Source organism: Lolium perenne, chromosome 7, assembly GCF_019359855.2.
Source record: "Lolium perenne isolate Kyuss_39 chromosome 7, Kyuss_2.0, whole genome shotgun sequence".
Lineage (NCBI taxonomy): Eukaryota > Viridiplantae > Streptophyta > Magnoliopsida > Poales > Poaceae > Lolium > Lolium perenne.
The window spans coordinates 43,118,039-43,190,127 of record NC_067250.2 but is presented as its reverse complement, the minus strand read 5'-3'; the positions used below and the strand labels follow the sequence as shown (position 1 = coordinate 43,190,127).

At 44.0% G+C, this 72,089-nt stretch overlaps 3 protein-coding genes across 5 annotated transcripts; all 3 read left to right on the top strand.

Moving 5' to 3' along the window:
* Positions 1–32,405: 32,405 nt before the first annotated feature.
* LOC127311733 (uncharacterized) lies at positions 32,406–39,136 on the top strand. 2 transcript variants are annotated; one of them, XM_051342198.2, is made up of 18 exons: positions 32,406–33,782; positions 34,080–34,151; positions 34,270–34,474; positions 34,561–34,669; positions 34,956–35,036; positions 35,132–35,207; positions 35,292–35,351; positions 35,435–35,487; positions 35,565–35,731; positions 35,861–36,065; positions 36,676–36,733; positions 37,155–37,211; positions 37,323–37,568; positions 37,718–37,782; positions 37,861–37,929; positions 38,011–38,104; positions 38,237–38,377; positions 38,478–39,136. In XM_051342198.2, the coding sequence occupies exons 1-18, from the start codon at positions 32,523–32,525 to the stop codon at positions 38,556–38,558; spliced, it is 3,099 nt and encodes a 1,032-aa protein (XP_051198158.1). In that variant the 5' UTR covers positions 32,406–32,522; the 3' UTR covers positions 38,559–39,136. The 2 variants fall into 2 exon arrangements, with proteins under 2 accessions (XP_051198158.1, XP_051198157.1); XM_051342197.2 differs by having other exon boundaries at positions 34,074–34,151.
* Positions 39,137–40,990: 1,854 nt separating this feature from the next.
* On the top strand, positions 40,991–47,446 carry LOC127311734 (WD repeat-containing protein GTS1). Of its 2 annotated transcripts, none has more exons than XM_051342200.2 (9): positions 40,991–41,220; positions 41,415–41,642; positions 41,952–42,159; positions 42,866–42,961; positions 43,262–43,336; positions 45,472–45,582; positions 45,797–45,888; positions 46,424–46,478; positions 46,605–46,689. In XM_051342200.2, the coding sequence occupies exons 2-8, from the start codon at positions 41,440–41,442 to the stop codon at positions 46,434–46,436; spliced, it is 798 nt and encodes a 265-aa protein (XP_051198160.1). In that variant the 5' UTR covers positions 40,991–41,220; positions 41,415–41,439; the 3' UTR covers positions 46,437–46,478; positions 46,605–46,689. The 2 variants fall into 2 exon arrangements, with proteins under 2 accessions (XP_051198160.1, XP_051198159.1); XM_051342199.2 differs by lacking the exon at positions 46,424–46,478 and adding an exon at positions 46,808–47,446 and having other exon boundaries at positions 40,997–41,220.
* Positions 47,447–51,179: 3,733 nt separating this feature from the next.
* LOC127311735 (E3 ubiquitin-protein ligase RING1-like) lies at positions 51,180–53,863 on the top strand. The gene is made up of 2 exons (XM_051342201.2): positions 51,180–52,310; positions 53,570–53,863. The coding sequence occupies exon 1, from the start codon at positions 51,282–51,284 to the stop codon at positions 52,269–52,271; it is 990 nt and encodes a 329-aa protein (XP_051198161.1). The 5' UTR covers positions 51,180–51,281; the 3' UTR covers positions 52,272–52,310; positions 53,570–53,863.
* Positions 53,864–72,089: the final 18,226 nt, after the last annotated feature.

Genomic DNA, 72,089 nt, shown 5'->3' with positions numbered 1-72,089 from the left:
ACGAGAAACCTTCCAGAGCCGCCGCCATCGCGAAGCCAAGATCTGGGGGACAGAACTCTCTGTTCCGGCACGCCGCCGGGACGGGGAAGTGCCCCCGGAAGGCTTCTCCATCGACACCGCTGCCATCGCCACCGCCATCTTCATCACCGCTGCTGTCTCCCATGAGGAGGGAGTAGTTCTCCATCGAGGCTAAGGGCTGTACCGGTAGCTATGTGGTTCATCTCTCTCCTATGTACTTCAATACAATGATCTCATGAGCTGCCTTACATGATTGAGATTCATATGAGTTTTGTATCACTATTGATCTATGTGCTACTCTAGTGATGTTATTAAAGTACTCTATTCCTCCTGCACGGTGTAATGGTGACAGTGTGTGCATCGTGTAGTACTTGGCGTAGGCTATGATTGTGATCTCTTGTAGATTATGAAGTTAACTATTGCTATGATGGTATTGATGTGATCTATGCCTCCTTTCGTAGCGTGAAGGTGACAGTGTGCATGCTATGTTAGTACTTGGTTTGGTTATGTTGATCTGTCATGCACTCTAAGGTTATTTAAATATGAACATCGAATACTGTGGAGCTTGTTAACTCCGGCATTGAGGGTTCGTGTAATCCTACACAGTTAGTGGTGTTCATCATCCAACAAGAGGGTGTAGAGTCTAGCATCTATTTATTTATTCTGTTATGTGATCAATGTTGAGAGTGTCCACTAGTGAAAGTATGATCCCTAGGCCTTGCTCCTAAATACTGCAATCATCGCTGCTTGTTTACTGTTTTACTGCATCTGTACTGCCTGCAATATTACCACCATCAACCACACGCCAGCAAGCACTTTTCTGGCGCCGTTACTACTGCTCATACTTATTCATACCACCTGTATTTCACTATCTCTTCGCCGAACTAGTGCACCTATTAGGTGTGTTGGGGACACAAGAGACTTCTTGCTTTGTGGTTGCAGGGTTGCATGAGAGGGATATCTTTGACCTCTTCCTCCATGAGATCGATAAACCTTGGGTGATCCACTTAAGGGAAACTTGCTGCTGTTCTACAAACCTCTGCTCTTGGAGGCTCAACACTGTCTACAAGAATAGAAGCTCCCGTAGACATCAAGCACTTTTCTGGCGCCGTTGCCGGGGAGGAAAGGTAAAAGGCACTCATACTCCGGTTCCAGGTAACAGTACTTTTCTGGCACCATTGTGTGTGTGCTCGAAGCTATTTCCTTTAGATCCTGCAATTGCATCTTTTTGTTTCTTGTTTTACACTAGTTAGGCATAATGGACAACAATGAGCTTCTTATTTTATTTCCTGAGTTAAGACATGAATTGTGTGATGCGAAAATTAAAGAACCTATGGAGCCTCAATTGCATGCTAGTAGCAATGTTATTAGTATGAACGCAATCACTACTAATGCTATGGATAAATCTAAGCTTGGGGAAGCTAGTTTATATAAAAATAATCTTTTTTGCTCTTCAGCTTTGGAAGAAATATTTTGCTCTGGTAATGCTTTATCTCCCATATGCGATAACTCTAATGATGCTTCTGATATTTTAAATCCACCTACTGCAAGTACTTCTTTCAAGATACCCATGAAAATTATTGAACGTGTTATGGATAACCGCTATGAAGGGGATGGAACTGTCCATCCTGGAGATCATTTACTATTTTTGCATGAATTATGCGGGTTATTCAAGTGTGCAGGTATCTCTATGGATGAAGTGAGGAAGAAGCTATTCTCTGTTTCGCTGTCTGGTAAAGCGGCGCATTGGTATAAATTGTTGGAGAATAGTCATTCCCTTGGTTGGGAGGAAATTGTATCTCTCTTTTACTCTAAATTTTATCCTCCTTATGAAGTGCATATTGATAGGAATTATATTTATAACTTTTATCCTCATGATGGAGAGAGTATTTCTCAAGCGTGGGGGAGATTGAAGTCACTAATGCTCAAATGTCCCATTCATGAGCTCCCCCGTAATGTTATTGTTAACAATTTTTATGCGAGGCTTTCAGCACAACACAAGGACTATCTGGATGCATGTTCGGAGGGATCTTTCACAAGCAAGGAGATTGAAGCTAGGTGGGATCTTCTTGATCGGATTGAGGAGAACGCTGAAGGATGGGAGAACAATGAAGGTAAAGAGTCAGGTATAAATTATGATTATGAATGCATTGAAGCTTTTATGGATACTGATAAATTTCGAAATATGAGTGCTACTTATGGTCTTGACTCTCAAGTTGCTGCAAATCTTTATAAAGCCTTTGCTTCTCATTTTGAATTGCCTAAAAAGAATTTTGATAAGTATCACGAACCTTTTAAAGAGGCTTGCATGAAGAATGAAATTGTTGTTAATTATTGCAATAAGCATGCTCAAACTCCTAAGAGTGCTATTTCCTATAAGCATGTTAATTTTTGTGGAATGCATAGACCTTGTGGAATTAATCAAATCGAAGATGAATATTGTATCCATCATATTAATGAAAAAACTAGAAAGTGGGCTAGGACTCTAGATGATCTTGGTAAAAAAGTTTGTGCCCTCTATCCTTTTATTTGTGAAGTTTGCCATGAAGTGGGTCATTTTAATTTTCAATGCTCCTCTAATGATAATTTGAACCCAATGAGTGCTGCAAATTTGTATTGTGATGATGAAATTACTCCTAATCAGCATGATGAACTCACTTTATTTTTGTGGTGTGAAGAGTTATCAAGGAAAATTTCTTTGTTAGATATTAATGATCTTGATATTGATGATGTCCTGCATGGGTGTTTTTCTTATTGCATTGATAATAGCCATACAAATACTTACATACAAAATATTTTAGAAGATGACACCTTGCCAAAATATGATAGGACCGCTGTGTGTTTTCAACTAATTAATGAAAAGGAGGGATCCTCCCAAGTTTCTTCTATTGTTTCTGAAAGTAAATCAGGTTATGCGGACAAGCCACCCTTCAAGCCTCTTCCTCCTAAAGAAGGGAACGAGGAGAAGGAAGAGAAGAAGAAGAAGAAGAAGGAGAATAAAAAGAAAGAGGTAACGGCATATCCCCGCGTGAATGAGATAACGCTAGGTAACCGTAAGTATGTTGCTCCTAATGATTATTATGATAATGAATCTGAATACAATGATCTTCCTATGCCCTTTACATACATTAGTGATCATGATTTGAATGAGCACACTACTTTTGATATTGCAAATCTCTGGGAAACTAATTCTGAAAATGATGATGATAATAATTGCCATAGTATCAGTGCTATCCATGTTTCTTCCCATAATAATATAGAAAGCTCTAAGCTTGGGGAAGAGGTGTTTGAAAATCCTTTTGCCACTGATCATTATGTGTTTGATACATCTCCTTCTAATAACAATGATGGTATGGTCACGGATAAACCGATTGTGAAAGATAACTATTCTATTTCTTATGATGACACTGTGCCTCCGACCTTTGATGATTATTATAAAGAATGCTATGATATAGGTTATAACTATCCTTATGAAACTTGTCATAGTCATGATTGGATTACCAAAAACAATTCCCTTAATATGCAACTTGTTTACCATGTTCAAATTCTTGATAATAATCTTGCTCCAATTACTGTTAATGAGAAGAACTCTTCTTATGCCAAAATTAATGATACTTCTATGCATATGAACCATGATAAGAATGTTTTAAGTGATGGGTATATTGTGGATTTCATTAATGATGCTACTGAAAGTTATTATGAGAGAGGGAAACATGGTTATATGCATCTTAATAATATTAAGTTTCCCCTCTTTATGTTAAGAATCTTGAAGTTACTCGTGTTTTATCCTCTTATGCTTGTCACTTTGTTCTTCATGAATTCATTTGTGTACAAGATTCCTTTGCATAGGAATTGGGTTAGACTTAAATGTCTTTTGAATTTGCCTCTTGATGCTCTCTTTTTGCTTCAAATACTATTTCTTGCGAGTGCATCATTAAAACCGCTGAGCCCATCTTAATGGCTATAAAGAAAGAACTTCTTGGGAGATAACCCATGTGTTTATTTTACTACATTACCTTTATTTTATATTTGAGTCTTGGAAGTTGTTACTACTGTAGCAACCTCTCCTTATCTTAGTTTTGTTGCATTGTTGTGCCAAGTAAAGTCTTTGATAGTAAGGTTCATACTAGATTTGGATTACTGCGCAGAAACAGATTTCTTTGCTGTCACGAATCTGGGCCAAATTCTCTGTAGGTAACTCAGACAATTATGCCAATTTACGTGAGTGATCCTCAGATATGTACGCAACTTTCATTCAATTTGAGCATTTTCATTTGAGCAAGTCTGGTGCCTCAATAAAATTCGTCTTTACGGACTGTTCTGTTTTGACAGATTCTGCCTTTTATTTCGCATTGCCTCTTTTGCTATGAGGGATGGATTTCTTTGTTCCATTGACTTTCAGTAGCTTTGGGCAATGTCCAGAAGTGTTAAGAATGATTGTGTCACCTCTGAACATGTGAATTTTGATTATGCACTAACCCTCTAATGAGTTTGTTTCGAGTTTGGTGTGGAGGAAGTTTTCAAGGGTCAAGAGAGGATGATGATACAATATGATCAAGAAGAGTGAAAGCTCTAAGCTTGGGGATGCCCCGGTGGTTCATCCCTGCATATTTCAAGAAGACTCAAGCGTCTAAGCTTGGGGATGCCCAAGGCATCCCCTTCTTCATCGACAAATTATCAGGTTCCTTCTCTTGAAACTATATTTTTATTCGGTCACATCTTATGTACTTTACTTGGAGCGTCTGTTTGCTTTTGTTTTAGTTTTTGTTTAAATAAATGCTTGTGTGGGAGAGAGACACGCTCCGCTGGTTCGTATGAACACATGTGTTTTTAGCTTTTAATTTTCATGGCGAAGGTTGAAACTGCTTCGTTAATTGTTATATGGTTGGAAACGGAAAATGATACATGTAGTAATTGCTATAATGTCTTGGATAATGTGATACTTGGCAATTGTTGTGCTCATGTTTAATCTCTTGCATCATATACTTTGCACCTATTAATGAAGAAATACATAGAGCATGCTAAAATTTGGTTTGCATATTTGGTCTCTCTAAAGTCTAGATAATTTCTAGTATTGAGTTTGAACAACAAGGAAGACGGTGTAGAGTATTATAATGTTTACAATATGTCTATTATGTAAGTTTTGCTGCACCGGTTCATCCTTGTGTTTGTTTCAAATAAACCTTGCTAGCCTAAGCCTTGTATCGAGAGGGAATACTTCTCATGCATCCGAAATCCTTGAGCCAACCACTATGCCATTTGTGTCCACCATACCTACCTACTACATGGTATTTCTCCGCCATTCCAAAGTAAATTGCTTGAGTGCTACCTTTAAACAATTCAAAATTTATCACCTTTGATTTGTGTCAATGTTTTATAGCTCATGAGGAAGTATGTGGTGTTTATCTTTCAATCTTGTTGGGCAACTTTCACCAATGGACTAGTGGCTTCATCCGCTTATCCAATAATTTTGTAAAAAGAGCTGGCAATGGGATTCCCAGTCCCAAATTAATTAACCAAAATAGACACTCCTCCATGGTATGTGATTGTTGGACGGCACCCGAAGGATTCGGTTAGCCATGGCTTGAGAAAGCAAAGGTGGGGAGGAGTGTCATCATAATAAAACTAAAATAAAAGGGCACTCCTTCATGGTATGAGATTGTTGGCAGGCACCCGAGGATTCGGTTAGCCATGGTTTGTGAAAGAAAGGTTGGAAGGAGTGCCACACAAAAATAAAATAAAATGGGAGCCGCTCTTTGAAGGTTTGTCTGGCAAGGGGGTTAGAGTGCCCACTACCATTCGTTGACAACAACAAACACCTCTCAAAACTTTACTTTTATGCTCTCTTTATGTTTTTAAAATCAAAGCTCTAGCACAAATATAGCAATCGATGCTTCCCTCTGCGAAGGGCCATTCTTCTACTTTTATGTTGAGTCAGTTCACCTATTTCTCTCCATCTCAAGAAGCAAACACTTGTGTGAACTGTGCATTGATTCTTACATACTTGCATATTGCACTTGTTATATTGCTTTGAATTGACAACTATCCATGAGATATACATGTTACAAGTTGAAAGCAACCGCTGAAACTTAATCTTCCATTGTGTTGCTTCAATGCCTTTACTTTGAATTATTGCTTTATGAGTTAACTCTTATGCAAGACTTATTGATGCTTGTCTTGAAGTACTATTCATGAAAAGTCTTTGCTATATGATTCATTTGTTTACTCATGTCATTAACATTGTTTTGATCGCTGCATTCATTACATATGCTTACAATAGTATGATCAAGGTTATGATGGCATGTCACTCCAGAAATTATCTTTGTTATCGTTTACCTGCTCGGGACGAGCAGAAACTAAGCTTGGGGATGCTGATACGTCTCCGACGTATCGATAATTTCTTATGTTCCATGCCACATTATTGATGATATCTACATGTTTTATGCACACTTTATATCGTTTTTATGCGTTTTCCGGAACTAACCTATTGACGAGATGCCGAAGGGCCAATTCCTGTTTTCTGCTGTTTTTGATTTCAGAAATCCTAGTAAGGAAATATTCTCGGAATCAGACGAAATCAATGCCCAGCATCTTAGAATCCCCGGAAGCATCCAGAACACCCGAGAGCCGCCAGAGAGGGGACACAGGCCCCCCAGGTGATAGGCCGGCGTGGCCCAGGGGTGGCCCGCGCCCCCCTGTGGTGACACCGCCTCGTTGACCCTCCGACGCCGCCTCTTCGCCTATTTAAGCCCCCTCGACCTAAAACCTCGATACGGAAAAGCCACGGTACGAGAAACCTTCCAGAGCCGCCGCCATCGCGAAGCCAAGATCTGGGGGACAAAACTCTCTGTTCCGGCACGCCGCCGGGACGGGGAAGTGCCCCCGGAAGGCTTCTCCATCGACACCGCTGCCATCTCCACCGCCATCTTCATCACCGCTGTTGTCTCCCATGAGGAGGGAGTAGTTCTCCATCGAGGCTAAGGGCTGTACCGGTAGCTATGTGGTTCATCTCTCTCCTATGTACTTCAATACAATGATCTCATGAGCTGCCTTACATGATTGAGATTCATATGAGTTTTGTATCACTATTGATCTATGTGCTACTCTAGTGATGTTATTAAAGTACTCTATTCCTCCTGCACGGTGTAATGGTGACAGTGTGTGCATCGTGTAGTACTTGGCGTAGGCTATGATTGTGATCTCTTGTAGATTATGAAGTTAACTATTGCTATGATGGTATTGATGTGATCTATGCCTCCTTTCATAGCGTGAAGGTGACAGTGTGCATGCTATGTTAGTACTTGGTTTGGTTATGTTGATCTGTCATGCACTCTAAGGTTATTTAAATATGAACATCGAATACTGTGGAGCTTGTTAACTCCGGCATTGAGGGTTCGTGTAATCCTACACAGTTAGTGGTGTTCATCATCCAACAAGAGGGTGTAGAGTCTAGCATCTATTTATTTATTCTGTTATGTGATCAATGTTGAGAGTGTCCACTAGTGAAAGTATGATCCCTAGGCCTTGCTCCTAAATACTGCAATCATCGCTGCTTGTTTACTGTTTTACTGCATCTGTACTGCCTGCAATATTACCACCATCAACCACACGCCAGCAAGCACTTTTCTGGCGCCGTTACTACTGCTCATACTTATTCATACCACCTGTATTTCACTATCTCTTCGCCGAACTAGTGCACCTATTAGGTGTGTTGGGGACACAAGAGACTTCTTGCTTTGTGGTTGCAGGGTTGCATGAGAGGGATATCTTTGACCTCTTCCTCCCTGAGATCGATAAACCTTGGGTGATCCACTTAAGGGAAACTTGCTGCTGTTTGATACGTCTGCAACGTATCTATAATTTCTGATGTTCCATGCTTGTTTTATGACAATACCAACATGTTTTGTTCACACTTTATATCATTTTTATGCGTTTTCCGGAACTAACCTATTGACGAGATGCCGAAAGGCCAGTTGCTGTTTTCTGCTGTTTTTGGTTTCAGAAATCCTAGTAAGGAAATATTTTCGGAATCGGACGAAATCAACTCCGGAGATCTTATAATTTCAGGAAGCTTCCGGAGCACCGAAGAAAAGTCAGAGGGGTGCCAGGGGGGCCCCACCTCACAGGGCGGCGCGGCCCAAGGGGGGGGCGCCCCCCTATGGTGTGGGCACCCCGTGGCCCCTCCGACTCCGACTCTCCGCCTATATATTTGTCCCTGACCTAAAAACATCGGGCAGTTCGACGGAAACAGAGAAAACCATCCAGAGCCGCCGCCATCGCGAAAGTCCAATTCGGGGGACAGAAGTCGCTGTTCCGGCACCCTGCCGGGACGGGGAATTGCCCCCGGAGCCATCTCCACCGCCATCTCCACCGCCATCTTCACCGCCATCGCTGCCTCCATGATGAGGAGGGAGTAATTCACCCCCGGGGCTGAGGGCTCCGCTGTAGCTATGTGGTTCATCTCTCTCTTTGTGATCAAGTTGAATACTATCTATGTGCTACTCTAGTGATGTTATTAAAGTAGTCTATTCCTCCTACACGGTGTAATGGTGACGGTGTGTGCATCCGTGTTAGTACTTGGTTTATGCTATGATTGTGATCTCTTGTAGATTATGAAGTTAACTATTGCTATGATAAGTATTGATGTGATCTATGCCTCCTTCATAGTGTGATGGTGACAGTGTGCATGCTATGTTAGTTCTCGGTGTAGTTGTGTTGATCTATCTTACACTCTAAGGTTATTTAAATATGAACATTGAATATTGTGGAGCTTGTTAACTCCGGCATTGAGGGTTCGTGTAACCCTACACAATGGTGTTCATCATCCAACAAAGAGGGTGTAGAGTAGTCCTATTATGTGATCATTGTTGAGAGTGTCCACTAGTGAAAGCAGGATCCCTGGGCCTTGCTTCCAAGCATCGAATCACCGTTTGTTTACTGTTTTGTTGAATGTTTACTCGCTGCCATATTTTACTCAGGTTGCTATTATCACTCATACTCATCCATATTACTTGTACCTCACTATCTCTTCGCCGAACTAGTGCACCTATTGTATTAGGTGTGTTGGGGACACAAGAGACTTCTTGCTTTGTGGTTGCAGGGTTGCTTGAGAGGGATATCTTTGACCTCTTCCTCCCTGAGATCGATAAACCTTGGGTGATCCACTTAAGGGAAATTTGCTGCTGTTCTACAAACCTCTGCTCTTGGAGGCCCAACACTGTCTACAAGAATAGAAGCTCCCGTAGACATCAAGCACTTTTCTGGCGCCGTTGCCGGGGAGGAAAGGTAACAGGCACTCATACTTCGGTTCCAGGTTAGGTACTTTTCTGGCGCCATTGTGTTTGTGCTCGAAGCTATTTCCTTTAGATCCTGCAATTGCAACTTTTTGTTTCTTGTTTACACTAGTTAGGCATAATGGAATACAACTATGAGCTTTTTGATTTATTCCCTAAGTTAGGACATGAATTGTGTGATGCGAAAATTAAAGAACCTATGGAGCCTCAATTGCATGCTAGTAGCAATGTTATTAGTATGAACGCAATCACTGCTAATGCTATGAATAAGTCTAAGCTTGGGGAAGCTAGTTTCTGTGATCTTTTTGGCTTCCCATCTTTAGGGGAGAAAATTTGTTCTGATAATGCTTGTGATACTTTAAATCCACCAACTGCAAGTACTTCTTTCAAGATACCCATGAAAATTATTGAACGTGTTATGGATAACCGCTATAAAGGGGATGGAACTGTCCATCCTGGAGATCATTTACAGTTTTTGCATGAATTATGCGGGTTATTCAAGTGTGCAGGTATCTCTATGGATGAAGTGAAGAAGAAGCTATTCTCTTTCTCGCTGACTGGTAAAGCGGCGCATTGGTATAAATTATTGGAGAATAGTCATTCTCTTGGTTGGGAGGAAATTGCATCTCTCTTTTATTCTAAATTTTACCCTCCTCATGAAGTGCATATTGATAGGAATTATATTTATAACTTGTATCCTCGTGATGGAGAGAGTATTTCTCAAGCGTGGGGGAGATTGAAATCACTAATGCTCAAATGTCCCATTCATGAGCTTCCCCGTAATGTTATTGTTAACAATTTTTATGCGAGGCTTTCAGGACAACACAAGGACTATCTGGATGCCTGTTCGGAGGGATCTTTTACAAGCATGGAGGTTGAAGCTAGGTGGGATCTTCTTGATCGGATTAAGGAGAACGCTGAAGGATGGGAGAACAATGAAGGTAAAGAGTCAGGTATAAATTATGATTATGAATGCATTGAAGCTTTTATGGATACCGATAAATTTCGAAATATGAGTGCTACTTATGGTCTTGACTCTCAAGTTGCTGTAAATCTTTATAAAGCCTTTGCTTCTCATTTTGAATTGCCTAAAAAGAATTTTGATAAGTATCATGAACCTTTTAAAGAGGCTTGCATGAAGAATGAAATTGTTGTTAATTATTGCAATAAGCATGCTCAAACTCCTAAGAATGCTATTTCCTATAAGCATGTTAATTTTTGTGGAATGCATAGACCTTGTGGAATTAATCAAGTCAAAGATGAATATTGCATCCATCATATTAATGAGAAAACTAGAAAGTGGCTTAGGGCTCTAGATGATCTTGGTAAAAAAGTTTGTGCCCTCTATCCTTTTATTTGTGAAGTTTGCCATGAAGTGGGTCATTTTAATTTTCAATGCTCCTCCAATGATAATTTGAACCCAATGAGTGCTGCAAATTTGTATTGTGATGATGAAATTACTCCTAATCAGCATGATGAACTTACTTTATTTTTGGGGTGTGAAGAACTGTCGAGAAAAATCTCTTTGTTACATATGAGTGATCTTGATATTGATGATGTCCTGCATGGGTGTTTTTCTTATTGCATTGATAATAGCCATACAAATACTTGCATACAAAATATTTTAGAAGATGACACCTTGCCAAAATATGATAGGACCGCCATGTGTTTTGAACTAATTAATGAAAAGGAGGAATCCTCCCAAGTTTCTTCTATTGTTTCTAAAAGTAAATCAGGTTATGCGGACAAGCCACCCTTCAAGCCTCTTCCTCCTAAAGAAGGAAATGAGGAGAAGGAAGAGAAGAAGAAGAAGGGAACGAAGAAGAAGAAGAAGAAGAAGAAGAAGAAGGAGAATAAAAAGAAAGAGGTAATGGCGTATCCCCGCGTGAATGAGATAACGCTAGGTAACCGTAAGTATGTTGCTCCTAATAATTATTGTGATAATGAATCTGAATACGATGATCTTCCTATGCCCTTTACATACATTAGCGATCATGATTTGAATGAGCATACTACTTTTGATATTGCAAATCTCTGGGAAACTAATTCTGAAAATGATGATGATAATAATTGCCATAGTGTCAGTGCTATCCATGCTTCCTCCCATAATGATATAGAAAGCTCTAAGCTTGGGGAAGAGGTGTTTGAAAATCCTTTTGCTACTGATCATTATGTGTTTGATACATCTCCTTCTAATAACAATGATGGTATGGTCATAGATAAACCGACTGTGAAAGATAACTATTCTATTTCTTGTGATGACACTGTGCCTCCGATCTTTGATGATTATTATAAAGAATGCTATGATATAGGTTATAACTATCCTTATGAAACTTGTCATAGCCATAATTGGATTACCAAAAACAATTCCCTTAATATGCAACTTGTTTACCATGTTCAAATTCTTGATAATAATCTTGCTCCAATTACTATTAATAAGAACTCTTCTTATGCCAAAATTAATGATACTTCTATGCATATGAACCATGATAAGAATGTTTTAAGTGATGGGTATATTGTGGATTTCATCAATGATGCTACTGAAAGTTATTATGAGAGAGGGAAATATGGTTATATGCATCTTAATAATATTAAGTTTCCCCTCTTTATGTTGAGAATCTTGAAGTTACTCGTGTTTTATCCTCTTATGCTTGTCACTTTGTTCTTCATGAATTCATTTGTGTACAAGATTCCTCTGCATAGGAAGCATGTTAGGCTTAAATGTGTTTTGAATTTGCCTCTTGAAGCTTTTTTTTGCTTCAAATACTATTTCTTGCGAGTGGATCATTAAAACTGCTGAGCCCATCTTAATGGCTATAAAGAAAGAACTTCTTGGGAGATAACCCATGTGTTATTTTGCTACAGTACTTTGTTTTAAATTTGTGTCTTGGAAGTTGTTTACTACTGTACCAACCTCTCCTTATCTTAGTTTTGTGTTTTGTTGTGCCAAGTAAAGTCGTTGATAGTAAGGTTCATACTAGATTTGAATTACTGCGCAGAAACAGATTTCTTTGCTGTCACGAATCTGGGCAAAATTCTCTGTAGGTAACTCAGAAAATTATGCCAATTTACGTGAGTGATCCTCAGATATGTACGCAACTTTCATTCAATTTGAGCATTTTCATTTGAGCAAGTCTGGTGCCTCAATAAAATTCGTCTTTACGGACTGTTCTGTTTTGACAGATTCTGCCTTTTATTTCGCATTGCTTCTTTTGCTATGTGGGATGGATTTCTTTGTTCCATTGACTTCCAGTAGCTTTGAGCAATGTCCAGAAGTGTTAAGAATGATTGTGTCACCTCTGAACATGTGAATTTTTGATTATGCACTAACCCTCTAATGAGTTGTTTTGAGTTTGGTGTGAAGGAAGTTTTCAAGGGTCAAGAGAGGAGGATGATACAATGCGATCAAGAAGAGTGAAAAGCCTAAGCTTGGGGATGCCCCGGTGGTTCATCCCTGCATATTTCAAGAAGACTCAAGCATCTAAGCTTGGGGATGCCCAAGGCATCCCCTTCTTCATCGACAAATTATCAGGTTCCTTCTCTTGAAACTATATTTTTATTCGTCCACATCTTATGTACTTTACTTGGAGCGTCTGTATGTTTCTTGTTTTTGTTTTTGTTTGAATAAATACTTGTGTGGGAGAGAGACACGCTCCGCTGGTTCGTATGAACACATGTGTTCTTAGCTTTTAATGTTCATGGCGAAGGTTGAAACTGCTTCGTTAATTGTTATATGGTTGGAAACGGAAAATGCTACATGTAGTAATTGGTATGATGTCTTGAATAACTTGATACTTGGCAATTGTTGTGCTCTTGTTTAAGCTCTTGCATCATATACTTTGCACCTATTAGTGAAGAAATACATAGAGCTTGTTAAAATTTGGATTGCATGAGTGGTTTCTCTAGAGTCTAGATATTTTCTAGTGAGGTGTTTGAACAACAAGGAAGACGATGTATAGTCTTATAATGCTTGTAATATGTCTTTTATGTAAGTTTTGATGTACTAGTTTATGCTTGTGTTTGCTTCGAACAACCTTGCTAGCCTAAGCCTTGTATCGAGAGGGATTACTTCTCATGCATCCGAAACCCTTGAGCCAACCACTATGCCATTCGAGTCCACCATACCTACCTACTACATGGTATTTCTCCGCCATTCCAAAGTAAATTGCTTGAAGTGCTACCTTTAAATTTCTATCCTCTACCTTTGCAATATATAGCTCATGGGACAAATAGCTTAAAAACTATTGTGGTATTGAATATGTACTTATGCATTTTATTTCTTATAAGTTGCTTGTTGTGCGATAACCATGTTCCTGGGGACGCCATCAACTACCCTTTGTTGAATATCATGTGAGTTGCTATGCATGTTCGTCTTGTCTGAAGTAAGGGCGATTTACCACCTTATGGTTAGAGCGTGCATATTGTTAGAGAAGAACATTGGGCCGCTAACTAAAGCCATGATCCATGGTGAAAGTTTCAGTTTTGGACATATATCCTCAATCTCATATGAGAAAATTAATTGTTGCTACATGCTTATGCATAAAAGAGGAGTCCATTATCTGTTGTCTATGTTGTCCCGATATGGATGTCTAAGTTGAGAATAATCAATAGCGAGAAATCCAATGCGAGCTTTCTCCTTAGACCTTTGTACAGGCGGCATAGAGGTACCCCTTTGTGACACTTGGTTAAAACATGTGCATTGCGATAATCCCGGTAATCCAAGCTAATTAGGACAAGGTGCGGGCACTATTAGTATACTATGCATGAGACTTGCAACTTGTAGGATATAATTTACATGATACATATGCTTTATTACTACCGTTGACAAAATTGTTTCTTGCTTTCAAAACCAAAGCTCTAGCACAAATATAGCAATCAATGCTTCCCTCTGCGAAGGGCCTTTTCTTTTACTTTTATGTTGAGTCAGTTTACCCATTTCTCTCTATCTTAGAAGCAAACACTTGTGTTAACTGTGCATTGATTCTTACATACTTGCTTATTGCACTTGTTATATTGCTTTGCATTGACAACTATCCATAAGATATACATGTTACAAGTTGAAAGCAACCGCTAAAACTTAATCTTCCATTGTGTTGCTTCAATACCTTTTACTAAGAATTTATTGCTTTATGAGTAACTCTTATGCAAGACTTATTGATGCTTGCCTTGAAAGTACTATTCATGAAAAGTCTTTGCTATATGATTCAATTGTTTACTCATTGCATTTACATTGTTTCGAATCGCTGCATTCATCTCATAAGCTTTACGATGGTATGATTAAGATTATGTTGGTAGCATGTCACCTCAGAAATTATCTTTTATCGTTTACCTACTCGAGGACGAGTAGGAACTAAGCTTGGGGATGCTGATACGTCTCCAACGTATCTATAATTTCTGATGTTCCATGCTTGTTTTATGACAATACCAACATGTTTTGTTCACACTTTATATCATTTTTATGCGTTTTCCGGAACTAACCTATTGACGAGATGCCGAAAGGCCAGTTGCTGTTTTCTGCTGTTTTTGGTTTCAGAAATCCTAGTAAGGAAATATTTTCGGAATCGGACGAAATCAACTCCGGAGATCTTATAATTTCAGGAAGCATCCGGAGCACCGAAGAAAAGTCAGAGGGGTGCCAGGGGGGCCCCACCTCACAGGGCGGCGCGGCCCAAGGGGGGGCGCCCCCCTATGGTGTGGGCACCCCGTGGCCCCTCCGACTCCGACACTCCGCCTATATATTCGTCCCTGACCTAAAAACATCGGGCAGTTCGACGGAAACAGAGAAAACCATCCAGAGCCGCCGCCATCGCGAAAGTCCAATTTGGGGGACAGAAGTCGCTGTTCCGGCACCCTGCCGGGACGGGGAATTGCCCCCGGAGCCATCTCCACCGCCGTCTCCACCGCCATCTTCACCGCCATCGCTGCCTCCATGATGAGGAGGGAGTAATTCACCCCCGGGGCTGAGGGCTCCGCTGTAGCTATGTGGTTCATCTCTCTCTTTGTGATCAAGTTGAATACTATCTATGTGCTACTCTAGTGATGTTATTAAAGTAGTCTATTCCTCCTACACGGTGTAATGGTGACGGTGTGTGCATCCGTGTTAGTACTTGGTTTATGCTATGATTGTGATCTCTTGTAGATTATGAAGTTAACTATTGCTATGATAAGTATTGATGTGATCTATGCCTCCTTCATAGTGTGATGGTGACAGTGTGCATGCTATGTTAGTTCTCGGTGTAGTTGTGTTGATCTATCTTACACTCTAAGGTTATTTAAATATGAACATTGAATATTGTGGAGCTTGTTAACTCCGGCATTGAGGGTTCGTGTAACCCTACACAATGGTGTTCATCATCCAACAAAGAGGGTGTAGAGTAGTCCTATTATGTGATCATTGTTGAGAGTGTCCACTAGTGAAAGCAGGATCCCTGGGCCTTGCTTCCAAGCATCGAATCACCGTTTGTTTACTATTTTGTTGAATGTTTACTCGCTGCCATATTTTACTCAGATTGCTATTATCACTCATACTCATCCATATTACTTGTACCTCACTATCTCTTCGCCGAACTAGTGCACCTATTGTATTAGGTGTGTTGGGGACACAAGAGACTTCTTGCTTTGTGGTTGCAGGGTTGCTTGAGAGGGATATCTTTGACCTCTTCCTCCCTGAGATCGATAAACCTTGGGTGATCCACTTAAGGGAAATTTGCTGCTGTTCTACAAACCTCTGCTCTTGGAGGCCCAACACTGTCTACAAGAATAGAAGCTCCCGTAGACATCAAGCACTTTTCTGGCGCCGTTGCCGGGGAGGAAAGGTAACAGGCACTCATACTTCGGTTCCAGGTTAGGTACTTTTCTGGCGCCATTGTGTTTGTGCTCGAAGCTATTTCCTTTAGATCCTGCAATTGCAACTTTTTGTTTCTTGTTTACACTAGTTAGGCATAATGGAATACAACTATGAGCTTTTTGATTTATTCCCTAAGTTAGGACATGAATTGTGTGATGCGAAAATTAAAGAACCTATGGAGCCTCAATTGCATGCTAGTAGCAATGTTATTAGTATGAACGCAATCACTGCTAATGCTATAAAACATTGACACAAATCAGAGGTGATAAATTTTGAATTGTTTAAAGGTAGCACTCAAGCAATTTGCTTTGGAATGGCGGAGAAATACCATGTAGTAGGTAGGTATGGTGGACACAAATGGCATAGTGGTTGGCTCAAGTATTTTGGATGCATGAGAAGTATTCCCTCTCGATACAAGGCTAGGCTAGCAAGGTTTATTTGAAACAAACACAAGGATGAACCGGTGCAGCAAAACTCACATAAAATAAATATTGTAAACATTATAAGACTCTACACCGTCTTCCTTGTTGTTCAAACTCTTTACTAGAAATTATCTAGACCTTAGAGAGACTAATTATGCAAACCAAATTTAAGCAAGCTCTATGTATTTCTTCATTAATAGGTGCAAAGTATATGATGCAAGAGCTTAAACATGAGCACAACAATTGCCAAGTATCAAATTATCCAAGACATTTTAGCAATTACTACATGTATCATTTCCCGATTCCAACCATATAACAATTTAACGAAGAAGATTCAACCTTCGCCATGAATATTACGAGTAAAGCCTAAGGACATATTTGTCCATATGCAACAGCGGAGCGTATCTCTCTCCCACACAATGAATGCTAGGATCCATTTTATTCAAACAAAACAAAAACAAAAACAAACCGACGCTCCAAGCAAAGTACATAAGATGTGATGGAATAAAAATATAGTTTCACTAGAGGAACCTGATAATGTTCTCGATGAAGAAGGGGATGCCTTGGGCATCCCCAAGCTCAGACGCTTGAGTCTTCTTGAAATATGCAGGGGTGAACCACCGGGGCATCCCCAAGCTTAGAGCTTTCACTCTCCTTGATCATATTGTATCATCTCCCTAGGTTGATCCTTGAAAACTTCCTCCACACCAAACTCAAAACAACTTATTAGAGGGTTAGTGCACAATCAAAATTTACAATTTCAGAGGTGACACAATCATTCTTAACACTTCTGGACATTGCACAAAGCTACTGAAAGTCAATGGAATCGAAAAATCCATCGAGCATAGCAAAACAGGCAATGCGAAATAAAAGGCAGAATCTGTCAAAACAGAACAGTTCGTAAAGACGAATTTTATTGAGGCACCAGACTTGCTCAAATGAAAATTCTCAAATTGAATGAAAGTTGCGTACATATCTGAGGATCAATCACGTAAATTGGCATAATTTTCTGAGTTACCTACAGAGAATTAGACCCAGATTCGTGACAGCAAAGAAATCTGTTTCTGCGCAGTAATCCAAATCTAGTATGAACCTTACTATCAACGACTTTACTTGGCACAACAATGCACAAAACTAAGATAAGGAGAGGTTGCTACAGTAGTAACAACTTTCAAGACTCAAATATAAAACAAAAGTGTTGTAGTAAAAATATGGGTTGTCTCCCATAAGCGCTTTCTTTAACGCCTTTCAGCTAGGCGCAGAAAGTGTATATCAAGTATTATCAAGAGATGGTGCATCTACAGCGGGGTGTGGAGTTTTCTCAACTATGCATTGTATCTTATCTATGTAAGTTTCAGAGGCTCCCTTTTCATTACCCTTAGGCTTGCTACTCTCATCAAATAAATCTTTAGGAATAATCCAATCAAAATTCTTTTCTAGTGCCTCGCACATTCCCAAGAGCTTGCAAGGTATTGATGTTTTAATATCCCCCTCATAATTAACTTTATTAGTGTACTTTTGTCTATCTTTTTCCATCTTTTCAAGGGTGCTAGCAAAGTTTGTATAAGATCCAAGCATATTATATTTAGTAAAGACCTTTCTAGCTTCTCTTGCTACATCACCAAATTCTTTGAGAAGGGTTTCTAGGACAAAATCTTTCTTCTCTCCTTCTTCCATATCACTTAGTGTAAGGAACATATGCTGCATTACGGGGTTGAGGTTAACAAATCTAGCTTCTAACATGTGTACTAAAGAAGCAGCAGCAATTTCATAAGTAGGAGCAAGTTCTACTAGATGTCTATCTTCGAAATCTTCAACCGTACTAATATGAGTGAAAAAATCTTCTATATTATCTTTCCCGAGGATAGACCCTCGGCCTACCGGTACATCCTTAAGAATAAACTTAGGAGGAAACATGATGAAATAAGTAAAGTAGATGCAAGTAACTAATTTTTTGTGTTTTTAATATGGAGAATGCAAACAAGACAGTAAGTAAAGTAAAACTAGCAACTAATTTTTTTGTATTTTGATTTAGTGCAGCAAACAAAGTAGTAAATAAAATAAAGCAAGACAAAAACAAAGTAAAGAGATTGGGATGTGGAGACTCCCCTTGCAGCGTGTCTTGATCTCCCCGGCAACGGCGCCAGAAATTTAGCTTGACACGCGTACATCACGCGACCGTTGGGAACCCCAAGTGGAAGGTGTGATGCGTACAGCAGTAAGTTTCTCTCAGTTAGAAACCAAGGTTTATCGAACCAGTAGGAGTCAAGAAGCACGTTGAAGGTTGATGGCGGCGAGATGTAGTGCGGCGCAACACCAGGGATTCCGGCGCCAACGTGGAACCTGCACAACACAACCAAAGTACTTTGCCCCAACGAAACAGTGAGGTTGTCAATCTCACCGGCTTGCTGTAACAAAGGATTAGATGTATAGTGTGGATGATGATTGTTTGCAGAAAACAGTAGAACAAGTATTGCAGTAGATTGTATTCGATGTAAAAGAATGGACCGGGGGTCCACAGTTCACTAGTGGTATCTCTCCCATAAGATAAATAGCATGTTGGGTGAACAAATTACAGTTGGGCAATTGACAAATAGAGAGGGCATGACAATGCACATACATGATATGATGAATATTGTGAGATTTAATTGGGCATTACGACAAAGTACATAGACCGCTATCCAGCATGCATCTATGCCTAAAAAGTCCACCTTCAGGTTATCATCCGAACCCCTTCCAGTATTAAGTTGAAAACAACAGACAATTGCATTAAGTATGGTGCGTAATGTAATCAATAACTACATCCTCGGACATAGCATCAATGTTTTATCCCTAGTGGCAACAGCACATCCACAACCTTAGAACTTTCTCACATCGTCCTGCATTTAATGGAGGCATGAACCCACTATCGAGCATAAATACTCCCTCTTGGAGTTAAGAGTAAAAACTTGGCCAGAGCCTCTACTAATAACGGAGAGCATGCAAGATCATAAACAACACATAGGTAATAGATTGATAATCAACATAGCATAGTATTCTCTATCCATCGGATCCCAACAAACACAACATATAGAATTACAGATAGATGATCTTGATCATGTTAGGCAGCTCACAAGACCCGACAATGAAGCATAATTAGGAGAAGACGACCATCTAGCTACTGCTATGGACCCATAGTCCAGGGGTGAACTACTCACTCATCACTCCGGAGGCGACCATGGCGGTGAAGAGTCCTCCGGGAGATGATTCCCCTCTCCGGCAGGGTGCTGGAGGCGATCTCCTGAATCCCCCGAGATGGGATTGGCGGCGGCGGCGTCTCTGGAAGGTTTTCCGTATCGTGGCTCTCGGTACTGGGGGTTTCGCGACAAAGACTATTTGTAGGCGGAAGGGCAGGTCAGGAGGCGTCACGGGGGCCCCACACGCTAGGGCCGCGCGGGCCCCCCTTGGGCCGCGCCGCCCTAGTGTGGCGGCGCCCCGTGGCCCCACTTCGTCTCTCCCTCGGTCTTCTGGAAGCTTCGTGCGAAAATAGGCCCCTGGGCGTTGATTTCGTCCAATTCCGAGAATATTTCCTTACTAGGATTTCTGAAACCAAAAACAGCAGAAAACAGCAACTGGCTCTTCGGCATCTCGTTAATAGGTTAGTGCCGGAAAATGCACAAATATGACATAAAGTATGCATAAAACATGTAGATATCATCAATAATGTGGCATGGAACATAAGAAATTATCGATACGTCGGAGACGTATCAGTAAGCAATCCTAATTCACTTTGGAGCGGTAAGATTTCCTTTTCTTATCAGTTTTGAGTGAGTTGTGAGAGTACCACCATATATTTTGATTTAGTGCACTAACCTACTAACCATGTCTGCTAGTGATGAAAAAATTGTTAACCAGAAGAACAAGAACTCTGCGGATTTGATGACATGGAGGGAGTATGAGGCTCTTCGTAATGAGATGCGACGTGAATTCCGCACTCAGGATGATGAGCTTAGGTGAACGGTCCAAGAGATCTCCCACAAGCTGGATGCTACTAATGCGACCGTCATCACAATGCAAGATCAAATGACAGATATCCAGCGCACTCTTCAAGATTTGCGATTAGCTGTTGGTAATCTCAATCAACAACGACAACTAGAATACGAAGCAGAAAATGAAGAACCATGGTAATCATCCTCGTGGGCTTGGTGACCGACGTCCAGGTCGTGGGTTCGAGGAAGAAGATGGATTGGGTAAGCCAAAGTTCTCCATACCCAAGTTTGAAGGAGGTGCTGATGTTGAAGAATACCTCACTTGGGAGCTGAAGATTGAGAAGTTGTGGCGCTTACACAATTACACTGAAGATAGGAAGATCAAGCTTGCTTCTTCAGAATTTGATGGTTATGCATTGCGTTGGTGGGATCGATTTGTTCGTGCTCGCGAAGAAGATGCTGCACCGCCTATTATCACATGGAGTGCAATGAAGGCGGCAATGACTGAACGTTTTGTGCCCACTAATTATTTGCGGAATATCTATGATAAGTTGACCCTATTGAGACAAAGATGTGAAGCTGTTGATGAATACTACATGGAGATGGAGATGCTAATGCAACGTGGCCGTGTTCGTGAGACACTTGAGATGACCATGAATCGTTTTCTCCATGGATTGAAGTATGATATCAAAGGCATTGTTCGTCATTACAGTTACACCACTATGAATGAGTTGCTACATCATGCAAGAGAAGCTGAATCACAGTTGGCTGACGAAGCTAAGGTCAAAGTCCGTGCTACGGGAGCTGGGCGTTTCACGCCTCGGGCGCCCCCACCTACGGCGCCGGCGCCATCTACGCGCTTCGCACCTTATACTCCATCTAGCAAGCCGGTTTCCAATGTGTCTAACACAAAGAAGCCCGAACCTGCCCCAAGTACAATTGGTTCTAGCATGTCTATTGTGCGCAACCGCGATATGAATTGCCATACATGTGGTGGCAAGGGTCACTTTAGGCGAGATTGTCCTGACCGCAAGGTCATGATTATCAATGAGGACAATGAGTATGAGACTGGAGATGATGTTGATCCAAATGCTCCAGAAGATGATGACTATGACAGTGATGGTGTAGATGCTTATCCGTCTAAAGCTCGCACTATTGTTGTGTCTCAGCGTGCTCTTAATGTGTTGCCTAGTGCATCTACTCAGCGCTGCAATTTGTTCCAAACAAAGGCTTTAGTTGGTCCTGACAAGGTTTGCAAGGTCATTATTGATGGCGGGAGTTGCCGCAATTTAGCAAGCAAGGAGTTGTGTACCAAGCTGAAGTTGAAGTATCTGCCGCACCCGCATCCATATTATATTCAGTGGTTGAGCGACAATGGTGAGATGAAGGTAGACCACATGGTGCGTGTTGAATTTGCGATTGGACCGTATAAGGATTCCATTGATTTTGATGTGGTTCCTATGACGGTGTGTCACCTACTATTGGGTCGGCCTTGGCTCTATGACCATTCTGTGCAACACAATGGTCGTGCCAATACCTATCACTTGGAGTTCAAGGGCAAGAAAATTAACTTACAGCCTATGTCACCACAGCAAATTGTCAATGAATCTCGTCAGAAAGTTGAAGTAAACTTGGAGGATGCTTCTTTAGATATGCGAGAGAATTGTAATGTCGTGAGTGATATAACGAAAAGTGAGAGAGTGAATTCCTTAGTTTCATTAGCCACCAAAGAAGACATGAGAGAATTCAGTGAGGATCCTACAACCATGCCTCTTGTGCTCATGTACAGGGGTACGGTTTTGGTTTCTAACGACATGACCCCTCTTCCTTTTGGTGTTTCTAGTGTTTTGCAGGAATTCAACGACGTGTTTCCGGAGGAGGTACCAGCAGGACTACCACCATTGCGTGTTATTGAGCATCAAATTGACTTGATCCCCGGAGCTTCGCTGCCCAATAGGGCGCCATATAGAACGAACCCCGAAGAGATGAAAGGAGATACAAAAGCAAGTACAAGCGCTACTCGACAAAGGTTATATCAGCATAAGTCTTAGTCCTTGTGTTGTTCCTGTTATTCTAGTTCCTAAGAAAGATCGTACTTGGCGCATGTGCGTAGATTGTAGAGCGATAAACAACATTACTATTCGATATCGTCATCCTATTCCACGTTTAGAGGATATGCTAGATGAATTGAGTGGTGCTGCTGTTTTCTCTAAAATTGATTTGCGTAGTGGTTATCATCAAATTAGGATGAAAGAAGGGGATGAGTGGAAAACAGCCTTTAAAACAAAATTTGGTGTATATGAGTGGTTAGTAATGCCCTTTGGTTTGACTAATGCACCTAACACTTTCATGAGACTGATGAACCATGTTTTGCGTGAATTTATTGGCAAATTTGTGGTTGTGTACTTTGATGACATATTAATCTACAGCCGCAATGAATCTGATCATACTATACATATTCGACATGTTTTGCAAGTGTTGCGTGATAATAAACTCTATGGTAATCTTGAGAAGTGCACATTTTGCAAAGATAAGGTCATATTTCTGGGTTATGTTGTCTCTAAGCATGGAGTAGAAGTAGATGTGTCTAAAATTGAAGCTATTCAAAATTGGCCTACTCCCATGAATGTGAGTCAAGTAAGAAGTTTTCATGGTCTAGCTGGGTTTTATAGAAGATTTGTGCCCAACTTTAGTACTATTGCTGCACCTTTGAATGACTTGACTAAAAAGGGTGTTGTCTTCGAGTGGGGCACAGCCCAAGATCATGCTTTTGATGAACTGAAACGATTGTTAACTTCTACACCGTTACTTGCACTTCCTGATTTCAATAAGCAATTTGAGATTGAATGTGATGCTAGTGGTATTGGAATTGGTGGTGTGTTGATGCAAGAGGGTCGTCCAATTGCATATTTTTCTGAGAAACTTTCTGGTGCTAAGTTAAACTATCCTATATATGATAAATAATTGTATGCTTTAATTAGAGTTCTTGAGGTTTGGCAACATTACTTGTGGCCAAAAGAATTTATCATACATTCTGATCATGAAGATTTGAAATATCTGAAAGCCCAATCTACTTTGCATGAGCGTCTTGCTAAGTGGGTTGAGTTCATTGAGTCTTTTCCATACATTATTAAGCATAAGAAGGGAAAAGATAATATTGTTGCTGATGCTTTATCTAGGAAGAATATGCTATTAACTCAACTTGATGTTAAAATTCCTGGATTAGAGATACTATGTGATTTATATGCTACTGATCATGATTTTGCTGAACCATATCGCTTGTGTGCTATTGGTAAAGCATGGGAAAAATATCGCATACATGATGGGTTCTTGTTTAGAGCTAACAAACTATGTGTTCCAGAATCGTCTGTGCGTTTCCTCTTATTACAGGAATCACATGCTGGAGGTTTGATGGATCACTTTGGGTGTGAGAAGACGCTACTCATGCTAGCTGACCACTTTTATTGGCCAAAGATGAGGCGGGATGTGGACATGTATGTGAAGAGGTGCATTACTTGCAACAAGTCCAAGTCCAAGCTGAAGCCTCATGGTTTGTATACTCCTTTACCGGCTCCTACTACACCTTGGGAAGACATTAGTATGGATTTTGTGTTGGGTTTGCCGCGTACTAAAAGAGGCCATGATTCTATATTTGTGGTAGTGGACAGATTTTCTAAGATGTCACATTTTATTGCCTGCCACAAGAGCGACGATGCATCGCATATTGCTAACCTGTTTTTCAGGGAGATTGTACGTCTACATGGAGTTCCGAAGACTATTGTTTCTGATCGTGACGTGAAGTTTATGAGCTACTTCTGGAAGACGCTGTGGAAAAAGCTGGGGACGAAACTACTGTTCAGTACTACTTGTCATTCCAAATTGATGGTCAAACTGAAGTGGTGAATAGAACCTTGTCACAACTGTTGAGATCCATGATCAAGAAGAACCTGAAGGAGTGGGAAGAGTGTTTGCCACATGTGGAGTTTTCTTACAACAGGGCGGTACATTCTACCACGGAGTTGTGTCCTTTTGAGGTGGTGCATGGTTTTAAACCCATTACTCCGCTGGATTTGTTGCCTCTACCCATACATGAGAGAGTCAATATGGAGGCATCCAAGAGGGCAGATTTTGTGCGGAAGATACATGTGAAGACTAAAGAGTTGATAGAAAAGAAAGGCAAGAGCAATGTTGCAAGGATGAACAAGAAGAGCAAGAAGATGTTGTTCAAGCCTGGAGATATGGTCTAGGTACATTTTCGCAAGGATAGGTTCTCGAAGCTACTGAGGTCCAAGTTACTTCCTCGTGGTGCTGGGCTTTACAAAGTGCTTGCCAAGATCAATGACAATGCATACTCGATAGATCTTCCAATAGATGAGTTTGGTATCAGCAATTCTTTCAATGTAGCTGATTTGACACCATATGACGGAGAAGACCTTGGAGCATCGAGGTCGACACCTTTTGAAGGGGGGGGGGGGAGATGATGAGGACATCCCTACCACACTACCTACCTCCATCATTACAAGATGAAGCTGCTGTGAAGCTCAAGTCCAATGAAGTCAGGATTGGACCTATGGCAAGGGCTCGTGCGAAGCTACTTAAACAACAGGTGAAATTGTTCCTAAATGATACTTTGATCGATGAGAACTTTATACTGCCTAAGTCCTGTTACTTATGTATGATCAGGTATGAAGAAGGAGCAAGCATCGCACGAGGAGGAGAGGAGCAGCTGGACGTGAAGATGGTCTTGAAGCTGGACATGGAGACACCCCATGGACGCGCGAGGGAGGAGCGGGAGACATGCGCGAGAAGGGAAGAGGAAGTCCAGGCCGGCCCAGCACCCGGTCAGACCGGCCGCCAGACCAGGCGCGCCCGGTCCCTGGCCCGGTCCGACCGGGCGGCACGCCGGATCCGGCCCAACGCCGACCGGGCGATCAGCTGATGCCAACCGGGCGGGGTACTGAGCCGAAGTCCCCGCACCCGGTCCAAATCGGACCGCCCGATCCCAGGCCCGGTTGACCGGCCCCCAAACCGGCCGTGTCCGAGTCTGTCTCGACCAGATCTATTCTGGGTCGGTTATTCTCGTAGTTTTTCAACCTGAGGTCGTCCCAGACGCCTATATAAGTGCCCAGGACGCTCCCAAAGTTGCTTTAGACCACGTTTAAGATAAACCCAAGTTCTTAGTTGTTTGCTCTGCAAAACTATTGAATTCCCTACACCATATTGCTTGATATTGTGTAGATTTGAAAGTCTTGTGTAATCTGCTGTTCCATTGGGAATTAGAAGGTTGCAACTTACCGCTTCGTGGTCGGTGGCTACGTGCGCAAGTGTGTGGAGTTGCGAATATCTTGCATGGTTGAGAGCTGTTGCATTGGCGACAGGGACCAATCGAGAGAACTCGTTGCGTCATACAAGTTATCATCCACTTAATCATCCGTGTTTCTCCGCTGTGTTCATCCCGTGATCATCATCACCACCGTTGCTTACTGAGAAGATCGGGCCACCTCTTATCATCCCCGACAACGGCGCCATAAAAGATTTTGATGTCTACGCACGCTTCTATTCTTGCAGACAATGTTAGGCCTCCAAGTGCAGATGTTTGTAGAACAATAGCAAGTTTCCCTTAAGTGGATCACCCAAGGTTTATCGAACTCAGGGAGGTAGAGGTCAAAGATATCCCTCTCAAACAACCATGCAATTACGATACAAAAAGTTTCTTGTGTCTCCAACACACCCAATACACTTGTCAGGTGTATAGGTGCACTAGTTCGACGAAGAGATAGTGAAATACAAGTAATATGGATGATTATGAGTGGTAATTGCAATCTGAAATAAAAATGGCAGCAAGCAAACATGTAGCAGAACTGGTTGTAAACGGTATTTCAATGCTTGGAAACAGGGCCTAGAGATCATACTTTCACTAGTGGACACTCTCAACAATGATACCATAATTGAATACATAGATATTATCTCTTCACTACGCTATTCTAAACCACTTTCCGGTTTGATAACAAACACAAATTCACTGCGTAGGGCTGCATAAGCACTCCTTAAAGTTCGCATTCCCGATCTATGGACGCCCCACGCTATCACTTTGATCATACAAAGATTATACTAACTAGACACCACAATTCATAAGTATTTCTGTAAATTAAGCTTAAGAAACAAACAGGGTGTGCACACCGTGGGACAAGGTGTTCCCAGAGATCACATAATAAACCACTTGAGTAGCACAATAGTTGAAGAATAACATCTACTTATTCAACTAGATTACAAAACTCATGATCACATAAATATCATAGCATGGAGAGATGGATAGTCACATAGCTACCGGTAAAGCCCCCAGCCTCGGGGGGGGGGGGGGGGGAGAACTACTCCCTCCTCATCATGGGAGTTAGGAACATCGATGAAGATGGCGGTGGAGTCGATGGAGATCGCTCCGGGGGCAATTCCCCATCCCGACAGGGTGCCGGAACAGAGACTTTTGTCCCCCAAAACTTGTCTGCGATGACGACGGAGCTACGGAACTTTTCGTGGATGGAAGCTAGATTTTTTTAGGGTTCTCCCATCGGAGGCTTCTTATAGGCGAAAGGGCGAGTCGGTGGAGGCCAAGGGGCCCACACCACCCCTTGGCGCAGCCAGGGCCTCGGCCGCGCCAAGGCATGGTGTGGCCCCTCTCTGGCCCTCCTTCGTCTCTCCTATGGACTCCGTCTTCCTTATGGTAAAATAAGATCTCTGGCCTTTGTTTCGTACAATTCCGAGAATATTTCCTGTACAACTTTTCTGAAATACAAAATAACAGAAAACAGGAAACTGACACTGTGACATCTTATCAATAGGTTAGTGCCCGAAAATGTATAAAAGTGCAACAAAGTGTAAACAAAACATATACAAATTGGTGTAAAACAAGCATGGAGCATCTAAAATTATAGGTACGTTCACGACGTATCATGTATCACCCTCACAATGTGTCAAAGGATCACCTCTCTGCCTCTTCATGTCTGCAAGTGTCTGCTTCAGCCAGTCCTCTTCTTTTTTCCTTCATCTCCTCTGCATCATCATACCAACTACCATTGTCCACTGCTGTCTGCCCCTCCTTTTCTTCAGCTATGTCATTCTCTGCAACTTGTGTGTGCATCATCTGACAGTAAACACTCTCATGAGTCTGCATGTGACAAGGAACTAGCTCTTCCTCCTCAAAATCAATTTGAATTGGCCTTGATTTGGCTCTAACACTCTCTGGATTTTTTTCTCTTCAAAGGTGACAACACAATTGTCTGGTTTCTCTATTTATCTCTCATGATAGTAAGTACCAATTTCTTCATATTTTCATACTTCCTAATCATCTCTTCCACCTTCAAATTGTTGTTAACTATATCTAACATATTCAATCCCTCTCCTTCTTCTTTAACATAGTACATTGAGTCACAGATGCCATATCCCTCCTTTTCCATTAGTGCCAACAAATTCAGATACCTAATGTCTGACCTAGGCATTGACTTTTGCACAAATTTGACACCATCAAAATGCACAAACAGCTCCCACATCTACGTCTCTTACCTAAATTTTGAATTTTAACCAATTGTCCACAACATATAACCTAAATTCAAAGAACAATGGCTACATCAATCCAAAGAAAAATGGGATCTTAATCCCGTACCCGCTGTCGGAGAGGTAATGGCTCATCAGGTCGATGTCCGAGTTGCTGCCCACAGATGTCCAAGCGTTCTCCCATGGCGCGCGAGGCTTCAACGACGCCGGCAGCAGCGGGAGCAGATCTGAATCCGCCACCAAAGGGGGCATGCCCTTAGATAAGAGCGACGCGTTGCCGAAACAATTGTCTCCACCGCGATCTTCCTCGTCGTTGGCATGCCAACCACCTAGGCCTCCGCCACCGCCTCCTCCCGTCGACATTTCGAGAAGAGGGAGGGGACGAACTAGAGAGAACTGACCGAAACCCTCCCGACAGACGTAGATCTAACGACCATCTGCGCCCTCCGTCAAGACATGGACACGTGGCAGCTAACAACGGGCTCCATATGCCAGAAACGTGGTTAAACCCTGCTGAACATGGAATCAGTGCTTTTTGTCGAGAACCAACCCCTGAGTACGTGGTTATGTGTCGCTTAGCCTCCAGTCCGTGGTCATGTGACACCTCCGCCTCAATTGTTGTGATTTTTTTGTCATTTCTCTATTGCCTCCCATGGCTCATGGTGTCATATGTATTCATTTTCATAATCATGCCCTCTTCTAGCCTACAAACTCGTCGCACCTCTGGGTTAGGTAAAATGTTTTGGCAATCTACATTAACTTAGAAGAATGGACAAAGTTTTTCTGCTTCCGAGCTTATAAGCTCATGCTCTAATAAAACATTCATAATAATAGCAAATAAAATCAAAAAATTGAAATTTTTGTACAATGAACTCATGAACATGTGTTACAATAGCATGCAAAGAATCTTCGAGAAATGCTACATGTAAGCCTGTGCAAAAAAGACAAATCTAATTGTTACAAATAACAAATCCAAATGCTCCAAACAACATCAAATATTGTTATTTTTTGCATGGACATCCAACCATGCCATTTCTCACCACAATTTTGCTTGCAATTAGAACATATTCTCATGATCGTCGTAAAAAAACAGAATTTGTTGATTTTATTTGTTATTTTTTTACATTTTTTACTCGGGTAGGAGCATATGAGCTCAGGTTCTTATGTGCATTTTCACGCCAAAATATCCTATATTAGTGTATTGAGGGAGTACCGCCATGACGTGACACAATGCCACACTATTCATGTGTTTATCTAAGACCAAGTTCTTCTAAATTGTAACCTTTTCTACCCGCGAGCTCTCTCATACCATCTTTGCATGTGATGTGTGCCACGATCGACCCTAGCTCGATAGTTTGTTTGGTATTTCACCACCCTCCTAGGCGGCCACACCCTGTTAGTCTCTTTCCTCTTTCCCTTTTCCCTCCAGAGCCACCTTCACTCTAGGGTTTTTGGAAACCTCCAACCAAGCTTTGGTCGTTACAAGTTGCTAGCTACTTTCCCTCCTCCCCCACAGGCCACCTCAAGTTTTCCCCTATTTGTCATCGACTTTGTGTCATGATCTAAAGATCCTAAACCTGAAGAATTTAATAGTTGCTCAAAGTTATCGATCTCCCATACTGGTGCGCTACATTAAAATCCAACGACCGATATTCAAGTGCGAGGTGGTCGTCAATTTGCGCACCAACGCCAACTTCCCCACTTTAGTCAGGAGCCATTGATGCTTGTTTACTTTATCTAGAATTCGCTTAATCCCCATTGCATTGGAGCTGTATAATTACTGGATTGTAACCTTAATGAACTATGTTGGTATTTTCTATCAATACAGACCCTCGTAGCGCTGCCTCCGTGTTTCGGCTCGGGACTTGCGGCACTTCTCTATCACCCTATTTTTATCTGAATACCTCCGCTTGTTTCTATGTGTGTTCTCATCAATTGCTTGGTTTACCGAGTTAACTTGGGGCCTTGGTTCATCGTCTGGTGCCTGAGCAGTACGTGAGCGGCAGCTCGTCGAAATGGTTACCTAGTTACACCTTTTTAAACAATTTTGATGTGTTTTGTTCTAGTTGTGGAATTAACGAGAAATGGGGCAGCTCAATTAAGAAAATCGACAATGAAAAATAGATTGTCAATCATATGCACATGATGTGTAACGACTAATAATAGCGCCATTGTTTCTCGATAGTGATTACTTGACATTCGGCTCGTCAAATCGTGAACATTCACCGCCAACCAATTGCCGTACCTATAAACAAAAACTCCACACACGTAAAAAACACAAAATGCATACAAGAGCAGCATTTAAAAGAAACAGGCCGGCTCTATGTTTGAGACTTTGAGTACGAGTTTCTTGGATAAAAACGTAAGAAAGAAAAAAAATGAGTATTTAGCTAGGGTATGCATGCTACCTTGCTTCTATCACGTACGTGCATGACCTTTTTTTTCGCGAAAGGAGGAGATAGTATTAACCCAAAGTTCTTACAGAAAGACCCAGACAAAAAAGGAAATTACAAGTAACTCCTTCTTCTAGGTCCCGACGAGGACAGCGCGCTGGAGCCGTCGGTGACGCGCCGCTGCCGCTGCTCCGCTTCACGCCTTGGATAGGAGCCAGCCCCGAGGCAGCCGGGAAGTCGCCAATCGCCGGGCCCAAAGACCCTACTCGCCTGAACGTCGTCGCCGTCGCTTTGGGAGTCAACGCCATCTTCTCCTTGATCTCCTTCAACATCCGGATCCCCCGCCACCAAGGAACCGGTCGGGGCACTGCGAAGCCGACAGATCCGAAGACCGGCGGCCTCGAGGAAGTCAGCCGCGGCGCGACGAAGCTCCGCAGAGCGCCACCGCGAGAGGGAACGCAGACCGACACCAAAACCTCCACCGACACCACCTTCTCCTCCATGGCGCCGCCGGCCGAGGGCCTACCTAACCCTGCGCTATGTACAGGCCGGGATCTACGGTTTCCCCCACCTCCCGCCGGCGAGGCGGCCGTCGGAGGCGAGGGAACCCGGAGATCTCCGGCGAGCGAGGCGGGTTGACTGGCTGCTCTCACAAATCGCATATCTAACACTGTAGCGGGAGATAGGGACGGTCCAAGCTCCGTCTGGTTGTTTTGTTTTTCGTACGTGCATGACCTTGGCTCATACGTACGGCCAAACTCACCCTACCATGCATGCACGCAGTGGAGTGAAGCGGAGTACGTACATGGACAAATCCAACCGTTGGGAGTGAACATACGTGATGACGTGCATTGCCTTATTTTGATCTCGTTCCGACCGTACGTAACCCCCACGCGTTCTCCCGATACTGCCCTCCAACTAGCCAACACTCTCGATGTACAATGCAAAGGACTGCTACTCTCAGGAAATGTTATTCGTTCTTCATCTGAAAGCATTGCTCGTTTGTTTCGTCCGACAACTGATCAAGAGTTGTCGTTCAAGCGAATACAATTAGAAACACCAGCTGGGTTACTATCATCCCATTTTGTGCACCAAATAAGACCAAGAAAACCTACGCCGAAGGTGTTATTTTCGACTCCTATTTTTTTTGAAAGACGGGGGAATCTTGTGTTCGGTGTTTTTCTATTTGGAACATCATCGATCTCACTCGATCATGCATATTAGTATATCACCCATGCATATTAGTATATCACCGTACCAAGATACACCATCCAAGAAAGTTTGTAACTTAGACCATGTAGCCACTTAGACCATGTAGCCTGAAACATAACCAAAATGATATTACCGATGTATCATTTTCACAAGGACACGTATTATTTTACAAGGACACGTGGCCAAAGAGTGACACGCTCGTCCCTGGTCAACTTCCTTCACTGGACGGTACAATTTCTACTAGATGGTAGTTTTTTCGAGGACTTACATCACCGTCCATCGCAATTGGACTTGCGGTCAAGAAAACCGTGGGCGCGTATCTTTTCGCTATTCTTTAGAGGAAAATAGAAAACCCGCTATTAATGCTATAGCTGGATCGGTTTCGATACACCCTCTCGCGAATCAATACAGAAAGATAGAAACAATCTATAGTGAGCTGGACGCCATTACGACCTACCAACCCCCACCAAGATCGAAATACAAAAAAAACAATATATACGTTGCCATTGCGATTGCGTGTTTTCTACCAAAAATAGACAAAATAGAAATAAAATTATTAATAAAAAAGGCAAAATATACCAAAAAGACTATGTTTTGTTTAAAAAAATAGCACTTTGGTTTGGAAGGGAAGGGGGCAATATCGTCTTTCCACAAAGCCGAAAGAAATTAATATACGGAGTACTAGTACTGGGGCACACCACACGGACTCCTCCGCATCCTTCTTCTCCTTCTCCATCTTCCTCCTCCGATCTCTCCAAACCCTAAGCTAAGCAAATCCAATCCAATCCAATCCCACCGCTGGCGATCGCCTCTGGATTTCCATGACCGCCTCCTCCGGCGGCGGCAGCGGCAGCGGAGGCGGCATCTCATCTCCGGCGCCGCGGGCCATGAAGCGCGAGCTCGCCTTCGCGCTCCAGTCGCTCTCCGAGATCACCGCTTCGCCGGGCCGTACCCGCTCCGGCCGCTCCCTCTCCTCCCCCGCACCCTCCGCCCAAGCCGCCGCCAAGAGGCGTAAGACTAGATCGGAGCCTCCCAGCAAGGATGCGGAGGAGCCCGCGGATCTGGTCTCCCCGCCAACGCCGCCCTTGGACGTCGAGGCGCCCAAGGCAGCCAGCCACGACGCCGCCGAGGCGCCAAAGGCAGCCGGTCACGACGCCGCAGAGGCACTGCCCTTGGATGCCGATGCGCCCAAGGCCAGCCACAACGCGGGCGACCCGCCGGCCTTGGATGCCCAGCCGCCGCCCAAGGCCAACCACCACGACGACCTCGTCATGGTGGACGTCGAGGCCCACCACGACGCCGACCTTATGGACGCATGCGCCCTAGCGCCGCCAGCAGAGAAGAAGAAGGAGGAGGGATCCATTCCTGTCGTCTCCCCTCAGCACCTAAAGGATGGATCCCATGCTCCTGGAGAAGACGCTGATTCCACAACCCAACAGCCTGGCGAGCCTGCAAAACAGGAAGCAGGATCTAATGGGCCCAATGCTGCTGCCGCGCCGCCGCTTGCAATGCCGGATGTGAAAGAGTGTGCTGTGTTGGGATTGGATGCACGGCCAGCTTTGCAGGAATCCACTGCTGTGACCGGAGATATCCACAGGGACAACCTCATGGATGCATGTCATGGATCAAATGGACCGAGCATACTGGACAATGTCCTGGCTGATCCTCCTTCAGCTGCCGAGGAAGCCGCCACACCTGCTTCCACTGCTGGCCTCAAGCTTGCAAGACGCTTCACACGATCACTGCTTGGTAACAAACTGGACAAAGAGGCCGCAGCTAGTGAAAGTCAAGACAGTGAGGGCAAGAAAGATTCCTCGACTGATTTGGCTCAAACACCAGGGAGGAGGTTCACAAGGTCACTGCTCAAGCCAAAGGTTGAGGCACGCCCTACCAGCAATCTGGGTGTATCTGAAGAGCCAGCTGACAGCACATCACACACCCCTCCATCGGTGAAGAAGATGGAGATGAAGATGTCTAAGAAGGTTGACTGCTTTACTAAGCACCCAACCAACGTCAGAGAGTTGCTCAGCACAGGCCTGCTGGAGGGAATGCCGGTCATGTATATCATCCCTCATAGCAAGGTATGATAGTGTTATTCATAAGCTCTATCAACACTGTTATGCCACATCTTGTTATGCCAAACTTCTTGTAGCCATGCCATGTTATATTGTGAATGTCAATGAACCAATTAGCCTAATGAACTGCCACTCTTCAAATAAGCTGCTGCATGTTGAGATATTTGGATATATTTAAACTGTCTTTCTTTTGTTATTCTATGGTAGCCATATCGAGCGTTTTACTGTGGATCATGTTATAACAAGTAGAGGGCACTATTGTAACGCGGTGCAGTTAATATGAATTTTGTTTGCAAGTTGCAGAAGACTGTGCTGAATGGAGTGATTACAGGTTACGTTATACGTTGCTTTTGTGTTAAGTGTAATGGCTCCAAGGTTAGTACTCCTTCCCTTCAAAAGGAAAAAAATAGGTTAGTGATTACTCCTGTATCTGTAAGCCGTTGCATATTGCAAATTGTTTACGTAATGTTTGTTCTCTTTTTGAATGTTGCAGGCCATTTCTACTTATTTGTTTGAACAACATGCTGGAAGCAACAAAAAACACCCTGCAGATCACATCTACTTGGCGAATGGTAATAGTTTGCGGGATGTGATCCGTGCCTGTGAAAGTTCTCCTTTGGAATCTCTTAACAAAACAATCCAGTCTTCCATTGATCCCATGAGTATAAGGAGCCGCATGAATTGTCTGAATTGCAACGGTGAGGCTTTCTTGCTTAGATACTTCTGGGAGTTTTAGTTTCCTCTGGTGCCTTGCTGTGTTTCCTTACGTCTCCTAATGCTGCAGGGCATCTTCCTTCATCACAAACTGAACACTTTCTGTGTCACTGTTGCCTAGAGTCAAATCAACCTCAAGATCCCACTTCCCCATATACATGTAACAAGAGCAATTCCAGGTAAGCAATCGAAGCGTCATAATGTGCTAGATGTGCTCTTATGCCCAATTAACTATGACACCCCACCATTGGTTGCATAACATTTCTAGGAGATATAACTTCACACACTATCAAGCAAATAAAATGTTATATTACGACCTGACATACTATAATCTTATGCAACTTTCACAGTTCTGGTTGTTTTATTTGGCTATATATTTTGGACCTGTTGACTTCTAGCTTGCAACTTATGCTATTGTATTTACAAATGGTATTCCTCTCCATGTTTTGTTTTGGGGTGCTATAGTCTGACTCCAAGTTCCAAGGAGTTTTCGTTGAAGAAGATATCGTTCACCAAAGGTGGGAGTACTGGAAAAGTAACAACAAAGTCAGTACTTCTAGTTCTGTACTTATGACATCCTTTTTTTTTCTTCTCATTGTTAAGCACATAATTCATTGGTTGCTGCTTGATACTTCTTTCAGGGACACTGGCCTACACAAATTGGTATTTAAGGTCTTGCTTGATGGCACTGAAGTAGCCTACTATGTTGACGGGCAGGTTGGTAGACCAAGAGCTGCTTCCCAATTTTCTCTAAGCACACCCTGTGTTATTTGGTTGATAATTTGCATTTGCATTGCGTAGAGAAAGGTCGATGGGTACATCAAGGATCAAAGAATCTACTGTAACCACTGCAATAAAGTGGTGCGACTCCTTTACTATCAAAGCTACTTTTTAATATGTGTCCATTATTTCATGTGAATTGACCTTTGATGAGGAATATCCAGGTTAGCCCCTCAGCATTTGAAGCTCATGCGGGTGAGGGATCAAGACGCAAACCGTAAGTCTTTGTGCTACCCTGTTTTAGATTATACCAACCTGCACTTGTCCGCTTGCTCTTATTTACATTGCTATCAGGTATGACAACATCTTCACATCGAACGGGGTATCCTTGCATGAGCTGTCAATGAAAATATCAAAAGATATGGAATTGTCAGAACGTGAAACTGATGATCTATGCAGAGAATGTGGTTTAGGGGGAGATATTTTCGCTTGCAAAATGTGTCCAAGGTCATTTCACCTAGGTATGGCCTTGTCTCTTCCTAATTAATTGTCAATATGCTTTAAGAGTGATACTTGTTAGTTATGTTGTTGTAAATGATAATTTATTGTTAAACAATCAATCTAACATGGGTCTTATTTACAATTTGTAGCTTGCGTTGGGCTGTCTGAGGTTCCCTCAGAGTGGTTTTGTGATAACTGTACCATCCTTGTTCAAAAAGAAAAGGCTTTAGCAGCAAATAAAAATGCTAAGGCTGCTGGAAGGCAAGCCGGAGTTGATTCTATTGAACAGATAATGAAGAGAGCTATAAGAATTGTCCCAATCTCGGATGACCTTGGAGGATGTGCCCTATGCAAGTGAGTACTACTTGTCTTACGTTTTCCCATGAGTTTAGACCTTAGCATGCAGGATCCAAGATTCACATGATTTTGTGCATGCTCAATTTTCAGCCTTTAGGTCTAGGTATGATCAATATGATTATATAAACTACGGTGGTGTCTAGCGGTATTAGATTTTTGAACTTGTAGCAAGTAATGCTTATCAAACTTTGTATTCGATTTACTTTGAGGAATGGTAACAAGAGCATGGTAATGAACTAGTGGTCTGGAAATTTCTTTTAGGCAATTTTCTGTGGTGACATAGACATAATTAGTACAAAAGCTGGCAGAACCGTAATGAAAGGTGCACAACGGCAGAAACAAGCCTGCCATTAAATATAAACAATGAATGTGGTCTGGATATCATAAATCTACGAAATCTTCCGTGAGAGGACCAGAAGTGTACAATGACTAGTAGAATTTGACCTCATGATTGTACCAACAAAAGTCCAAGTAAAGATCCTTGTTGTTTGGCAGGCTGTATTATGCATAAAGGCTTTCTCCAAAATTTCTAGCTGTGTTGTTACTTCCTCCCCATGTTGTATGATTTTCTACGTTGTAATATTTCTGTCAAATCTTCTTTGTGCAGGAAAAAGGATTTTAATAATGCAGTATTTGATGAGCGCACTGTGATACTCTGTGATCAAGTATGTGTTCTATATTTGTACTAGAAATGCATCTTGATTTGTTTCTGCTTACATTCAACTTATGATCTTGTTATTAATACTCCCTCTGTCTCAGTTCATAGGACTTGCGCGTATCCCTAGGTTGTCAATTTGGCCAACATAATATCATTTGTATAATATAAAAATTATATCATTAGAAAGTAGAACATCTAAGCTTTCTAATGATATATATTTTGTAATACATATGTTGCATTATCATCGTTAAATGTACGACCTAGGGATACGTGTAAGCCCTGTGAACTGGGACGGAGGGAGTATACGATTTTCCTTCGTCTTGTTGGATTTAATCTTTGTCTGAACAATAAATTCTGATGGTACATGCATAATATTCTGTATTACTGTGGTATACTTGGCTAACTTGTTTTATTTCTGTGCTTTTCAGTGTGAGAAAGAATACCATGTAGGATGTCTGAGAAGTCAATGGCAGGTAGATCTGAAGGTTAGCACATAATAACTTCACCTTCGCATTTATGTGAATGATATATCCACGGGGAAGGAACAATGCTGACATCTTTGGTGAAAGATAACACAGTAGCTTGTTTCTTTGCAGGAATTACCTGAAGGGGAGTGGTTCTGCTGCAGTAGGTGCTCTGAGATACGCTCCTCTTTGGACAAGATAATTTCTATTGGAGCTCAGCCTTTGTCGGAGTCAGATATTGATATCATAAGAAAGAAACATGAATCCAGAAGTTTAATCATGGACAACGATGCAGAAATCAGATGGCAATTGCTTGCTGGTAGAAGTGCCACTGAAGATGGCAACTTATTGCTTTCTTCTGCTGTACCAATTATTCATGTATGTGCTGCATTTTTCTATCTTGTATGCGGCATTTTGTTTGAGGGTTTTAGCAACATTATGAATGTGGCACTTCTCTTAGCTCGCTATTTTATCAATGATATATACTGATTGGTTCACTTATCTGGCTGTTTTTTTTTCCCATGCAGCAATCTTTTGATCCAATCGTTGAAGCTCACACGGGTAGGGATCTAATTCCTGAGATGGTCAACGGGTAAGAGAGATAACTGCTCTTCCATATTTTGTTCATTGCATATGTCACTGTGTTAATAATTTTTTTCTGTTCTCCCAGGAGGAGACCTAAGGATGGAATGCCAGGCCAGGATTACAGTGGAATGTACTGTGCAGTCTTACTTTCAGGGTAAGAATTATTTATTAATAAAACTTCAGTTTGGCCAGACTACTATATGCACTGTTACTGAATCTTACTTGCCTGTTGCAGTTCTACGGTTGTGTCAGCAGCACTTTTGCGTGTCATGGGAGGTGACGTTGCTGAATTGCCACTGGTTGCAACCAGTATGGATCTTCAAGGACTGGTGAGTCTACAGTTGCTACTTAGCATTATCTTTATAGTACAGTAGTAAAGAGCTAGCCTGTTTGTTCTTTCCATTCATGTATAGATATAGTATTATTGATTTCACATCCTTTTTATTTTATGATAAAAACAGGGCTACTTCCAAGTTTTGTTTTCATGCCTGGAAAGGATGCTGACTTCACTGAAGATCAAGCACTTCATGCTTCCAGCCGCCCATGAAGCTGAATCAATCTGGATGAATAAGTTTGGTTTCTCCAGAATCCCTCAGGAAGAGGTTTGTTACCCAACCCTCCTTGTTATATTATCCTTTATTGTATTGGGTTCAGATGATATGGCTGATGGATGTAAATCTGATCTGAACTTACTGGTTGCAGTTGGAAGCTTATCTTAACGGGGCACACCTCACCGTATTCCATGGAACGGCAAACCTGTACAAGGCTGTTCCTTTGTCATAGCATGGGCTTAATAAATGGATAAGCCGGTCCAGACATATTTGTCATTGGAGGCTCTGCTGGTAACTGTACATATGATGATGAAGCATGGCAAAAAGATGATTGATAATTATGGCAAAAGTCTAAGAGGGCAACATACTAAAAGATAGCTTGCTGGAAGCAAACTGATCCTGAGCCAGCTTTGGTAGTAACCCGAAACATTTTATCCTGCGGCGAAGATAGATGATGCTGGAACTGGGACCGATGGTTTTGTGCCAGCTTTTGTTGTTTCATTTCGTATTTCTAGGGCGTTCAGCTGAGAGCCGCCATGTGGAGTAGGTTTGATGTAGTACAGGCATGGTCATCTCAGAAACTGCAGAATTTTGTGGCGATATACTGGCCTGCTGATCTTTGTCTGTTCCTGGTTGAAATTTTGATCTGTTAATCGGTGTGGGTGCATTTCTAATGAATTTTGATGATGGGAAAGAGATGTGTGAATGGTTTCTTGATGTATGTAAGGGATACATTGTGCGGAAGTTATGTTACATCTGCCACTTGGGTGGCATACCTTTACTTAGCATTCAAATTAAGTGTTTCATTTCTTTGTGAGAAGTGTTTTTGTTTTGCTTTAAAAAAATGTTGGTGGATATGGATCTACTTCCTCCTATCCAAATTAATTGACTTTATTTTATTTGGATGTAAACAAATGCATTTACGTACTACATGAGTTGATCAATTAATTTGTATCGGAGGAATACTAAAACCAAAACAAGTTCAATCTCATGACGAATAGACGATCCTAATTGGAACTATTTTTAGTTGAAACGAGTACAAAACGTTGGCCATATTTTAATGGGTCATTGCATTATTTGCCCAATAATTTTATGGACATATAATTGATGCTATTATATTTTTATTTTAAAATGTTATTTCCGTAGACTTCTCGAGTAATCTAGTTGTTTTGACAATCATTGCCACATATATTTATAGTAACAAATAATTCATTGCAGAGATATACGAGCAGTCCCTAACGATTATAAAATGAAGTCTAAAAAATACTAGATCTTCAAACTCTTTTGTCTCACTCAAACTGGCATTTTCAAATGCCCCGGGAGCCTTGCCTTGTCAGGGCTCATTATTCAAAGAGCAGCTCTAATCTCACCTGCCTAGTGGTGTAGGCGGTTCGCGCCGGATGGAACAACCCGCTTTGCAGTCTTGTACTTTTCTGAAGGTAGCCAAAGATAATACTAGACCAGAGATATGTAAATAATGAATGAAGGTTCTCTCATGATTTTAATTTGAGTCGCAGTGCCAATATTGTGTGCAGGCACGTAGCTATTAAAGTAATCAATCAACATCGGCAAGAGTACCAACACTAGTATTCAAGGGAATAATAATCGATTACCATGATCCTGGAGAGCTGAGAGTACGAGTACGAATCACCATTGTTGAGAACGTAGCAGTCGGGATAAAACTGCGAGGATAATCCTCCTCACGGTAACCATGAGAAAGGATCCAGAATCGATCTAGCGAAGCAAGATCTAAAGGCCCATATAACTAGAGAACTGTAATTTTTCAACACCACCATTGACGTCGGAAAGAAATCTCGTTGTCGAGCGAAATGCCAAATATCACTTATTGTTGACGATGCCATCTCTACGGAGAGGAAACCAAAAAGAAGGCGACTACCAAAGCCCTAAGGTGATCTACTGAAAACACTGCTTTTATTAAAACTCAACGCGTAGATCGGATTCCTAATTTCTCCCGACACCGGCGAAGCCGAACGGATAGGAAACCCGGTCTATGGAGGAGCCTGAAGTGGAGCGGCTAGGTTTTGGAGGCGGCGGCTTTCTTTGTCGTGAGAGGAAAAACGATTAAGTTAGGATCGGGATTCTGTTTTTCTTAAGTAAGCTTGTTAGTCCAAACTAGGAAGAGAGTCTCTAACAGCAGGGCTAGGCTCGCCTTTTTTTAGTCAACATCCAACGTTAAATTAATGACGTTAGTAGCGGAAGATACAAAGTGCTGAACCAACCTATAACCAGTTCCACATCCAGACACAAGATCAAGCCAAAGGTTTGTACAAGAAAACGAGAGAGCGGGGGGCTAAACGTAGGCTAGGTCGACAAAAACACGGAACACCAACGAACAACATCTGAGGAGATTAAGACACCGATAAGGTTGTGCACATTTGAACCGAAATGGCATCGCCACCACCGCCTCTACTCTATGTCACTAAAGAGGGCATGCTAGAGCTCACCAGACTTGGCCACTTGTGCTCCAGTTTTACGCCTAACGCAAAAATCCAAAAAGAAGGTGACCTGAGGTTGGGTGGTTAATAGGGTGTTGTACCCCTAGCCCATCAGAATTCAAACTCAGGTTTGACATTCCTGTGCCTCATAAATACGAAATATTCAGTGGAGGCCTGCTACAATCCGGCCCGGCCCAAGGATGCACAAGTGTAGGCATACCCCACCGGCCGATCGAGCGCCCCCTCCCTGCCGGTGTAGGGCTTCCCTTCCTTCGCCGCACCTCCTCCTCCTCCCGCGCTCTCCGGCCATCCGCCGCCCCCAACGCCCCGTGCTCAGCCCCGACGCTCCGTACGAATCTCCTGCTCCCGCTGTTCGGTCCGCCCCTGCCATCGCCAAGACCGCCGCCTGACTTGCCTCGCCGCCCCCAGCCAATCAAGGTATTTTCCTTTGGTTTTGCTCTAGACCGCGCATATGCAGATGATATGTTGTAGCATATATAGGTGTATGCTTGCGAGCTCGCGCATGGATGCAATGTTGCAGTTGAATTTGTGTACGGAACATTGCGACCCGCATCGTGCCCCAAAATGTGCAATTTTCAGATACTGAGATACTAGTATGCGGATTATTCTAGGCAGTACGTGGTGGTAAAGAGGCTGATGGAGGGAGGATGCGACACGGCGGCGGGAATGGCGATGGAGGTGGAAGCGGAGGCGAGCCAGCTTTCAGTGGGTTTCTCCGGTTCCCTGACCCCGGACCCTGCGGCTAGCGGCGTCGCCTCCTCGACGACGAGGCGGCTCGGCCTCAGGAACAGCATCCAGACCAACTTCGGCGACGACTACGTCTTCCAGATCGCTTCTTGGTACACATGATGACCCCCTTTCCCACTTCGATTGAACTAGCTTTAGGTTACAAATTCTATTGCGGTTTAAATGGTGTAGACAGTTTCCGACATGCCATGTTTTGTCCACTTTCCCCAGTGTGATTGACTTAACTTTAGGCTGCAAATTTCACCGCGTTTAAAATGATTAGATTGTTTTTGAATGGGTAATCCATCCATGTGCTCTGTTTTGACTATTCATTAGACTAGAATGCCGCAACTCTAGTCCGGCTTCTATCGTTTCTCTTTCCCATTGTTCGTACATGAATATTGCATATATCCCGTGACAAGCCAGGAGATCTCGACGCTCGCGGTTTCCTTGTCGACGAACGCACTGAAGTTTTATTCTCCAGCAACTGGGCAGTATATGGGGCAATGCACAGGACATACAGGAACTATCCATGAAATTTCCTTTTCAACTCCTTCGTCACCACAAGTAATATGCTCTTGTTCTGCTGATGGAACCATCAGAGCTTGGGACACCAGAAGCTTTAAGCAGGTTTTTCTTTTCTAGTACCCCCTGATTGTTGAATATTTATGTTGGCTATAAATTAAAATCACGTGAATATGCATGCTTGCAAAAATTGTACAAACGAGATCACATCTACATAGTTTTTCAATATTATATGTATTCCAAGTCATAAGAATGTTTGTTAGTTTCTGTGCTGTTAGTTGTTTACTCTCGTGAAGTTGTGAGGCATTAATCTTGTGATGCTTGGTTTGGATCGTGTTTGGTATTAATCTTGTGATGCTATTATATCTACTTGAGTTTTTCTCTGTTCCTTGGAAAATTGTATAAATATTATTTTTGTTAAGAGAATGAAACGACATGATGTAAAGTACAACCTGGACAGTGTCTTTGTTATTAATACTAGAAATCCATTAAATTTAGAAGACATTGTTCAATTCTAGACTACTGCTCCTATAAACTTTTTCCGCATTAACATAGAAATATCCGCAATGCAGAGTGTTTATTTATATTGTGATTAGTTTTTGTGTACTTCTGCTACTGGACATAATCAAGCAGCCATTCACTAGGTCTTCATGGATTTTTTGATACTTCATTTACTGGCATGCTTTTGGTCTATTACATTCAGTGTACTACTCATATAACTAGGGCTTCAGCAATTTGCAAATTACTACGGTGGGATTTATATGTCTGTTTCTCTAAATTGGAACTTTACTGATCTATGACTGTCTGCCAGATATCTTTGCTAAATGGCGGTGCCTCTCGCGAAATGTTTAGCTTTTCCTTTGGTGGATCAAGTGGTAACCTACTTGCTTCTGGTTCTAATTCCCAGGTAATGAGTATCGTTGTCTTACAGATTAGAGTTGTATCTGTTAACAGCTTAAATTCTTCTCATATCCACCTTGTACTTGCACCGGCTCTGGCCACTTTATAGCTGTGCAGAATGGTTACTCCCACCCCTGCAAATGGGGGTTGGGCTTTAGCAAACATTTGACTATCAGGGCATTAGATTTGGTACAATAATCTGGAGACGATGATTGTTTTAGTTCATTTACATGTTTGTTAGAGCAAAAAAGACAAAGATTTCAAGAGGTTTTTCATGTTAAATCTCATTCAAGTTACTCGACTGTAGGTTCTGCTGTGGGATTGGAGAAGTTCAAAACAGCTAGCCTGCTTAGAGGATTCCCACATGGATGATGTAACACAGGTACACATTACTGTATGGAGTTTTACATGTTCTCCACTAAGACAAAGCCTAACTCGCATACTGCCATTACTTAATTGCCATCTGTACATTTCCCACTCAGGAGGCATGTAACCTAAACCTTCTATCCCTTTTCAATGAAATGAAACACAAAGGTTTTTTGCGTTTTCTTGAAAAAAAAAATTTCCCACTCTTGTGCTCATATTATGTGCAATTTAGCTCCACTTAAGTGGCAAATGGGAAAAATTCCAATCATTCGTCGTTGAACTTTATTTCATTTTCCAGTTCATTTTTTTACTGTAATTTACTCTCAAGCCAGGAACCTTGCATGCATGCTTGTGTGGAATAATGCTATTTTATCGGGAAACTTTTGGTTCATCTCAAGAAACTGTATATGCATTATCCATAGGGCACTGCTGGTAGTGGAGAGCGCCACACTGAACCTTTCAATATGGAACCTGAGTTACCTCTCATACTCCGAAAAGCTTGACCCCAACTTAAGTAATTTGACAAACAATCATGGTCTTGATTAACAGAACAATTTGTGTGAGAAAAAAATCTTCTGTATAAAGTTTATAAATAAAATTGGTTCCAGCGTTACTTCTTGAGACTTGTAATCTTTGTAGTTCTGTTTGATATTATGTCTCCTTGCACCTACTGTTATTTGATGCCTATTTTTTTTGGTAAATTAATTGTTGGAAAACTGATGGGCTCAGATATCCTTAAGGCTCTGTTTGGATGTTTGTATTGGGAAACATGGCATTATATTGGCTTGAATGTCAATATCTCAAGATATTGATATTGAGATTGAATGTCAATATTTCTGTTCGGATGTTCTGATATTTGAAATCCAAACTTGATATTGAGGTTGAATGGCAAAACTTGTTTGGATGGTGAAAGTGACGAATTGCATTTGCATGAGAGTGTGACCATTATACTGAATATATTTAAATAATTCTATCTTATATATCACATAAGAATAATAAAAAATAAAAGGTAGATTCCACTATTACAACATTGTTCAATTTTCTGTGAGCTAAAGGATGCATGCATATGATTCAACATTCATCAATACTACAGAAAATCTGCATATCGATCACGGCTCTGTACATACTGTACCAAAAAGTTAAAATTGTCATATACGTGCTCTGTCCCACAACCTTCCCCTGGGCAGACGTCCGTCTCAACAAATGAATCAAATCCACCTCAAGAGATGCATCAAAGCAACCACCGCCTGTAGGACAGAGAAAGGATAGAGTGGACAGAGATGGCATACAGGGGATTCACCATCCTACCTTGAACAATCAGCGGCAGGAGGTCGGGGATCCGGCCGGGGATCCGGCCGGGGAGAAAATTGGAATCCGGTGGCGTGCGGGGTGCTTCTTGAGGTCAACAGACCTGCCGGGGAGCGGCGACATCTCGGTTGGTCATTGTCATGTTCCTCTATTCGGTTGTGAGGGCGCCCATTCCTGCAGAGGGGGAACACGGGTGAGTCGTAGAGGTGGGGGCGCCAAGGGACGGAAGGAGGACAGAATCGGCGGTGTCCTGCCTCGCCGGAGGTGAAGGAGGAGGGTGAGTGGCAGCAGCAGGAGACTCCCTGCGTGGGTGCTCTCGAGGGTTTCAGCTAGCAAGGAGATAGAACGAGGGAGCGGGCGAGGAGGAAAATGTTTCGTGCTCCGAATAACTCACGATGTCGAGCTCCAGACCAGTACATTCGCGAGGGAGCTGCCTAGGCCAAAAAAAACTCCACCACAATATTTGGCCCGAATGCACAGCCCTTCAATGCCTAGGCCACCCAAACGCTTGGAATTCGGGATATTCGGGCCTGTACAATGCCAATATCCAATACCAGGCCTGAATGCAAACATCCAAACACATTCTAAAGGCTATCTGAATGTGACAATACTAAGCAAGTTTGTCAATTATTTCGTGCATACGTATATCGTTTACAGTAATTATGATGGCAGTTAGTGTTCTCACATACTTTTGTTTTCTTGACTAGTTGATGATATTACTGTCCTAAATATTCATGCTTACGTATTGACTTCATATCAACTACTTGATATTTATCCAGTACAATTTTTTGATTGGGTGATTACTAGTCATTGTTGTGATGATTTTTCACTCTTTTTGGACAGGTTCGATTTGCACCAAATCAACAAAGTAAACTCGTTTCTGGTGCAATTGATGGATTAGTATGCGTCTTTGACACTGATGGTGATATCGATGAGGACAATGATTTACTATCGGTATGTGGTAGTTGTCTTTAAATACTTAGGGAACATTTTTTTTGTCTATTTGTTGAAGGTTATCAGTTCAATATGTTGTTAACTTGAGTACTAGGTTTGCTTACAACATTATGCTCATTAAGATTTTTTGATATAATGATTCTCCCTAAAGTTACCACATTATGTCTATCAATTTTTTGTTGATGGGCTTTCTATATTTTTTGATGTTCCCTAGGTTATGAATGTGGAGACTTCTGTTGCTAAGGTGGGTTTTTATGGAAATATGTATCAGAAGCTTTGGTGTTTGACACATATTGAAACATTAAGGTAATTTCTTTCCACATGATGCTGCAAATGATTCTGTTAAATTATTCAGTTCACAGAATAATAATAACAACCAAATCTGCCTTTTAGCCTTTCCAAACTGGAACAGAGATCCAAAAAGTATTTGGAAAAGGTAACGGAGAAGTATTTGCCAGGAAAAGACACGAAAACATAAGTTTTGTTTCTGGTGCAAACGGAAACTAAATTGAAATTGCTGAAACTCCCTAATTTGCAATTTACGTACTGAAGAGGCTAGGCTTGAGGCAGTTACTAGACCTGTACCCATGTAACAGAACAAAGAACGATGGAGAGGGGAGATATAGGATTTGGCCCAGGCTGTGTGGTGAGAAAAGACAAATACATGGCCATGGGAATTTGACCTGTCCAGCAATGAGGATGTATTTTGAAAATTAAATAGATGAAAGCTCATGGTCTACATTGCTGTTATTGGTTGTACATGATCATGCTGGCCCTTTTGTTCTGACAAATATCCGGTCAGCATTCGGTTCCGATACTATTTCTGTTCGTTTTTTTGTAGCCAGAGCTTCTGAATTAATGTCCGTTTCTGGTGAAAAGTCCAGAATCAAAAAACGGTAGAGCCTGGTTCTGACCGGTTGTGTTTCATGTTCACCATTATTATTACGACATTCTATCTAACTTGTTTGACATAACAAGCACACAGGTCTATAATTATGATGTTTGCTATTTAATTACCACAGCACTTGGGACTGGAATGACGGGACTAGAGAATTGAATGTAGAGGATGCTCGTTCATTGGCCACTAATAAGTGGAACCTTGACCATGTGAGTATCCAAGACTGCTTAACCTATCTTGCACATTCTGTGCTCCTGTTTTCTCTTGATAGTTTTCACTGCACAGCAGCATTAAGAAGTTCCAATGCTTGTTTTTAATGTATGCCAGGTGGACTATTTCGTTGACTGTCACTACTCTCTCCCTGATGACCGGTTATGGGTGATCGGTGGCACAAATGCCGGGACACTGGGTTACTTCCCTGTAAAAACTGATCCTGCAGGAGGAGCAATTGATTCGGCGGAGGCTGTCCTTGAAGGAGGCCATACTGGAGTTGTCAGGACCATCTACCCAGCTGGAAGCAGTCTCGAGAGGCTTGGCCAGCACAGGGGTATCTTTGGGTGGACAGGAGGTGAAGATGGTCGACTGTGTTGCTGGCGCTCTGACGATATCGTGGAGACAAAGAAGTCTTGGATCTCTAGTACGCTCGTATCACGGGTGGAGAAGCGAACCAAAGGCCGACACCAGCCCTACTAACCTTCCAAAATGTCCGATCTCTATCTAAAATCCGAAACCTGTTGTCCCCAGACCGTAAACTGGAGACCATGAATGACATGTGGAAAATAGTCCGCAACTGAGGAACAATGCCCCTCAAGTAATCCCTGTAATCTCAAAGCATGTGGTGAATTTTCAATCCTGTAGTAAGAAAACCTGACGGGCCTTTCTTCCGCGACGTATTGCTGGTCGGAGGCGAACTCATCCATATGAGATTATTTGTGTTTAGAAGGGAAGCAATAGTGCCTGAGCTCATTTTGCGTGCCAACTGTTGCTGCTGTTTAGCATTTCAATGTCGCTTGTATTATTGCTGTTTCGTAAGAACTGTGTGGTCTATTATTATAAATGTGCTGTTGGTACTCGCGATGATCTTTTTGATTTGGCGACTTGTGTTTCATGGGGTAGTGCTACTTCATCTTATACTATCGTACTGTCTTTGGACTAGCCCGATGTGGAGGAGTTCAAACTGCGCTTGTTGTTCGCAACGAGTAGTTATCGTCTTGTAATTAAAATTCTACCTTCTATAAAAATATGGTATGAATGGTGTGTCTTCAGCGTACTCTGAAAACAAGAAGATCAAAACCACCAATCCCCACCACTGCTGATCTACCTACACCTGTGATACGTTGATTTCTACGTTAGCCACGACTGCATCATTAACAAGTGTGGAAGAAATATCGACTGTGGTTTCGTTCCCATGGCATATATGAACATCACTTCGAATTGTGAGACACCATCAATCAGCTGTAAATCGTCCTCTTCTTTCTCCCCGTTCTTAATCCTCATGTCAAACGTAAGTAGGAGATCACAATGCAATGCGATGCATCGCTTAGGCCCAGCCATTTCGATGAGATAGCCCAGTAAAATTCTTATTATTTTGGTACTGCTCGTAGCAACACATTAATTAATTCTTTGTCACATGTACTCTAGAAACATCATACCTCGTAAAATAGCATAATAGAAAAGCAATTTTCAGTCTACCGCAACGACCCCAACCACCTAGGCTTGCATGCTTATTCAGGCCACCGCCAAACCACCTCATATTATCGGCATATCCTTCTTTATTATCGTTGGTTTCACCATCTTCTTTTACGGCCATCCTCTCATCCCTAGTGCAACAAACTTTTGCTTTGGTCTGACAATTATCCTTGTCATCCCATCTCGCCCCTATCACACGTCCAACATCACCCCTGCATTGTCATATGTGTCGTCTCACGGGGTACATAATGTTAGCAACTCATAAACCCTAACTCCGGTGTAACATCAGCGTCACAATATCATCACATTAGAGAATCACAAGGAAGATAAAGAAGGATTCCTTCCCTCGCCGTGGGAGTAGTGTGCAAATGGGTTGTCGATATTCAGTTGCGATGCATGCTTGCACAACAAATGTATAAAATGCGTGGTGCCATCTTTAGTAACACTAGCAAAAGTGCCTGTGCGTTGCATCGGGAGAAACAAACCTTAAACCCTGCAAATCATCTATGTTTGACACTTCCCAATATAATCTATCCTAAAAATATTAGATTGCGAGTTCTCGCTGCACCCTGCATACTTGTAATGATGGTGGGTGCCACCCTTAAATTTTGTAAGATATGGATCTAAACACAGAAAAATTATTGTTAAACCATGGATAATTTCATTAATGGAAATCCGTTTTGTTATGCGCATTGATGAGTGGCTAAAAATAAAGGCATACATGCGTGTGTACATGTATCATACTAATCAAATCCTCGTGATGGGCTTCATCGTGGCCATGCCCAAAATTCAGACTTAAATATAAAGTAAGCAACTAAATAACATAGGCTACTGATAATTTACCTGTAATTTTATATATTGGAAATTCCATCCACAAACAATATTTGTAACCAATTTTTATCTTTGCTTCACCCTGGCAGTGCCGTCGATCAGAAATCTCACATGCATGATGTATCGCCTCATTTGGTAGTATGCATATCTGCCATAGGGCACATACCAACTGCTGCTTATTTGTTAATTGAACAAAGATTGGAGAAATCCATCCATAAGCTTGGTAAGCATATACAAATAAGGACATACGCATACTGTATCAACATCATGTATAATTGGTGAAGAGTGCATGCGGGACGCTGTGTCCACAACACAATGGCAGCGGCTTCGGTGACAACCGACCGAGAGTTGTAGTATGGCCTGATATTTTCTTATATGATACTCTTTCCATGTCTTTTCTACGAGAAAACTTGTCGTCATCCCTAACCGCTTCTTCCCATCAATGTTTTCTGCTCGGGCATTGTCATTTCTGACACAAATGTAGCATGAGCGGACGAAGTTTCGAGAAAGTTGGCAGAATGGCAAGGTGAGAACTGAGAATGTTGAGCACAGGGGGTGAAACTGAAAGATTAGATGCTTCAGATCAATAAGGGAAACTTAAATTGAGGTGGATAATGGATGCGAGCCTTTTTTATATGCGTGTTTAGCTTGTTGAAATTAGAGTTGGTTTTAAACAAATTAATCTCGTTGTCATGTGACGTAAGAGCAATATTCGCCTAACATACACGCAAATTGTTAAGCCAAAAATAGGGAGTGCAAAACGGAGTTACACCTAACGTACACACAAAAATTGTATAAAACCAAGTTACATAAAACATGAAAAATGGCTGAAATTGCATAACAGATTTAGACTAATAGTACATAAAAATAACAAGCTTAATCATTTATCATTTTCTGAAATATTAATCCATGTAGGGTGTTTGGTATATTAGCTAGCATGCTTTAGCTAGGTGAGATTATTAAGATCAGAGGACTCACATGCATAAAACAAGCAGCATATAAGGGCTTGGAAGAGAACTGCATGAATTATCTCTGAATAAGAGTAAAGTGGGCGATGAATACAGAAACTGCCTCCTCAAGCGGTAACTAGATAAGGTTCTTCTCCAACTCCCAAGCAGAGCGGCCAGGGTGCGGACGTGGGAGGGCTCGCCTGCGTGCGATGTCCTCCCGCCGCATGGTCGCTGGCGAATTTGCCCTTTTTTTTTTCGTTGTTTACTTCTATCTAATTTCTTTAGAATTCTTTTCTGGTTTTCTTCCTCCAATTCCTTTCTTGTTTGTCCAGCCGAGATCCTAGGATCCTTTTTCTTCCGATTAATTTCCCTCCTCTAATTCCAGCTCCTTTCCCAAATTCTCCGGCCGGGATCCTGGGATCCTTTTCCTTCCGATTAATTCCCTCATTTAATCTGGTCTTTCAGCAGTTCAATTCGTGGGTTCCATTGCTTGTTGCTCCATACCAGCTTGTTATAACCTAGAAAATTTAGGCATATAAACCGATGAAACTCGGTATATGGAAGCGAGGTGGGACTATTTACACAAAATATCCGAGCGTTGTGCTATTTTTACCAAAAAAAAAAGGCCAACCGTGGCTCTGTTTGAAGCAATGGACGAGAAGCCACGGCCCGCCGAGAAGGCCGACAGCTCGAGGGGCCTCCCCGAACAGCCGAACCGACGCGCGCTTCCCTGCCGTTGGATGGATGGACGGACGACGGAAAAGGTAAACTGAACCGGTAGGATGGCTGGTGTCTGTATTATGGGATTTGGTGGAAGGGCAAAACGGACCTATAATAAGTTGGACGAAAATTTTGGCAGAAACCTTAGCTCCTTTATTATTAGGTATAGATTGATTGCATCTTTCTTTCGACAAGAGTATGCATACTTGAGGAGTAATACACCCAAAAACTTGTAGTTGATGGCATCCATGTTCAGTGTCCACCATACCTGTCTATCATGCTCTGATCTCTTCGTGTTGCTTAAATAAAGAACGAAAAAAAGAGAGAAGTCATACTCAATAGAGTAAGGAAACTGCTTGGCAAATGAAAGTTGGCTTGGACGAAACTGCTTGCTCAGCCGAGGGAGGAGCTTTCTGGAATCTGGATCCTTCACGTAGCCTCCTAGTCCACGTGGGCCCACCGTCAGTCACCGCGTACTCGGTCTTATATATAGAAAAAACAAAACAAGAAAATCGCGAGAAAAATCGAAAGAAATTGAAGAATCGAAACCTCTTCCTTCCTTCAGTTTGGAATTCCCCATCCGTCGGCTAGCTAGGTCTCCACCGATCGCCATGTCTTCGTCCTCGTCGGCCCTGCCGCGGCCGCCGCCGCCGCAGCGCTACTACTGCCACCAGTGCGACTGCGCCGTCCCCATCCCCGCCCCGGCCTCCCCCGACGACGACGTCTTCTGCCCGCTCTGCGCCGGTGGATTCGTCGAGGAGCTCCTCGACGAAAACCCTAGCTCCCCACCGCCGCCGCCGCCGCCTTCCCAGTCGCCCTTCTTCCCCTTGTCCAGCTTCCTCGACCTCCGCCACCCCAGCGACCTCGCCGGCGTCCTCGGGCCCCCATCCCCGTCCGCGCCCCGCGCCTCCGCCTCCGCCTCCGCCGCCCAGTTCGACGTCACCGACTTCCTCCACGGCCACCTCGGCGGCATCCTCTCCGGCGGCGCTACCATCCAGATCGTCCTCGAGGGCTCCTCCTTCCCCGCCGGAGCAGTCTTCGGCGGCGGCGGCGCCGGGGGGCTCAACCTCGGCGACTACTTCATGGGATCCGGCCTCGAGCAGCTCATCCAGCAGCTGGCCGAGAACGACCCCAACCGCTACGGCACCCCGCCCACCGCCAAGGCCGCCGTCGCCGCGCTCCCCGACGTCGCCGTCTCTGCTGACATGATGGCTGCCGACGGGGGCGCCCAGTGCGCCGTCTGCATGGACGACTTCGAGCTCGGCGCCGCTGCCAAGCAGCTCCCCTGCAACCACGTCTTCCACAAGGACTGCATCCTCCCCTGGCTCGAACTGCACAGCTCCTGCCCTGTCTGCCGTCACGAGCTGCCCACCGACGACCCCGACCATGACAACCGCCAGGCCTCTGCCGCTCCTGCAGCTGCGGCGCTGGCATCCCCTGGTGCCCCTTCGCCGAGGGTGATGGAGAGAAGGTTCAGGATATCGCTGCCTTGGCCTCTTAGGGCTGCGTTCGGTGCACATGCCGCCGAGAGCGGCGAACCCGACGCCGATGGTTCTGGAGACAACAACGATGCACATCGCTCCTACGATGATCTCGACTGAAGCGCTTGCAAGAAAGAGGGGAACCGAGGGATGGACGAGGTACTACTACCTCGCAATTCCACTGTTAGGATATTTCCTTATTAGGGATGATTGTCATCACCATGTGTCGCTGATTCAGTTGAGAAAATACCTTGTATGGGTTTCTCTTGATAACAATTATACTAGTTCGATCTAGCTTGAGTGTAGTATCCTCAGTTTAGATTCTACTATTTACCTACTAGTTTAATTAAGAACTGGAGAGTGATGGTTGTCAAGGGGAACTGTTAATTTGGTCTAGACGACGCTAAATGTTTGTTTCTGTCTGTCCTCCATGCTAGTCAGACCATAGGAAAATGTCTATTATGCGCTCATCCTGCAGTTGAAGTTTTGATTTAACCGTGTAGGCTGGCCAATGACATGTGTAAAATGTCTAGCTGCATGATTAGGCTGTCTTTATCTAGCTGTTATATAAGCATGCAAGGGAAAATGTTTTATAGTGCGGAGAATTGTGTACCAATGCATTCGTTGATCAGGATGTTTGGTTATTTTCTCTTGTTGATTGTTTGGTTCAAGCTTACATGCCCCTCTTCAGGTAGACAGCATTGAACTGTATAGGCCTGTTTGAAAGGAATGCCTGGCTTGATCTGGAAGTTAGGGCCACAGTGACATCTATCAATAGTGATACTGCATTTGCTATAATTATATGGGATGCTATTTGACTATTTTTAGGTTCAATATAAACAAAAAAAAAAACAAGTAATTTTTATATGTTCTTACTATGACGCAGTAGGTTTTTAAATCCTCCACACAAGAAAATGTCGTCTATTCATCTGAAAAAACAAACATCTGTTTGGATTAAGATGTTTGGGGGTTATTGGATGGCTATGATGTGATATAGTTATATGATATAACGTCTGAGGTTCTGAGCATGGAAATACATTGATTTCACCCAATTTCAAGTTTGCACTTCACCATCCAATGTCCATGCACTTGGGTTGTTGCTTGATTAACTCTTGCTAGTCCATGCTTTTACAAGGGTCAGGTTGGAACCCAAGGGGGCAGGGACGTGAGTATGAAGAAGTTGCGAACTTCACTAATTCAGCATCACGCCACTGAATACAATCTGCACGGAGTTCAGCCGGGCCATGATATATAGTTACCATGTTCTGATTTTGCTTCTTAAAAACTACCGTGTTATGCATTGCTGGATATTGCTTGTATTTCGCGCATCGCTACACTTGTTATATCTGTGCATTGCATTGCAGTCCAAATTTGAGGAATAGAAGCTGACGAGTGGTGTTTGTTGTTGTGTGCTTCAGGGCTGCTGCCAGGAACAAGTGGCCGATGTCTGGATGAAATAGGAGTCGACCTGAAAGGAAGACAAGACTTTGTTGTTGGATGCTTTTTGGTGTCACTGTCGTCTGTTCCCCTCTTGTGTGTAGAGAAGAACTAGAGAGATTCTTTTGTTGCATCTTCCTTCCTGCTTTGGTGGGCTGATGACTGTACTTACTGGAAGCTCATTTCTGTTATTGCCAAGGAAGTGCCAACCCTGAAATCTATATATATACATGCACTGGAGTATGAATCAATGTATGCATATGAAAATTATTATACTGCTTTTAGCGATTGCGAATACAAAAAGAATCTATAGTAGGTGCGGAGATGCAGTATTTTTTTTAGCTTAATGCAGTGTTTTTCTGCTTGTTGTTTCAATGTTGTGATTGCTGTCCACCCATCGACACAGGCACAACGGATACAGGCACACCGTTAACTAGATGCACTGCGTCAATGTAGTCTATTTGGCACTACCGTTTTGAAGCTATTTAATGTCTAGGTACATCTAGATTTAAATAAACCACAGACATCTAATAATAGACGGAGGGAGTATATATGTGTTAACGATCGTGTAAATGGGATGTAATTTGTGTCACATAAGAAATGATACTCCTACAAAAAGTAAGGACTATGCTGAGCGTTCCCCGGGGGATTAGAATTTCCAGCCCCCGGGTCCAGGAGGCGACACGTATCCCTATACAGTCAATTTCTATACCAGCCGCCACTTCTCTAACCGAACCGTTGCCGGAGAACGTGCTCACCGGAGAAGATGTTGTCGCCGGAAAAGTTGCCGTCACCGGAGAAAACATGGTTACCTAGGTAGCAACACTGGACACCCTTGTAGCAGCGCCTTCCGCCGCTGTTAGCAGGGTGACCCACCGCTTGCAGCAACAAGGCGCCATCGCCGGAGAAGCCGTCGCCGGAGAAGACCCCCACCGCTCGCCGCGAAGGCCCACCATGGGCAACAACGACGGGTGCCTGCTGTAGCAAGGCCTCTCGCCCCTTGTAGCAACTATAGCAACCGCCGGTAGCAAGGCCGGCAGCTCCCCTCGTAGCAAAGCCCGGCACCCATGTTAGCAAGGTCCGGCGCCCCATGTAGCAAGATCTTCATCCCCTTGTAGCAAAGCCTCCCGCCGCTCGAAGCAGCGCCGCCCACCGCCGGTAGCAAGGCCGGCCGCCTGTTGTAGCGAAGCATGGCCGCCCTTGTAGCAAGCCCCGCCAATTCTTGTAGCAAGACCGATCGACCCCTGTAGCAGCAGCCATATCCGCACCAGCACCACCGCCGGCCGCCGATGGGACATTGAGCGGCGTCGAACACGGAAAAGCAGCGGCGTCAACCTCGGAGGGCTGCACGTGGAGGGGGTCAGGGGAGTCGGCGACCGCGCGCGGGGGAGGCTCGCCGTGGGCGGCGACGAGGATGCGACGCAGCGGCGGAGGAGGAGGTCGGGGAAGGTGGCGGCCGCACGCGGGAGAGGTGAGGCACGACGCGCAGGTGGAGCGCGGTGGCATGGCTGGGGCGCGGGGGCATGGCTGCGGCGCGGAGCGCGGCGGTGTGGCTGGGATGCGGGAGCGTGCGGATATTGCTGCAGGAGAGAGACGCGAAGAAGAGATAAGGTCGTGGTTGGGGCCCACCCATGACGCGTCTTGCTGGCAAGCTAGCTCGTGCGCGTGCGATGATGCTCATCCGACGGCCACCGAGCCGGAGGCTGCAGGGCGTCTTATCCCCGGGGGGATTGAATCATTTTCCAAAAAGTAAGTGGCCTAAAAATATCGCATGTTTGACAAAATGAAGAATAACCGGATGTCAAATGGCAAAAGCCTAAAAGGCATCCTATTTCTCAAAGACAGCGAGTGTTGCAATCACCCCGGAAGAGTGATTGCCGGAACCAAGTTTTGCAGGTGAGCTAAACTATGATTTTATAAAAATAAGTTTCGTTAGATATTCACAAAGGGGGTGTAGCTCATATGGTAGAGCGCTCGCTTCGCATGCCAGAGTATCATGGATATTTGAATCTCTCAAAGAAATTTAGGAAAGAGTAAAATGCATCATCTCCATTTTTCGTACTCCCTCCGATCACGAGGAGAGAAATCTCTTCTTAACAATACATCTCTCGCATATATTTTTGGCAACACGAAATCGAATTAAGTTGTTTATAGGGAAATGTATCATGGATATTTGAATCTCTCAAAGAAATTTAGGAAAGAGTAAAATGCATCATCTCCATTTTTCGTACTCCCTCCGATCACGAGGAGAGAAATCTCTTCTTAACAATACATCTCTCGCATATATTTTTGGCAACACTAAATCGAATTAAGTTGTTTATAGGGAAATACGGTGTAATGTTCATCTAGGTCACTGAGCTACAACACAACTTGGTATTTGAAGATATGGCACTGCATGGACCCATAGATCAGCCTCGTATTGTTCACAAGCGAATATTTCTGAATAATAAAAAACAACTAGGCTCCCAGCAAACAAACAAATAATAATTGGGCTAACATGCAAAACTACCAAAGCGAATTAGTTCACTTTTTTTAAGTAACCAAACTGAATTTGTTCTAACAACTAATATAATAGATGCACCAGTGACGCGCCTCTGATGCTCGCTTATGGCTACTGCTGCTCATGCGTACTAGCTAGCTGCTTCTGCTACATGTTGTGCCTCGCTAGGTGCTCCTACTTGCAATGTCTATGACCTGCCTCGGGTGCACGGTGGCGCAGCGGCCAGAGTCTCTAGTAAGCCTTGTGTTTAACTAGCTCGTTAATAAAGGTTTCATGATCATGAACATTGGATGTTGTTTATAACGGGATCATGCCATTAGGAGAATGATACGATGGGCACACCTAATGTAGCCATAGCAATAATATCACGTCATTAAGTTCGTTTTGTTGTAGCTCTCAAACACGAAATTGTTATCACCATAATTTGACCGGATCAGAGGTGGGCCGTGATTAAGATGGACTTGAAGAATATACACGGAAAATATACATGAATCGGCCTTGTACAAGAAGTTTGGTCTAGTTTGCCCGTGTATCTGCAAATATAGTAGGATACGTGTCGGTTAGGTAGAATTTAGCTCGTACACGGTTGGGATTATTCCCACGTTAGAAAGTCCACGGACTATAAATATGTATCTAGGGTTATTGAGAAAAACAACAATCACGTTCACAACAAACCAATCTAGGCGCATCGCCAACCCCTTGTTTCGAGGGTTTCTTCCGGGTAAGCATCATGCTGCCTAGATCGCATCTTGCGATCTAGGCAGTATACGTTTATTCGTTGTTCATGCGTTGCTCGTGCTGAAGCCTTGTTGATGGCGAGCAACGTAGTTATCGTAGATGTGTTAGGGTTAGCATTGTTTTATCACGATATATGCTTTTATCCATGCTGCCCTTAGACATCTAGCTGTCTTTACATCTATCTTAGGTGTAAGGGCAGCACCTTGCTTGATCCTTGTTTAGTAGATCCGATCCGTTATGATTGCTCCTTGTTCTTCAAGGATTAGTTTAATATCTACATAGTTAGGCCTTGCAAACGGGTTGAAGGATCCAGTAGCACGTAGGGTATAGTTTGCTAGCCCTAGATAAGATGTTCCGGGAATCAACTCCATGTTGGTTTTTAGGCCTTATCTAGGGCTGGTTTATTATCATCTTGCGTGGCTGCCAGGCTCAATCACGTGTAGGATGTTCCGATTATGTGGTGAAAACCCTAAATCGGCGTAGGTCGTTTTAGCTTTATATCGATCAAGCAGGACCACCATGTTATCGTAGACCTCATACGAATCATGGGTGGATCGGCTCCCTGAGCCGATTCACAGGACAACCTGAGAGCCGATCAAGGCTCGTATTTAATGTTTACGTGTATGCCATGCAGGAAACTAAGCGAAGCAATCCATCACCTTCCTGACCAGGTATAGGTCAGGTGGCACGCCCTTGCACCAGCATCGGACGTGCGTGCCGGAGCTTTGCGGGCCGTCGCACGAGGGACCAGGGCCTACCGCAGTTCTGGGAGCCTCCCGGCTCTACGTGTTGCCCGTCGCTACTCGCCGGTGGGTTTCGGACGCCAACACATTCTGGCACGCCCGGTGGGACAGTCTTCGACATCAACTGCATCGCCATCTGCATCTGAGATGGCGGAAGATCCAGTCACGTACGAAGATCTGACTGAGGAGCTCAAGAAGAAGTATGACGATGTCAAAGCTATCTTCGAAGCCGACCTCATCGGCTCTTTCCAGAGGACCCGCTCACACGGCATCAGGTGGAAAGGGTTCTCACCTGAAGGCGGGCTCGATGGAGTGGATCTGTCTACCCCTTCAGAAGAACGCACCAGGTCTCTGCGTCAGGAGGTTAATCACATGGTAGCTCATTCGCTACACCGCCATTCTGAGAGCCTGGTGAACGCCTTGGAGCGTGTCGCGCTTCGCGTGGTCCAGGAAATCATGAAGCATCAGTACTCTCCATTAGGACCTGCTCTAGGGACTCACCAAGGAGAGATACCACTCCAGACCCGACCACCGCTGCCGTTCGCGCTGGCAGCACTAGAAGTGCCGAGTTCACCGGCATTCATCGTCTACAAGATCGGTGGCGATCCTAGTGATTACCAGTCCTTGTATGAGGCGCCTAAGGAGATCCCGCACGGATACACATGCACATATGTGCCGCATCGTAGTAATCGGGGCACTCACGAACCGATCTGCAACAGGATTGAACAGCAGGAGGGGCTTCTGGATCAGATCTTGAGAAGCAGGCGTGGCTAGCTAAGTATGCCACTCCAACAAACCTTCAAAGCTCAACTCCCGCAGCTAGCTCAGATCTTGAGAAGCAAGCGTGGCTAGCCAAGTATGCCACTCCAGCGAATCTTCAAAGCTCGACTCCTGCAGCTAGCACCGCGGATCAGATCAGTACAATCTTGAGAGACCAGTTCGGCATGGTGCCGAAAAGGAGGGCGATCGGCTATTCCAAGCCGTACCCCAACGAGTACGATTTGATCCCACTACCACCCAAATATCGGCTCCCTGAATTCTCCAAGTTTAGTGGGTCAGATGGCTCCAGTTCAATCGAGCATGTGAGCCGATATTTGGCGCAGTTGGGCACGATCTCAGCATCAGACGCACTACGCGTGAGGTTCTTCGCAAAGTCCCTCACAGGATCGGCTTTCGGGTGGTACACCTCGCTGCCACCAGATTCAATCCGGACTTGGAAGCAGATGGAAGAGCAGTTCCACATGCAGTATCACTCAGAGGCTTCCGAGGCTGGCATTGCCGATCTAGCACAAGTACGACATAAGCGCGGAGAAACAGTGTCAGAATACATCCAGCGCTTCAGGACCATCAGGAACCGATGCTATTCGGCTCGTTTGACTGAAAAAGAAGCAGTCGAGTTGGCGGTGGTGGGTCTCGCATCGCCGATCAAGGATATGGCTTCCCAAGCAGATTACGCTTCACTGGCGCATATGGTTCAGAAACTGTCATTATATGAACAGCGCCACCCAGAGTTGTACCAGGACAAGTTCAAGCGTGCGGTAGTCCTGGTTGAGACAGAGGAAGGTGAAGTCTCTGCGGGAGATCAAGAGGTAGCAGTGGCTGAATGGGCTCGGGGGGCAAGCCCCGTGTCCTGCAAGTGGGTTAAGCCACAAGGTCCTCCAAGAGGGTTTGACTTCGACGTGACCAAAGCTGAGCAAATTTTCGACCTCTTACTCAAGGAGAAGCAGCTAAAGTTACCCGAAGGCCACAAGATCCCCACGGCACAGGAGCTGAACGGAAAGCCATACTGCAAGTGGCATAACACGTTCACCCATACCACCAACGACTGCAGGGTGTGGCGTCAGCAGATCCAAATGGCGATAGAACAAGGGCGTCTAATTTTCAGCCAGTACGCCATGAAAGTCGACACACACCCCTTCCCCGCCGTTAACATGGTGGAGTGCGCTTACCCCGGGAGGTGCCAGCCAGGTTTCTCGTTCAGCATTAACATGGTCGGGCCTGTGCACCACCCTGGTAAGGACAGAGACGAGGGCAGCCGCTCTCGTGGTAAGGACAGAGAGGAGGCCATTCCACGCGATCGACCCCGACACGATGGCAAGCGCTACATCACAGAGGGAGAAGTGAAGAATGTGCGATATCAGCGACCTCTCTCTGATCATCTCCTCAACAAATATGAGCGTCAGTATGACCAACGCCGGCGATACAACGACGACGACGAAAGAGATCGTCGGTCTATGAGGGTGTTTAAAAGGTCGTTTTCTACCTCAGCAGAAGGATGTTGGATGCAGAGACAAGGTACCCTGAGGTCGAGAAGTTATGCCTCTGCCTATTCTTCACCTGCACCAAGCTTCATCACATCCTTTTGACGGCAGAAATCATCATCATATGCAAGTCAGACGTTGTCAAGCACATGCCGTCGGCTCCTGTTTTGAAAGGCCGACTTGGTGACTGCTGTTAATCTTAACATTTACTCGGATGGCGAGGGACGGTTAAAGATTACCTTCAGACCGGAGACCATGGCGTTGGCGTTGGATGATTCCGCCATTGGATGCGCTGTGGAGTTGGAATGGCGCGGTCGAGATCTGAGATTCGTGTGGCCGTGAGTTGGATCTGCCCGGGCGGCGATTTGGGGATCTGAGTTTGCTTTCTCAGACGGAGGTTGCAGGTTACCGTTTGAAGGGGCAGCCGGGTTGGCCTTACTCGCGTTTATGGTGAAGGCCGATGCGATGCCATCGGCTCTTTTGGGGATTGTCTGACTTTGACTATCGGCAAAATTAATTGGAAGCACTTCTTCATTAATAAAAGGGGCTTTTTACAATGAAGAGCCGATTGCTCAGAGAAGGAAGAACAAAAGAAGAGCCGATTGCTCAAGAACTACTAATCCTACACTACTAATCCTCGCTGGCCTCATCGTCGGCGTCGTAACTGCCGTCGGCGCTGCTTCCGGAGAACTCCTCGTCGCTGCTGCCCCAGCCCTCAGCCGGGGCTTCTTCCTCCTCGTCATCATCATCGTCGTCGCTCTCCGACCAAGCTCGGAAGCATTTGGCCGGTGGGTATCCGGCGGAGGAGGAGTCATCCTCCTCCTCTTCCTCCTCTTCCTCCTCATCCTCCTCCTCGTCGGAGGAGGTGAAGCTTGCCCAGGAGTGGAGGTCGTCCTCGCTCTCGCTCTCCAGTTCCCCGTCGATAAGGAACCGGAGGTCCGCCTCCCTGTCGGTCATGGACAGGTCGTCATCTGAACTGACGGCGGCTGGGGGAAAGTCATCGCTGGAGAAGGAGGACTGAAAGGAGAGGCCCGATGAGACGGAGGAAGAGGAAGACATTGCTACAGGGAAAGAGGGTTTTTTGGGTGCCGATGGCTAGAACAGAGCAAGGGGATGAAGAAGTGAACTGTTTGGCGCGGTTAAATAAAGGGGATATAGTGGAAATTTAATGCCATAGCAGTTTTCGAGGAGGTGATGCCAAAACGCTATCAAATCTTGCAGAGAAGTCGAGAAGGCAAGGCATCATGATGAAGGATACTGCGACGGTTCTGCTCTGCCACGACATGACCCGACGAAGAAAAAGCAGAGTGGTTTTGGAATTATCATTTCCAAAACCAGGGGGGCATGTGTTATCACCTGAATTTGACCGTATCAGAGGTGGGCCGTGATTAAGATGGACTTGAAGAATATACACGGAAAATATACATGAATCGGCCTTGTACAAGAAGTTTGGGCTAGTTTGCCCGTGTATCTGTAAATATAGTAGGATACGTGTCGGTTAGGTAGAATTTGGCTCGTACACGGTTGGGATTATTCCCACGTTAGAAAGTCCACGGACTATAAATATGTATCTAGGGTTATTGAGAAAAACAACAATCACGTTCACAACAAACCAATCTAGGCGCATCGCCAACCCCTTGTTTCGAGGGTTTCTTCCGGGTAAGCATCATGCTGCCTAGATCGCATCTTGCGATCTAGGCAATATACGTTTATTCGTTGTTCATGCGTTGCTCGTGCTGAAGCCTTGTTGATGGCGAGCAACGTAGTTATCGTTGATGTGTTAGGATTAGCATTGTTTTACCACGATATATGCTTTTATCCATGCTGCCCTTAGACATCTAGCTGCCTTTACATCTATCTTAGGTGTAAGGGCAGCACCTTGCTTGATCCTTGTTTAGTAGATTCGATCCGTTATGATTGCTCCTTGTTCTTCAAGGATTAGTTTAATATCTACATAGTTAGGCCTTGCAAACGGGTTGAAGGATCCAGTAGCACGTAGGGTATAGTTTGCTAGCCCTAGATAAGATGTTCCGGGAATCAACTCCATGTTGGTTTTTAGGCCTTATCTAGGGCTGGTTTATTATCATCTTGCGTGGCTGCCAGGCTCAATCACGTGTAGGATGTTCCGATTATGTGGTGAAAACCCTAAATCGTCGTAGGTCGTTTTAGCTTTATATCGATCAAGCAGGACCACCATGTTATCGTAGACCTCATACGAATCATGGGTGGATCGGCTCCCTGAGCCGATTCACAGGACAACCTGAGAGCCGATCGAGGCTCGTATTTAATGTTTACGTGTATGCCATGCAGGAAACTAAGCGAAGCAATCCATCACCTTCCTGACCAGGTATAGGTCAGGTGGCACGCCCTTGCACCATTATCGGACGTGCGTGCCGGAGCTTTGCGGGCCGTCGCACGAGGGACCAGGGCCTACCGCAGTTCTGGGAGCCTCCCGGCTCTACGTGTTGCCCGTCGCTAGTCGCCGGTGGGTTTCGGACGCCAACAGAAATAACCTAATCCTTATATCCAATGGTAAGGAAATCGGTAATCGTTAACTACTCGGTTGGCTTGCGAGTAGCGATTAATCAGAATTCGGAGGATTAACTGATTTAATCGGTCGGCTATTAATCGGTGTCACCTACAAAAATTAGCACGTAAAAAAAAGTTTATATAAGAAAAATAATAGTATATGAGCCTCTATATGTCTAGCCCTACTTCTCTAGAGCCTAAAGTCCCAGAAAAACATCTATGATTCTCCTCCGTGACCTAATCTTCAAGGTCACGATTGAATCAGGATCCACTAGTTGAAGCCACATTTCTTCCTTCCACTTCTTATCCTCTCACCTCTGAAGTTTATCTTCTCCCACCACCTACCTAGCTAGGGTACGACCCCTCTTACACCTCAACCACCTAACCTATCGAAGGCGCCCTTGAGCTCCTGCATGAGCTACTCAAGGTGGTCGAGCTCCTGTATCTAGGCAACTGAGAGTAACTGGTCTGGGAGGGCAAGGAACTAGTTGGCGATAGCGGAATTCGAGCTGTTGGAGGCTGCAATCAAGCGGGAGCTTTGCAAAACCTACTTTATTGGGGAGGGGTAGCGCCTGTACTTGCTATATGCATTGAAATGTTTATAGTTTTATTGACCAAGTGAAGTAGTTAATCGGGAACATACCTAGTAATTGGACATTCGGTACGATTAATCGGGCTAAAGGATTAACACAAGAGATTAATGGTAATCGACATGGTCAGGCCCCTTGTAGCGATTAATCGGCCTAGTAATCGCTGAATCGGCCTAGTTTTTGAGCAATGCTTATACCATGAGATTATGTTAATCACTAACACCGGAGGAGTGCTTTGATGACACCAAACGCCAGACCATAATAGGGTGATTATTAATGTGGCATTGGGTATTCTCAAAGTGATAGTTGAGGCACATGTATCAAGAGTGGAATTTATCCATCCACATGACAGAGAGATTTACTCGGGGCCCTCTCGACGAGATCACATCCAAGAAGCTTGCAGGCATGTGATTAGGTCACATGGATGTCATATCACGAAATTAGTAAAGAGTACTTATCAGTAATGAGATTTAACTAGGTATAGATGATACCGATGATCAGATCTCGGATAAGTAAAATATCGCGAGACAAAGAGAATTGGTCATAATGTTTATGGCTCATTCGATTACAAGGTCACCATTGAATATATAGGAGCCATTACGGGTCTCTAGATCCCATTGTTGGTTGCGGATCGGAGAGATGTATAAATCATGTCTGCATCATTCGCTAATCATAGGGTGACACACTTAAAGTTCTTGACGCTTAGGGTAGATATAGGAATATGATTTAGAGACTGGATGTTGTTCAGAGTTTCGTATTGTATCCAAGACATCACGAGGAGGCTTGTGATAGTCCGAGGAATAAGATTCATATATGTAAAGTCACTTTCCGCGTTTCGAAAAAGTTCATGAATTTTCCGATGTTGCACCGGAGGGTTTCTATAAGGTTCTGAAGGGGTCACCAGTGGGCCCACTACCCTGGGAGGGGCCACGTGAACCAAGGGGTGCAGCCCAGCCCACTTGGGTGGTGTTCTAAGGACATATCCAATGGCCCGATGTATTCTGGTCACCTAAAGTGGCTAGTTGCATCCGTTTGGCTCGGAACACCGAAAGGAAATCGGTCGAATAGGCCCGCGTGTCCCTTTGCGTCGGGGGTAGCCCAACATGTCGATGCATTTCTTTCCTTTTACGACGTCAAGGTCATTCATGGCGATTAATTCCGCTGAGTTCTGCCGTCGGAGATTACCGGTTCCCGCATGAGGGTGATGGATTCCCACGCACGGTTGAGTGATTGGCGCACTTGGCAGGAAATATCGGGCAATCAAAACGATGATTCCCACCCTACTGTGCCTATATATATGTAGAGTGCCTCCTACTGACCTGGGCAAACCGTAGATACAAACCATGACCAACCACGGCCACACCTAGAAACTCTTTTTGGTGATGGCTTGAGCCCTCTATCCGGATGATTCGGATAGGGCGGCGCTGGAGGCGGAACATACCGCCTATGCCCGCGAAGTCTAAGGGCCGTACTGGAAGGGCATGGGGAGGAAGAGGATACGCATGCGGCAGTCGCCGAGGAGCACGAGTGGACGTTCCTCGAGTCGCTCCACCGCCAGCCGCCGTCGACGACCCAAAACGACATCCAGGTGGGCCTCGCGATGGCCAACGCCATGCTCGCCGAAGCGAGGGCATGGATGTGGGAGTCACGGGAAACCTTGTGCGCCCTTGGGGGCGGAGATACCATCGCTACTAACCCATATCCGGTGGACGTCTTCTTCCTCGACCTCGGTGACGACTACCTCGCTGACTTTGGCGACGACGAGGTAGTGAGGTCCTAGCGACGGAGGCGCAAGCACGCGCCGAAGCTATCGCCATCAGGCGGGCGTAAGAGATGTCAACCCCGGCCACTATTCACCGTATGAGGATGTCGTGGTAGTGGGAGCAGCCGCATGTGGACTGATGTCTACGCACGCTTCTATTCTTGTAGACATTGTTGGGCCTCCAAGTGCAGATGTTTGTTGAACAGCAGCAAGTTTCCCTTAAGTGGATCACCCAAGGTTTATCGAACTCAGGGAGGTAGAAGTCAAAGATATCCCTCTCAAGCAACCCTGCAATTATGATACAAGAAGTACCTTGTGTCCCCAACACACCCAATACACTTGTCAGGTGTATAGGTGCACTAGTTCGGTGAAGAGATAGTCAAATACCAGTAATATGGATGATTATGTGTGGTAATTTGATGGTATGTACTCGGCGTATGCGGACACGCTGTTGGGGAACCCCAAGAGGAAGGTATGATGAGCACAACAACAAGTTTTCCCTTAGTAAGAAACCAAGGTTTAATCGGCCAGTAGGAGAAAGACGTGACTTCTGAAGGTGTTGCTGGCTGACTAGTGGCAGGGCGCACTACCGGCGTCAGCAACAACGTGGAACCTGCACACAACACAACCAAAGTACTTTGCCCCAACTTACAGTGAGGTTGTCAATCTCACCGGTTTGCTGAACACAAAGGATTAGACGTATCGAATGGAAGGAGATGTTTGCAGAAAGTAAACACAACATGATTGCAGTTGAATTCATCAGTAAAGAAAATAGGACCGGGGTCTACAGTTCACTAGAGGCGTCTCTCCATGAAGAAATAGCATGTTGGGTGAACAAATTACAGCTGGACAATTGACAGAATATCGATCAATACATGACAAGATGATTACTATGATATTTGGTATTGGGCATTACAACATAATACATAGACCGTAATCCAATTGCGTCTATGACTAATAATCCACCTTCAAGTTATCGTCCGAACCCCTTTCAGTATTAAGTTATTATAAGCAACAGACTATCGCATTAAGCAATGTGTGCAAAGTAAACAATAGAATTACCCTTGGATAAAACATTGTTGGTTTCTCCCTAGTAGCAACAGCAGATCTACAACCTTAGAAGTTATAGTCACTCTCTCAGGAAACTAGAGGCATGAACCTACTATCGAACATAAATACCCCCTCTTAGAGTCACAAGTGTCCATTTGGTCAGAGTTTCTACTAGCAACAGAGAGCATGCAAGATTACAAATAACATATGACATGAATATATAATCAATCTCAATATAGTATACAATATTCATCGGATCCCAGCAAACCAAATATATAGGATTACATAAAGATGATCTTGATCATGTAGGGTAGCTCACAAGATCGATACATGAAGCACAAGGTGGAGAAGGCAACCATCTAACTACTGCTATGGACCCATATTCTAGGGATGAACTACTCACACATCACTTCGGAGGCAGGCATGGCAATGTAGATGCCTCCACCGATGATTTCCCCCTCCGGCAGGGTGCCGGAAAGAGCGTCAGAACCCCTCGAAATGGGTTCGGCGATGCCGGCCGCGATGGAACTTTTCGTGGATGGGGGCTCGGGTATCCAGGGTTTTCCCGAGAAGATGTATAAATAGGCGGAGGATTGAGGTCAGTTAGGCGCCTGGTGGGCTCAGACCACCCCTAGGCGCGGGCCAGGTCTAGGCCACGGCTAGGGTAGGTCTGGCCGACCTGCTGCGCCTCTTCGACCCCCCTTCGGACTTCATCTTCGTTTCGGTAAAAAATGTACTTCGGCTTTTGTTTCGTCCAATTACGAGAATATTTCATGTACAACTTTTCTGAAATACAAAAACAACAAAAAAATAGGGAACTAGCACTGTGGCATCTTGTTAATAGGTTAGTGCCGGAAATCATGTAAAAGTGTAATGAAGTGTAAGAAAAACATATATGAATTGGTGTAAAACAAACATGGAGCATCAAAAATTATAGATACGTTTGAGACGTATCATAATTGCAATCTGAAATGAAAATGGTAGCAAAGAAACATGTAGCAGAACAGGTTGTAAACGGTGTTTCAATATTTAGAAACAAGGCCTAGGGCTCTTACTTTCACTAGTGGACACTCCCAACAATGATATCATAACTGAATACATAAATATTATCTCGTCACTACGCTACTCTGAACCACTCTCCAGTTTGATAATAAACACAAATTAACTGCGTAGGGCTGCAAAAGCACTCCTTAAAGTTCGCGTTCCCAATCTATGGACTCCCCACGCTATCACTTTGAGCATACAAAGATAGTACTAACTAGACACGATAATTCATAAGTATTTCTGTAAATTTAAGCTTAAGAGACACACACGGTATGCACACTGTCACCTTCACACCGTGGGACAAGGTGTTTCCATAGATAACATAATAAAACCACTTGAGTAGCATAATAGTTGAAGAATAACATCTACTTATTCAACTAGATTGTAAAGCTCATGATCACATAAAGATCATATCATGGGAGAGAGAGATAGACCACATAACTACCGGTAAAACCCTCAGCCCCGACGGAGAACTACTCCCTCCTCATCATGGGAGTCAGCGACAGCGATGTAGATGGTGGTGGAGTCGATGGAGATGGCTCCAGGGGCAATTCCTCGTCCCGGTAGGGTGCCGGAACAGAGACTTCTGTCCCCCGAAACTTATCTTCAGCGGTGGCGGAGCTACGGAACTTTTCTGGGATGGAGGCTGATTGATTTAGGGTTTTCACGTCGGGGGGAAATTTCTAGGCGAAAAGGCGATGTCGGTGGGTGCCCGAGGGGCCCACAACATGCCTAGGCGCGACCAGGGGTGGGCTCGCGCCTAGGGGTAGTGTGGCCACCCTAGTGCCCTTCTTCGTCTCTCCTTCGAACTCCGTATTCATGACAGGAAAATAGGAACTTTGGCTTTCGTTTCGTCCAATTCCAAGAATATTTCCTGTAAAACTTTTCTGAAATACAAAAATAGCAGAAAACAGGAACTGACACTGTGGCATCTTGTCAATAGGTTAGTTCCAGAAAATGCATAAAAATTCCACGAAGTGTAAACAAAACGTATAGAAATTGGAGTAAAACAAGCATGGAGCATAAAAAATTATAGATACGTTTGAGACGTATCATGGACCGGGAGCTGGAGGAGGCGGCCACGATGATGGCCAGCACCATGGTGGTCGTGGTGAGGGATACAGACCGCTACGAGGTCGAACACCAAGCAACGGCGGCACAGAGAACCCGCTTGAGATGCCCTAAGGCCAAGGCGATGAAGTGCAAAACTTATAGTTGTACATATATTTCATAAAGATTAAACTGCATCCACGGTACGTGTATTTGATACCTAAAATAAATACGGTCATTGACCTTCCGAATACGCTACCACGCTAAGAGCATCTCCACTCGTCCCCCCATACGACGTCTGGCGCCTGACCATATGGGGGGGTGCCGGCGCGTAACCTCTAAATATGGGGGCGCCGACGCCCAGCCGCACCCCCTAAACGGCTGCCCCTAAATTCGAAACTTAAAAACATAGGACGATCAAATTTCGTGTCCAACAGATCATTGTCTCGACGAAACACATCGTCGCAAATGGAAGTCTCGATGAACACATCGTCGCAAATCGTGGCATTGAAATGTCTAGCGAACCAAAAAAAAGGGCATGCAGGCCGGCCGGCAACGCGGGAATCAAGCGATTTCCTCAACCGGGGCATCGGGTACCATGGTGGGTGTCGTCGGCGTAGCGATCAGTGATGGCGGTGAGGCAGTGGATGCTGTAGCGCCAGTGGCCAGTGGAGTAGTAGCCGTCGCTGGAGTCGCGGTGTTGGGCTGGGGCGCGGGTGGAGATCGACTCTCCGCTAGGATCGTGGCGCGTTGCGCGGCGCATCACGCCATGATGTCGTCGTCCATGCCACTGGTGTCGACGAGCAGGATTGCCAAATCCTCTTGCCTCTTCTTGGCAACGATGTTGGCCTTGATCATGTCGAGCTTGACGTCCTGCCTCTCCATGACCGATACCCACCTTGCCGATGCCACCTCCTCCATCTTCATGGCTTGCTCCGCCCGTGTGGCAGCTTGCGCGGCGGCGTCAGCGATGCATGCCAGGATGGACAGCTGGAGCTTCTCGATGGCCAATGCGGCATCCCTCATCAACTTGGCTTTCTTGTTCCCAATGGGTCAGCCAATAGCAGCCGGTGTAGGCTCGGCGTTGGGGTCGAACGGCGCGTTGGCCTTGACGAGGCCAGTCCTGACTTCCATCCACTTGTCACACGTCTCGATCCAGGTGAACACATGCACGAACTTGAACTTGATGTGGTCGTTGTCCTCATGGTAGGCGGTGATCATGACACGCATCTGCAAAAATGGTTGACGATTCAAACGCTGATGATCAAGGAACAATGCATGGTGAGAGCGGTGACAGTACCTGATCCTCAAAGTTGGTACCGCTAACGTGGACGCGGCGAATCTCCTCCACAACACCATGCCACTTGTTGCAGGAGTGCTGGATCATGTGTCAATGGTGAGACATGGCGGAGACGTTGCGATCGTTGGTCGGCGCCTTGAAGTAGGGATCCAATAGCTGACGCTCATCGAACGCCGCCTTCACGCTCTTCCAATACGACTCAGTGTTCTGGTTGGCGCCGGTGAAGGGGTCGATGCTCACTGTCTTCCATGCCTCGGCGAGGTACTCGTCCTCCCTCGAGCTCCACTTTGGCCCACGCCCGCCGGCCTTCTTATTTGGGTCCTCCGCGGCAGCGCCTGGCGCGGTGCTGACCTTCTTTTTCTTGCCCTTGGGGTCGGCGATGGCTGGCGCGATCTCTTCGGTAGCCTCGGTGTAGTTGTACACGTTGTTCTTATACCCAACGTTGTTTCCTTCTTCCTCATCTTCGGCGTACGCCTCGGCTTCCTGCTGCATGAAGGACGGCATCCTGCTGGTGCCATCGCTGATCATGTCCTCCAAGATGGCGTCGCCCGACTTGGGTCGAACGGCACTTGTGCGCTGCTGCTCGCGGCGAACTGCTGGTAGCCGGTGTGAGGAGGAGGAGGCCTGCCTCCACAGTACGCAGTGAGCCGGAGCTCAGGCGATCCGGCTGCTAGCATGTGTAGGTCGGCGGCGGTGAAGGTGTTTAGGGTGGCGATGGTGTTTGGGGCAGGGACAAACCTATGCACCAGGGTGTGGGGCACCGCCATGGCAGCGGCCTGTGCCATCAACGCAACCTGCTTCGCTGCTGTTTGTCAACACCCGGATTTTTAAGTCCAGATGCCTATTATGCCATTCATCGCAATCCCAGGAATATTGTTGTTGCGAGACATAACAGTCGAATATCATAAGTCATCATTCATTACAAACCATATTGTCTTACAAATTCAGATCACATGATCCATATTACACAAATAGTTGATCTATCGATCAACGAACACAAGTTCATAGCGAAAGCGTAAATAAAGGGGACTCTCTAGTCCACAGGCCAACGCTTGACATCGGAAGACTCCTAGTTGTCGTAGGCGTCCTGCTGGTCGTCACCTTGGTAGTTCTGTTCATCTTCATATTGTGGCCATTTGAATAACCAGGGACACAGCCGTGAGTACTTTAAGTACTCGCAAACTAATACTAGTGTAAGTGCTATCAATTCTAGTAAGGGGTGCTAAGCTCTAGTTTATTTTGCATAAAGCCAATTTTAGTTCACAAGTATTTGATAAAGACTAATTCATGTGCTAACTAACTTAAGTGGGAACATTAGTGTCATTCCCACAACTCAGTTGTGATTCAAAACAAGTCACCAATCAGTTCATCAACAGTTTCAAAAGATATCTGACACAAGTAACAGTATGGCCTTTCCAACCGTCCGTAACCGTGGACACGGCTATTTGAATAGGTTTACACTCTGCAGAGTTTGCACACTTGTGCCACAACATTTGATTCCATCCGTCGAGGATAACCCCGAATCATCGTAACACAGTACGCGGATCATCAACCATAACCTTTCACTTACAAACCCTAGTATAGGCACCTCTCCCCATGAGCTTGGCCTCCCAGTGAAGACCATATGTCAACCTGGGAACTGCACAGGGCTTGGCCGTACAATTCACCTCATTTCACATCATTTCTCATACAACGGAGGCAGCCTCGGCATAACCCCTATGATGCTTGTTCAGAGGGAACCCATACTAAGATGCATAAACTTCCAGTTAAGCCCTACCCATAATCAGGTATTGTGGGGGTACTCAAAAATTGGAAAGGTATCACATCCAAGCCAATATCAGTTTTAGTCAAAATTCACCTTCAAAATCTTTCAATGGAATGACTCAATATTCCAAAGTTTTCAAATTCATTTCAAAACATATGCTCCCATCTAGAGTAGTCATTTTTAGTTGTTAGCACTAGCACTAATCATGAGGGGTGCTATCTTGCTTGGCCATTTTTGAGACTAACTTTACTACTCTCATATCATACCTAAATTTAGACCAAAGTTAACTATAAAAGTAACTTTTTCATAAATCAAGTAAAAACTTGTAAGGTAAAAACTTGGGATGGGATTATTGTAAGTAAGGTAAGACTAATGATGCCTTGCCCCAAAGGGCTTTGCACTTTGCAAGAATATTAGCTTGCACAATAGAGCTTGCATTGGTGTTAGCTTGCATTGGTAGTGATCAAAGTTCTCCTCCTCCTCTTCTTGGTAGAAACCTTCCTCTTCCTGGTATTCTCCGGTACTAGCGTCTAAAAACGAATACGAGATACAATCACCCAACAAGGTTCAAGAGCTATACTAAGCACACCATGGCTTCACACAAACTATTCTAATGACACATATAACATATTAGTTGCATTTGGTTTTCTTTCTTGAAGAAAAATAATTTCCTCTCATTACATATGTAAATGATAGTTTCCTTTTTTGTTCTTGGAGGAAATAATTTCCTCTCATTGAATCTTCTTAAGATTTAATTTCCTCAAACAATCATGCATGAAATCATGTTGACCTAAATCAACCATTCATCATCATCATTTGGGAAAATGATTTAAATGAGGTAGAATACCTCATACTATTTAGTAATACTAATTATGATTTAATATCACCAAGTATTTTCATGTGAGAGCATTTAGACCAGGGTCACGACTTCATATGAAAGTACTTGGGACAAGATTTAAATGAAGCAAAACACTTCATATGATTTTCATAATAGTTTTGGACAATATCACTTGACTAAACTAGCCATATAGTCCTTTATTTAAACTAGGCCATGATCACTCAAAGTAACCATACCATATTTTTGCAGAAACAATTATTGTAAGTGAAATGTGGGCTATGAGAGTTGGAAACAACTTAATATCACTTTTGGTTGATTTTTAACAATTATT

Bases quoted from the DNA above. Each gene is read 5' to 3' on its own strand.
- LOC127311733 (XM_051342197.2), top strand. From the start codon at position 32,523: ATGACCGCCTCCTCCGGCGGCGGCAGCGGCAGCGGAGGCGGCATCTCA. The intron at 34,475-34,560 runs GTGAGGCTTTCT...CTAATGCTGCAG, and splicing joins GAATTGTCTGAATTGCAACG to GGCATCTTCCTTCATCACAA. The intron at 36,066-36,675 runs GTGAGTACTACT...TTCTTTGTGCAG, and splicing joins GGAGGATGTGCCCTATGCAA to GAAAAAGGATTTTAATAATG.
- LOC127311734 (XM_051342199.2), top strand. From the start codon at position 41,440: ATGGAGGGAGGATGCGACACGGCGGCGGGAATGGCGATGGAGGTGGAA. The intron at 42,962-43,261 runs GTAATGAGTATC...ACTCGACTGTAG, and splicing joins CTTCTGGTTCTAATTCCCAG to GTTCTGCTGTGGGATTGGAG. The intron at 45,583-45,796 runs GTATGTGGTAGT...GATGTTCCCTAG, and splicing joins AGGACAATGATTTACTATCG to GTTATGAATGTGGAGACTTC.
- LOC127311735 (XM_051342201.2), top strand. From the start codon at position 51,282: ATGTCTTCGTCCTCGTCGGCCCTGCCGCGGCCGCCGCCGCCGCAGCGC.